Source organism: Castanea sativa, chromosome 3 (assembly GCF_040712315.1).
Source record: "Castanea sativa cultivar Marrone di Chiusa Pesio chromosome 3, ASM4071231v1".
In the NCBI taxonomy this organism is placed as follows: domain Eukaryota; kingdom Viridiplantae; phylum Streptophyta; class Magnoliopsida; order Fagales; family Fagaceae; genus Castanea; species Castanea sativa.
Genome location: NC_134015.1, coordinates 11973599 through 12025668, shown reverse-complemented (window position 1 = coordinate 12025668; position 52070 = coordinate 11973599). Strand labels below are relative to the sequence as shown.

Below are 52070 nucleotides of genomic sequence, written 5' to 3'. Positions count from 1 at the left end.
AAAAAAAAAATACCCATTTCAAAATAAACCAATTGGATACAGAAATAACATAAATTTCGTGTGACAAACCTGTAAAATAGGATTGGGTCGGTCACAGCAGAAATACTCAACGGATAGAATCGCATTAGTCCCTTTGGACCCAAACACAGCCCCAACGAACCGCCTATAAAAGCCAAGACAAACAATGATCAAACAAATGAATTAAGGACGAATAGCAATGGAACAAAATCGATTGTGAGAGAGAAAGGGAGTACAGGAAGTAATCGTAGGCGCCGAAGGTGAGAAAGACGTGAATGCGTTCGATGAAAGTCCCCTGAAAGATAGGCCACTGCCCGCACAGAAATGAAACCAAAACCAAGAGTGTGATCAGGCCGTGACACACCAGAACCCACTGCACTGCCATCTATCTCTGACAGCTTCTAGAGAAAGAGAGAGAGATGGGTTCTTGCTTTTTTGGGTTTTCTTTTTTTGGGGTTGGAGGAGGAGGAGGGGGAGGAGGGGAGAGAGAGAGAGGAGGGCATTGAGAGTTTTGGACATGTTGTAATTCTTGTGTGTTTTGTGTGGCAGTTGGAACTTGGAAGAGTTTGACTTGACTCATGATTCCAAGTCTATGTTTTGTTTTTTTTCTCAATTTTTCTTTGATAAAATTTGGAAATTTTTTTTTATAAATGTTTTTTACCTGCAGTTATTCGTTGATTGGACATTAGTACATGAGAGAAACCATAAAATGTTACAGTTATTACTCTACTTGAAAAAACCATTCAAATTAGTGTTTAAATATTAGGGCAAAACTTAGGTGCACTACTTTTAGGTACAGTATCTTAAGTTCCCTACTTAAAAATTTAACATCTGTCTAATTTAACAGACCAAAATAATGGCGTTAACCCATGGCTTAAAAAAATTTCTTTTTTCCTTCTTCCTTTTTTTCCTGTGCTGTGACGGTGATCCACCAAGAGAGAGAGAAAGAATCATAGATCAGAAAAGAAGATAGAAAAGAGAAAAAACGGCTTCAAATCTACACCGAGAGAGAGAGAGAGAATCATAGATCAGAAAAGAAGACAGAACAGATCAAAAAAGAGAGAAAGAATCATAGATCAGAAAAGAATCATAGATCAAAAAAGATCAGAAAAGAAAGAACCATAGATCAGAAAAGGAGAAAGGAAGCAGTTACACATACATACACACACCGACAGAGAGAGAGAGAAAAAATCATAGATCAGAAAAGAAGAAAGCATCATAGATCAGAAGAGAACGAATCATAGATCAGAAAAGAAGAAAGGAAACAGATATACCAAGGATTTTCTCTAAGAATTTTTCGGAACAGAAAGTCTTAAATTCAATCCCAATAGGAAAAACCCAGTTCATATAAAGACTTAAAGTTTAGGATTTTGATTTGGGTTTTGGAATTTGAGGCGCATTGGCATAGAGGTAAGTCTTTTTTTTTTTTCTCTGAATATATGTTTCTCATTATTGGGTTTTTGGTTTTTTTAAGGGAAAAAAAAAGTTTTTGTGTAGGCATCGATCTGATAGGCTCTGGATTTTGGAGATAGATTTGAATTTCGAAAGAAGTTTTGGATTCTGTTTCTTATTTGTGATTTGCAGGTTCCAATTTGATCCAAGTTGGATTTTTTTTTTCTTGTAAATATTTTATTCTTTAGAATTGGATCACATTGGTGTTTGAGATTGTAATATTTGAAAGTTTAGTGGTTTTGAAGAGAAAGAGGTTTGGAAGGGAAGCGTTTGCAAGTACAGGAAAAAGAAGGAAGAAGGAAAAAAAAAAACCTTAGTTTTAACGCCGTTATTTTGGCCCGTTAAATTGGACAGTGTCAAAATTTTAAATAGGGAACCTAAGGTATTGTACCTAAGTTTTGCCCTAAATATTAGTATATTAGTGTGGGTTCCAGTTAGCTCAACTAGTAAAATCTCTGATGGTTGTTTAAGAGATCCGGGGTTCAATCCCCACCTACACCAAAAACTGATTGGTGTCTTGGTCTGTTGATAAAGAGCTATCATCAGGAGCGAATGCTATAGGTTGAAACTCTCTCAAAAAAAATATTAGTATATTAGTGGTTACATGAATCTCAAATTAGAGATAAATCTTAAACTTAATAATAATGCGAAACTACATAATTAGTCCTTGAAGTTTACTCTATGTACACAATTGGTCCTTCAAGTTTTCAAAATGAGCAATATAAGTCATTCGATTTACTTCCGTTAGTGGTGTTACTTATGTGGCTAACAGAATAATGACCTAACATTTTTTTAAATGACGTGGCATTCCTTTTTATTAAAAAATTACAAAATTAAATTAACACATAAGAAAGAAATTAGGCCATTCTAATTTAAATCTTTGTCCTAGCCCAGTACAAAAGTGATCGACGGTGTCAGGGCAATGTCAATGTAATGGAAAGAAAAACTTTATTGTTCGACGGTGCAATTGTTTTTAGAAAAACTTTATCCAGCGCCATCAACTATGTGCCTTGGCTTTAATCGGATTAAGACAATTGCAATTGTCTTAAAGAAAAACATTATTGTTCGACGGTGCAACCTTTATGCAATTGTTTTAGAATGATTGACGGTGCCACGTCGGACGAAGACAAGGTGACTCTGGTGTACAAGCTCGAAGAGATCTACGAGCTTTGCAGAAATACCAGAGGAAGCCAGAGAGTAGGTAGGCTAAATGTTGGAGCATTTTAATATTAAATAATTAAAATGAATAAATGTTAAGATGTGGGAGTGAATATGGAAGACGAGTAGTTAGTAAAAATGTTTAATCTCACATTGAAAATGAGAGAGACTATTTTGTTCTTTTTAATTATGATGATTAATGGGCTAACATGAATTGTCTCAAATATTGGGCCAGATACATGCGCAAAGGGAGAGGTGAAGGGTGGAGGTGTCAAAAATGGTGACGGTCTGCACCGGTTACAAAGTTTAGCCGATCCTCTTACGTGCCTTAGTCCAACCAATTAAATCTCCTTAAAGAGAGCGAGTGTTGCGCCTCAGTCCAAATAGTGTTGTGTACTTTCTCTCTTTAAATTAATAAAATTCAAAAGTATTATTTAGTTTCTTTGTGTTATTGCTATTATCATTGTGTTTGCACCAACACTAAAGTTCCACCAAAGAGTAGTTAGACTAAAAATTTCCACCAATGTAGTTGCGGACCCATGTTTGGATGAAGTGGGGTAGTGGGTCCCACAGTTTCATTGACAAGAGACTCCCAAGAACAATGCAGTTGTAAAAGGTGGCCCCATCCATGAATAGTTGCAGACATGCACCACCGTGGTCATCCATGTTTGGTGGAGGATGGTCCAATGATTTTACGGGTCGGGTTTGGTGATGGGCCAACGGAAATGTGGCCAGCAATTTGGAACTCTTAGAGAGTGAGAGAGTAAAGTGGGGAGGTCTAAGTTGGAATAGAGTATTTGAGTTGAAGATTCCGAATATAACCGATGTGTGTAAATAATATATGGAGTGTGATACAAATGAATGGTGCGGTGGAAAATTGTATTTGGGATGATCTAAATTAATCTAATTCAATAGCCATTGATGGTATTTAATAAAAATAAACGCCACATCATTTAAAAATGCCAGGTCATTATTTTGTTAGCCACGTAAGTAACACCGTTAATAGAAGTTAATCAAATGATTTATTTTACTCATTTTAAAAACTTAAGGGACTCATTGTGCTTACTTAAAACTTGAGGGACCAATTGCGCACACAGGGTAAATTTCAAGGACTAATAGTGTAGTTTCGCCTAATAATAATATATATGTTAAGGGTATTGTAGCTTAATTGGTATATCATGAGTTTTAGTGTTTACAATAAAAATATCTAAATTCCAATCTCGTCCAATTATCAAATTATTAAAAAAATTAGGGCTTAATATTGGAGAATTTTTATAGTCCAAGCCTCATGGTTGAAGTATAATAGTAATCTACCAATAAATATTGGTTTGGATGATGAAATGGATAATAGAGTCCAACCTCAAATATTGTCCTTTTGTTACCATGGAAAAGGATTTAGAGGCAAATTTCTTTAATTTGAAGTAGGATATATTTTGGATGGAAAAATAAGACTGAATATATGGATGAATGAGGCAAACTTGGCCAAAATTCAAAAATTGATAATATCCAATATTTGGAGAGAGAGAGAGAGAGAGAGATGCGTTAATAAAAATTAAGATCATATTGTAAACTAAGTTAAGGTCCACTTAATCCATTTATAAACAGTTGGGTACATTCTCAAAAAGATAAAATAAACAGTTGGGTATATATCCTCCTGCACCTATATATTTACAAAAGATATTGGATGTTACTAAGAATGGATTATCAAACAATTATTTTGTCAGATACTTTAATGACTTTTTAAACATGATCCTTAAGCCTTATTTTATTGTAAATAGAATCAAATATTTATTACAAAAAAGGAAATTTGTTGTTGACAAAATCAAATCAATATATATATAAAAGCAGAGACCTCATGTGGGAAAGCATGAGGTTCCGCCATGTGGCGCCTTCTTTGATAGCCATCCAATTTTTTTTTTTTTTGTTCAAGTTACACCTCATTTGTTACTTATTACTCCTCATCACTCCTCTCTCTCAATTCTCAATTGACTAAAATAACTTTTAAACTTTCAAGTATACCATTAATTGTTTAATAAAGAAAGAAAAAAAAATACCATTAATTCAGCTCTTCTACATCTAACCCTTCAGTTGCCCGACTCTTGCAATTATCTAAGTTATATATTAATTAGTACACTTCCTTCTAGCCATGAGTCTCCTTTTACAATCACTTCTCTTCTTTTCTTTTAATGTTTCTCTCTTTTTTTTTTTTTCCTTCTTCTTTCTAAAATCTTTAGCTACACGTTTTTTTGCAATCACATTTTTATAACTCAAATTCTTGATGTATTGTTGGACAGATTGTGCTTGAAATGAGTAAATCCTATGGCAAAATCGTGGTTTTGCATTCTAGAATTTGTTAAGTTCAAGCATGGTACGTAAGGGTTTGAAATTTTATTCTTTTTCTCCTTTTGAAATTTTATTCTAGAAAAGTGATTGTGTTCTTGGCTAAGTAAGAGGAAAAACAAATACTGTGCTTTAACTAATATAAACTAAATTAATTTTTGTTGTTATCAATCTTATATTAGAGTTTGCAATTTTGACGTGTTGGGTGTTTTGTTGGAATTATTACATGCAAATAAAAAGAAGTGGTTTATGAAATCCTATGACAAGGGCAATGGCAAGGAATCCAATCGTATCCAATTGCTCTCTCTCCACACCTTTGCATATACCACAAACATATCATCATAATTGGAATGTCCCTTTGAGGTCAATTTTATTTTTCCCGTTATTTTCTTTGGGATTTTATTTTTAATTTCAGTAATCAACTGAGTTTATTTTTATTTTTTGGGGACAACAATCATCATATGCAAAGGTTAAAATCTAGAGCATCTTATCATAACTATTAGTATACGTCCTTTTCTTACTTTCCAACTTTCATTCACGTAACTGAAACAATATGGGGCTGAATAATGACTATCCACGATTAAAATCTCATTTCAACTACAGCTAGGCATTAGCCACCTATTGGTGCTACAGTGCTCAAAGGCCCTATAGGGAATTTTTGGTTTAACTATATATTATTGCTAGATATCAACACAGCACAAATTTCATCTTTCGTGTGCATTTGAATTTAGTCTTCTTTCTCTTTTGAATTTAACTTGCTCTTTGTCAATGTTCATTCTTTGTTGTTAATTAATGATATGCTTTTGATTCCATAAAACATTTGGATATTAATGTTTTCATTCTTAATCAATTTTGAGTGTTATTTGGATGTAGTTAAGCATCAGTGTAGTAGACCTCATGTTAGTTTATGTGTTTCTTAATGTACTTTGTGCAAGAAGGTGAATTAAAAGGTCTGAGTTTACATGTACAGGAGATGAACTTTATGCAATCTTCTGTAGAAAGTGGACCATTCAGACAATGACACAATAACACATTAAAGAACGTAAATTCCATTCATGTTTTCCAGCTATAAGAAACTGAGGAATTTCATATTTGAAAGCTTTAAAGGGGCAACCGAATATAAAGAATGTTTCCAAATCTAAATTTCGCAGATTTGGCACTAACTGCACTCAATAGAATTTTTAATTTTAATATTGAGCTTTAATAGGATTTGATTATGGTTAGGAACTAGGGTTTGGTTTGAATTTAGTTCTACTATTAAAATGTTGTAAATTAAACATGACTAACAATAATTGTATTAATGAGCACAAGGGGTTAAAAGAATTTTTTTTACAAAATATTTCAAAGTGCACCGTGCATCGCGCGGGATTTCGGCTAGTTTTTATTAACTATAGGTAGCACTGATGTGTGTTAAGGACCTGTGTTGCACTTGATTGAAGTTCTTACTCCGACCAGAAAAGAAAAGTGAAAAAATAAAAATAAAAAACCTACACAAATTGAAGCAAAACAAAATAGAGAGTACTTTTTAACCACAAGGAGTGGCACAATCAGCTCAGTTTCATGTCTCATGATCAATGGCGGCTCCAGGAAATTTGTTCAGGGTGTTCCTTAGGAAACATAAATTACACAATCTTATTTCCTTTTAGCCTTTAGGTAATTAGGTTTGATTTAATATTATTAATTTCATTCCATTCCGATCGTAACAGCCGGAAAATACCGTGTTGGTAAACAAACCGGAATAGTAACCCACTCTATTCCACTTTGGAAAACATTTCAGGTCATTCCGGTCTATTTCAGGTGTTTCGGGGTGTTTCGGTAAATACCAGCTGAAATTCAAGATTCGACTGGCATGAAGTTTGTGCTTAAAAAAAAGATAGTTCTTAAAACGAAAACAAATTTGCATTCTATAAACCAAAAAACCTCAAAAGGGAAAAAAAAAAAAATTGTAAAGAAAAGAAATGAACAAATGTACATGTACAGCTAAAAAAAAATCATATTGAGAAATTTGAGACTCAAAACTTGAGAAGAGACACTGCCGCACTGGAACTAGTAGAAGACACAGAAGTTACGAATAAGGAGGAAGGCAAAACGTAGATGTAAAAGTGTAGATGAAGATGTGATAAAATTTAAAAGTATGAAGTGTAAAAATCGAGAAGACAGAATACGTGTGTGGTTAAGAATAAATAATTGAAAATGAGAAGTAAGTAATATATGCCTAATGAGGAAAAATAATATTGTAATAAAAAATAATAAAAGGTTGAAAATTGTGTTGTATTGGGCAGCGTGCTTAGTCAAAGGAATCAAACCACTGTCTAGCCTGTAGTAGTTTTATTATAATTTTTTTTTTTTAGATTTTAGTTCAATTTTTTTTTTGAGTTTTTTCCTTTTTGCTTGAAAGACCCCAATATATTGTTAAGTTGCTCAAATTAGGGACCAAAATTTAATTTTATTGACATAAAAAAAATTTAGGGTGGTCCCAAAAAAAAAATTTTAAATAAATAAATATATAATTTTAAATTATTTTTTTTTTTTCAAGTCAAAGTGATCCTAGAACCACCTGGCCATAAGGTGGCGCTGCCACTGCTCCTGATGCAGAAGCATTATTTTAAATCTCCTCTAAAGTCATTCAAAACAGAAGGTCCCCAAAAAAATTTAAGAATTAATGAATTGAATTATTTCCATTTGTGTGTATGAAAGCTAGGCTTTTTAACCACGGTTTCAATTTTTACATTATTTATGATTTATAGAAAGAATATAATGAAAATTAATAAAAATATAAATGATTGGAATGCAGTCAAATAGAAATGAATTAGTTAAGAGCCTTATACCTTTTTCTCAAAAGCTTGTAAGGTTGTATCAACCATAATAAGAATTTAAAATCTAATCCTAATATAACTCAAAAGCTTACCTAAAAAAGTTAATATAACTAAGATTGATACTTTCCTATAGCTTTTTAACTAAACTAGAAGGTTGCCCGCGCATTGCGCGGATAATGCTATAAGCTTTTATGTAAAATAGTTTTTGAAATTTTTTTTACATATATTATAGCATAAATGGTGAATATTTTCATTGCTAAAATCACCTAGAATTATAGTAGAAACTTCGGAGCATGTAGGCATATTTTGTTGCATACCATTAGTTGATCGTAAACCAATTAATTGCAAGCATACATTATGCATATCAAACTCCTTCAACCTATCCCTTGTCATACGAAATGACTAACTAAGGTGTTGATCTTATGAAGCATCTTCAATAATATTTTAACTATAGCAATACTAAGGTTGCATAGTGATTCATGTCTAGGCAAAGCAACAAACACACTTTGATATTGTCAAGGCTCTTGCAGATAGCCATACATGATACTTGACCAATAAATAAATAAATAAAGCAAGTAGTTTCAATGATGGTTGAGGTAGACATGATTCAACATTTTTAACAAAGGTATACCGGTATAATATATTTAACGATTTTTTAATACCCTTTTTTAGTTTATATAGATTCTAGGCTAACCTTCAAATAATGGAGACACCACATAATTTTTTCTGCCCACTTAGTTCTTAATTTGTACCTTTGCAATTCTATTGTTTCTTTCTTTGTTCTTATTTTTAACAATTGAGTTTCTATCATTTAATAGGACATAGAATATGTGTAGATTGTGGAGATTATTTTAAAACTTTGCTACCAAATAATACTTAACCCCTCAATAAGTAAAAGAAAATTATTCACCTAAAAATAATAACAACTTTCTTACCCGTAGCTAATTTAATTTGTTTCACTCATGCCAACTATATAGGCTGCTACATCATACAACCAAATAAAAATTATAAATTTTTTGTCAAGCATTTTATCAAACACTATGGATTCAAAATAAAATATGTAATCACTCTTGGGCTCTTTGCACTTCAAATCCCACAAAAGTTTTGCCTCCATTGGCGCTTTGAATGTGACCCAATCCATATAGATACATGAGTTTGTGCTCCGACTACATGTGGCATGGAGGAGCTTGATTTATTGATTAAGCTTCTTCCTCCTTGATCTTTCTACCTACCCAACAAAACCAGATTATTTACTCAACCTGTCTTTGCCTTAGGGTATAAATAGTACCCAATTTTCTTAATCACATCCTCATGTAACATATTTAAATCACTCGAAAAGACAAATCATAGATTACAAAAATGGGGTGGCTCGGTAAAAATCTTAACCGATAAACGGCTCAAATGAAAAGAAACAAACCACCATCTAGTTTGATTGTCAAAAACCCATTACCAAACAACAGCAAAGAATGAACAAATTGAGTATTAGTATTTTGTACCTCTTAGGACTTAGATACTGAAGAAGGGTTTGATAAATTAGGAGCCAATGGCTTTTTCTCCTTGGGTTTAGTGACTTTAGTCCTTGGCCAAAATAGGTAAAGTTGAAGCTTCAATCTCCCTGAGTCTGTCTTCCCTCAAACATTGCAAACTCAATATCCCAAATAAAATTTTGAAAAAAAAAATTGAAAGAAAGAAATAAGGAGAGAGAGAGTTGGCAATATTTATTTACAGATACTAAGAAAGGAGCTTTTGTCCATGAACTCATAAAGGAATCGTTGATCTATCATCAATATATAATTTTCAAAAGAAACAGGTACGTAGTGTGCATTTAATTGAAAGGGAAAGTGAAAGAGTTTCTTGTTTTTGCTTTTGCTAGAAGAAGTGAAGAGTTAAGAGACAGAGAAAGAACTAAAGAGTTAAGATAGAGAATGAGTGAAATTTAAAAAATTTAAAGATGGGTTTGATCTCATCAGAAATTACTTGGAAAGTATAATATTATTGTAAAGGTGTAATTAGGGGTGACAAAATTTAACACGACCCACAAACCCGACACGACACGACACGAAATTAGCAGGTTATGGGTTGAGGCTTAACGGGTTTGTGTCATATTTGGGTTGACACGACTAACCCGTTTAATAAATGGGTTGGGTTAGTGTTGAACACATAGAACCCGTTTGACCCGTCTGACCCGTATAATTAAATGATATTTTACCAATATACCCTTCAAACTCTAGGTATATAAACCTATTAGTCGTTGTGATTTATTTTCTTTGACATATTGTGATTGATTATTTGTGATATTGGGATATGCTTTAATTTTGAATGATTATTTGTGATGCAGTTACTCGTTAGTTCTGAATTTTATATTAAAAATATTTATTTGTTTGTTTTTTCATTAATTTTTATTTTTCATTTTGATAAAATTTGATAAACAGGTCGACCAATTGACCCGTTTAATAAATGGGTCGTGTTAGGGTTGAGGAATCTTGACCCGTTTAATAAACATGTCGGGTTAGTGTTGACCTATGTAGTCGAATACTCATGACTTGACACGACACGAACCCGACACGCGAACACGAATTGCCACCCCTAGGTGTAATAGTGCAAAGCTTGGTCTCACTTTGCCAGGTGCTTATCCATAGTGTGCATTTAAATTTGAATGGGGAAGTGAATTTTTTTTTTTTTTTTTGTCCGGAAGAAGTGAAGAGCCTTTTTTTGTAATGGAAAGAAGTGAAGAGTTAGGAGAGAGGAAGAAGTGAATTGATTTTTGATGAAGCAATAAGTGCTAAACACAAAAGCTGCATTGTTTTAATTTTTGAGGTTGGAAAAAATCATTTCATAATAAAGAGAATTGCAAAAAACTCATATAAACCGCCACATGGCAGAACCTCATGCACTCTCGCATGAGGTCTCTGCTTTTATACATATATTGATGGGCACATATATATTGCTTTAACAAAATCTGAAACATGGTGTGGTCTGATTTTGAAAATGGATTTGTTTTCATTCGTTGAGTGGGCGATATACTTTTGTTGGATGCAGCAAGGTCAAAGGCACAGAACCAAGGGTGGTTTTTTCTGACGGATGTGTCGTTGCCAGTGAAGGATCAGGAACTGGGTTGGGAGTCTCTGCCCCAGGTATCGCCGATACCAACCTTGTGCATAGTGAATCCGTGGGAGTGCTTGTCGGAAAAAAGAATGTTAGTAAAGGATCTGATGCCTACCTCGCTCATGGGGAACAAGCTTATCACAAAGCTCAATCAAGTGTTTTAGCCACCAATGATGTTCAGCTTGCACGTATTGTCACATGAACTGGAAATGGGTGTGCTCCAGCACAATCTGAGTCTGTGTCCAGGAGAGGGTCAGACAAAGGAGATGCTAAAGCGAAGCGAATGGAATATGAGGGAGGAAGCGAAGTTGCTGCCACCTTGTGATAAGTGTCCCACCCCACAACACATATTCACCATGAATATAATAATATGGAACTGCAAGGGTGCTTTAAAGCCCTCTTTCCAAACCCATGTTCAAGAGCTAGTGCGTAATCACAATCCGACTATTCTAGTTCTGATGGAGACAAGAGTTGGTGGTGAAAGAGTTAGAGAGATTTCGGGTAGGCTGCCTTTTGATAATGCTATCCACACAGACACTATTGGGTATGCAGGTGGTCTCTGGATGCTTTGGAACTCTGACAGAGTGGAAGTCACCTCACTTGCCAGCACAAAGCAAGAAATTCACACCATCATCAAGGTAATGAATTCTAATTCTTGCTGGTTATTTACGGCTGTATATGCTAGTCCTAGGAGTGCCGAAAGGCATATATTGCGGGATAATTTAAATAGAGTAGCAGAATTGCATAATATGCCTTGGGTTTTGGCGGGTGATTTTAATGAACCCTTGTTAGATGATGATAAATTTAGGGGTAGAGCCGTTAGTATTAATAGATCCCTTATTTTCAAAGATTGTCTAGATAATTGTAACATGATGGATATTGGCTTCTCTGGACCTTGTTTTACTTGGACTAACAAAAGGGAAGTTCAAGCCCTTATTCAAGAGAGGATAGACAAGTTCTTTGTCAACCTGAGCTAGTGTCTTTTATTTCCAGAAGCTAAAGCTATCCACCTCACAAGATGTCACTCCGACCATTGCCCGGTTCTTCTTGATTTAGTCCCTCCAACCCGGGTAGTAAGGAATAGACCGTTTAAGTTTCAAACTTGCTAGTTGACGTACCTCACCTTCCCAAAGGTTATCTCTCAGGCTTGGGGGCAAACTCATAGCCTTGCTGAAGCCGTGGAGAAGTTCACCAAGGATGCTGGTCTTTGGAATAAGACATACTTTGGAAATATTTTTACTAAAAAGAAGAATATTAAGGCTAGATTGAATGGTATTCAGCGGGCAGTGTCAATTAAGCCATCTTCATTTCTTCTCAACCTTGAAAAAGAGTTGCTAAGAGTTTGATATGGTTCTAAGGCAAGAGGAGGAGCTTTGGGCGATGAAATCCCGAGTCAACTGGATGATTCAAGGGGAGTGAAATACAGCATTTTATCATGCCTTGACGATGATCCGCAGGAAGTGAAATCAGATCTTGGCCATCAAAGATGCAATGGGGGAGTGGATTTATGAGGAGGCAGAAGTTAAGGCATTTATCAGGAACAGTTTTAATGATATCTATACAACTTCCTTCTCTAATGTCTCTCGGTCAGAACCATACTCCACCCAATGGCAAGCTAGCCTCACGGAGGAGGAAAAGATCAGTATTAGTGGGGGGGCATCAAATGAAGAGGTTAAAACAAATTTGTGGTCCTTGAAGGCCTTTAAAGCCCCAGGGCCGAACAGGCTCCATGCAGGTTTCTATCAGAGATTTTGGTTGACAGTGGGAAGGTCGATGACAGATGAGGTTAAGAAAATTTTTACAGGAAGAAGAATGCCAGATTACTTGAATAGAACACTTATTGCACTCATTCCCAAGATTCAAGGCCCAGAACTTTGGGAAACTATAGACCCATAAGCCTTTGTAACTCAGTGTACAAGATAGTGACAAAAATTATTGTGACTAGATTAAGACCTTATTTAGAGAAGCTGATTTCCCATTTTCAAGCAGTCTTTGTGCCGGGGAGGAAGGGCATTGATAATGCAATTATAGCACTAGAAGTCATCCACACTATTAGTAGAAAGAGAGGGAGAGTGGGGTATCTGGCTTTGAAAATTGACTTGGAGAAGGCATATGACAAGTTTGAATGGAATTTTATAAGAGTAATGTTAATCAGAGCTAATCTCCCAGAGGATCTTATTGATATCATAATGAGTTGTGTCTTGTCTATGTCAACATCCATTATGGTTAATGGAGAAGCCTTAGACCCAATCTATCCATCGAGAGGGATTAGGCAAGGGGGCCCTTTATCCCCATACCTTTTTATCCTCTATATAGATTTTCTTGGGCAACTAATTGAAGAGAAGTGTAGTATGAAGGAGTGGCAACCAGTTAAAGCCTCGCAAGGTGGCCCGGCCTTCTCCCATTTACTCTTTGCTGATGATGTAGTTTTATTTGCTAAAGCGGACCATGCAAATTGTGCTGCCATTAGAGAGGTTCTTGATGTCTTTTGTGGTGTTTCTGGACAAACTATTAGTGAAGCTAAATCAAGAGTGTATTTCTCGGCTAATGTGGATGATGCTACCAAGGAGGACCTTTGTGATGTTTTGGGTTTTGTCTCAATCCCGAACCTTGGCAAATATTTGGGTATTCCCATTAAGCATCCCAGACCATCTTCCCAAGACTATAACTTTGTCCTGGATAAGTTAAGCAAAAGCTAGCTAGATGGAAGGCTAATCTGCTCTCCATGGCTGGCTGAAATGTCCTCATTCAAGCCTCCTTAGCAACAATCCCAGCCTATGTCATGCAGTGTGCCTACCTTCCGAGGAAGATTCTTGATGGGTTGGATAGGGTGAATAGAAATTTCTTGTGGGGTACATCGAAGGTAGCAAGGAAAATGCATTGGGTAGGGTAGCAGAAAGTGACCAAACCGAAGGTTAAAGGTGGCCTTGGCTTGCAAACAGCCAGGGAGAGGAACACTGCCCTTCTTGCTAAATTGAATTGGAGAATGCATAATGAAAAAGACGCTTTATGGCCAAAAGTGCTTGATGAAAAGTACTGTATAGACTTCCTTGCTCAAGGATTTAGGGAGCCATCAAGAAGGGAAGGGAGGTTTTTATGAAGAGTAGTAGGTGGACGATTGGTAAGGATAGCAAGATAATCTTTTGGTATAGGAATTGGACTAAACAAGGTTCTATTCGACAGTTGATCCAAGGACCTTTAACTCAAGAATCTTCCTTTCTAGAAATTAAGGATGTGATCCAAGACTCGGGGTGGAACTGGAGTAAGCTGCCTTTTGAATTTCCTCCGGATTGCAAATTAATGCTTCAAGCTATTCCAATTTCCTTTCAAGGAAGAGGTAGTGATAGATTAGCATGGGTGGAAAATCCTAGGGGCATTATTTATTTGAAAAGTGCATATGGGATAGCAGTGGGAGACGATTCAGATATGCCATTCAATGCAGATTGGATTTGGAAACTAAAGACGTTACCTTGTATCCAGTTTTTTCTATGGAAATGTGCCCATAATAGTATTGGAGTGAAGGATTGCCTAGTAGGGCAAGGGGTGGGCAGTGATAATCAGTGTGCTATATGCCAAGGGGGTGTTGAAACCATACTCCATGCCTTAAGGGACTGTCCTCAAGTTCAGCTTACTTGGAGACAGCTAGGAGTGCAGGACAGCAACCATGGCTTTTGGCAGTCAGAGTTGAAGGATTGGTTGAGTTTAAATGGGAATCTGAATAAGCATATCATTGATGGGCATCCTCCCTAGAAGTTGCTATATTCCTTTGCTATTTGGCATTTCTGGAAGAGCAGGATCAATTATGTTTTCAATGGGAAACCAGCAAATCCAAGGTTGGCCACTAAGATAACTAATTAAGCAATGGAATTCATGTATTACTGTTCGTCTTCTAAAGCTTCTAATGGCAGAATAAGCAAGCTAGTTCGATGGGAGAAGCCACCGAGTGGCTGGACTAAATTGAACACCGGTGGGGCTTCTTTGGGCAATCCGGGTGTAGCAAGCTGTGGTGGTATTGTGCGAGATGAAAGAGGAAATTGGATGGCTGGGTTTGCAAGGAGGATTGGGATTACTAACAGCTTCGAGGCAAAGTTATGGGGGCTGCGGGATGGGCTTACTTTGTGCAGCAATATAAATATCTCTTCAGTAATAGTTGAATTAGATGCTAAAGTGGTGGTTGATGTTTTTTACAATGTTAATTATGAGAATAATGTTCTTTCTCCCATTTTGGATGACTGTAAGCATGTCATGTCCAGGTTTGATCAAGTCCAAGTTAATCATATCTATCGCCAAGCTAACAAATGTGCAAACGCTCTAGCTAGGATGGGTGTTGAGCAGGGCAGTAGCTTTTTATTTTTTCCTTGTCCGCCTGAGGACATTAGAAGTAGGTTGGTATTTGATGGTTCTAGTTTGTACTCGGTCAGACCTGGCTCTAATCTGAACTCTGGTTGTTAGCTTTAATATATTCACTGTTTAACCAAAAAATAAATAAATAAATAAACAAAATCCGAAACATGGTATGGTCTGATTTTGAAAATGGGTTTGTTTTCATTTGTTGAGTTAAATTGAGGGCACCTTTCCAGTTTGCAAAAATAATTTTTGTAAAATGATAATATAAATATAATAATTAAGACCTCCTAAACCACTTAAAAAATTATTAAAAAAATTAAACCCAAATCAATTACGAAAATGAAATAAATATAAATATAAGAGAAATGATATGTCGACAACATTTTTACAACAAATCCTAAATGGCAGGATGTTACTGGTTGTTATTGTTGGGGCAAAAAAGTAATCTTAGTGTTAGGTTCAAATTTGAACCAATAACAACTAACCACCTATGATTTGTTGTAAAAATGTTGTAAAAATGTTGTGGACGTAGCACCTCTCTAAATATAAATATATCAACAATATAATTATATTCTATGGCGGCAAAGATCTCAGCTTCTTTTAAATAGTCTTTATTAGACTCACAATTTCTCTCTCTCTATCTCTCATATCTATTTGCTAAATGTTTTCTTTTCTTAGTTAATCAAAATATTTTTTCCCCCCTTTTCCGAGTAGGAATAGTATTATAATTCTATTCTTTGATCGAGTAGGATTCTATATTTATAAGGAGCAGGATTTCTCTTCCTGCAAGGAGTAGGATTCTCTTCCTATAAATTAGGCACGCTATTTTGCTCAATCTCTGTTTCTCTCGTTGTTTTTATTTCACATTCCAGTGTTCTGCTCTCACTGCTACTGGTTCTGCTTTCTCTCTTTGTTTCTGTGTTTCCGCTCTGCTTTCTCTGTCTGGTTCTGTGTTTGTGTTCTGTGAAGTCATGACTGACGGTCTGCTGAGTTGGGTTGAAAGCGAATGGATGGAAGGGAAATACGAGCAAGCATACGAATTTGCAAAGATGGCGAAACAATATGATCCGTATTTTGAAGGAGTGGAGCGTTACTACATTGCTATGTCTATCATTCACGCCGGCAAGTTCAAGAAGAACAAGCTTGGTTACACCGACCTCTATGCACTCCTGGGCTTCCCGGCCAGTGATAATCCATCAATCACTCATAAAATCACTCACAGCTTCATCAGACAAAGGTATTGTAATTTGGCGAAGTGGGTGCATCCCAACGAGTTTTCCTCTCCAATGGCGCATGAGGCTCTCAGACTCATGGACAAGGCGTGGGCGGTCCTGGGTAACGAGCAGCATAGAGAAGACTATGACGTTTGTGTTGGTCTACGTCAACCAAAGCCAAATAATATTGAAAAACCAGAGACGACGTCTGATACCTCTATTGCTGCTGCTACTGCCCAGAGTGATGATCAGAAGGCAAAGGAGGTTGTTCGGGTAAGGATGAAAAGATGTGCTCCTCTTACGGCTACGTCTGACGATAACATGATTCGGATGGTGCGTCACAGAAGGGTTTAGTCTACTCCATTATTCATTCTTAATTTTAGGCCTGAGAAGCCATTAGGGCTTGTCCATACCACATGTTTCTTGTATTCATTATATGTATGAAGATCTGAATATTTTTGTAAATTCTTTTTGAAGTCAATGAAATTCTACAGTAGTGTTTCTTTCGTTTATATTTCTTATTGAATAGATTCTCCATGGTTTTGCATCACTAAACCCTAAAGGGCTGCAATGAGAAATATAATATGGAGTATATATAGACCATATTCTATATATTATGGAATAACAGTATAATTAAGTTCAAATATTTACTGAGTTCAAGAAATTTTCTAACGAGGGAATTTACGTGGGGTGGGGTATTCGACGGTGGGTTGCAATGATATTGAAAGCAATAATATTATTTTAACGTGGAACTTCCCATCAGGATTGCCTAAAAAGCTATTATATTTTGAATTCCAACATTGTAACAAAACAATCACACAAATTCCATATTGGTATCTAGGCCTTTGGGCTGTTTCATCTACAACTGGACAAACGTTCAAAGGAAGATTCCAACAGAGAAAACCTTGACATTGTTTGTGCATAGGAAAAAAAGGCCGAGAAAATAAGAATTTCTCTGACCATTTAGTAATTATTAATCTTTTGAGCATCTTAACACCAATTTCCTTAATTTCCTAACCCAGAAATCTAATAATTAACAAATATATTTTGAAGTTTACAAAAAGACAAAACCAATACATAAATCACTAGGACATACTTGATCTCACCTTTCAAAATTATACAATGGATTGATAAAAGGTGCGGTTTAAGATCTCATATAATTTTTTTGAAGACTGGAACTAATACCACAAAATAATGAAAAAGCAATTAAATTTTTCCATACGCATAATATTCATGAGGAATTGCTTAGTGTTGCTTAGGGGTTCGATTTGGATGGATAAAAGATATATGTTTTCAAGTTATTTCTCTTATATTGTTACAGTTTAAAGTTTTATTGTTACATGTTAGTGGGGATCAAGTCAATTAGATGTCTGAAACGTCTATGGTATCTTCTATAATGCCAAGGCAAGCTCCTACAGATTTTCCCATGGACATGGCCTCCGCAAGTTTAGCTCGTGCTAATTTGTGGCGACGCAAAAGTAAGACAGTATTCAGCACAGACCATCTGACTTGAGAGTCTGCTTTTTTCTGTGTGAAGCCCAAACCTTGAAGTAGCATGTCCAACTATTCCATGATTGACACAGAAGTTCAGTTAGTAACATGGATAGTTGGATACTTCTTCCTCTCTTTACAAACAAAATCTTGTCATGGCAGAACTATTAGCATGTAAATTATTATGAACCTTATTTATGTCGGCAAGGCCTCCCTCAGCAACTCCATATAAGAGATACTCCGTTGCTACACCAGCCAGAGCTATACATGAGAATCTGTTCAGTGTCTAATAGACAAGTTCCCAGGGTCAGGTACCTCTTTTTCAAAATAAAGGGACTTCATAGTTTAAATAGCAACGTAAAATGCAATATGTTAAAGACTTAAGAAGCAGCAAATTTAAAAGTGAAAAGTCTGTGACATACTGTAGCTGATACTTTTCCTGTGTTAACCTGCATGACATGGAAGGAGGTAACAAACTAACAATCAGTGGCAATGGCAACAATGTAATAAACCAAAAGACTATATGTTCAACTCAATGAGTAAGAAACTTAAAGTGTTTTTCTTTTGACACTATAGCAATGTCTATATAACAGATTTCACCATGCTAATCAGAACTAATTAAACTCCCATTGAATAAAACTTCTTAAAAATAACTTCTCCACAGATCACTTTACTTTTCAAAGATTAAGCTGCTAGTTTTTAGCCATAGTATATTAAATCTAAGCATCACCAATTCCAATGCGTTAAATAAGTGGATCAGAGCTAGCCCAAAGTGCCTGTTCTATTTCATTAGCAAATACTTAATTTTTTTTTCTTCTTTATCTGTTCATTATCTGTCAGACTTTTTACATTTAGGTCTCACCAATTGGGTAAGGCCTTAAGGGCATGTCAAGGAAGGGGGTTGTTGAAAGGAAGCCACAAAAATGTGGATGTAATGCTAATGGGGAGGGAGGAGGGGGGAGGGGGCAGGAATAGGAAGAAAAGAGTTACCAATATAATAACGTATGCAAAAGGGAATGGTTGGAAGACCCTTTCATGATTCAGAACAAATTCGTGAGGTACTTTAACAGATCTTATGACAGGAAAGATAATAAAAATGAGCAAGAGATCTTGGAGTAATTGCAGTGTATTGGCATTACAAGCTTAATAGGTGAGCAGGAGCAGCAGGAGTGAGAATTCACAGTTGAGGTAATTGAAGCTCTAAAACAGATGGGACCTTGGAAAGCATCAATACTGATGGGACTCCTGCCTTGTTTTCTCAGAAATTCTGATCATGGGTAATTCTGTCACTAATGCAGTATTATCCTTCCTTGATGATGGTTATTTGATGAAAGAATTGAATAAAAGCATTATTCTTGCTCCTAAAGTTAGTATCCCAGAGACAGTAAAAAATTTCAGGCCAATTAAAAGCTGCAATATGGTTTATAAAATTATCTCTAAGGTTCTAGTGAATAGAATTAAAAATATTTCTTGGATTCTCTTGTCACATATTCCAAAATGCTATCATTAAAGGCAGACTACATTTCTGATAACTTCATTTGGGCTCATGAGCTGTTGGAGAAGATTAGGAAAACTAAGAGAGGTAAGACTTGGACACAAGCCTTTTGAGATTGATATGAATAAGGCTTACGATAGACTAAGGTGAAGAAAGAAAATGTCTTGGAGTACTTTCCTGATATCCATCCTGCAGCCGACCTGATTGATCAGTCAAGCAACAGTTGGAAAAAGGAGCTTATAAAGAGAATATCTCACTTCTCTAGTGCTAAGAAAATATTGAGCATTCCATTGACTTACATAAATGTGCAAGAATTTATCACTTCTCTAGTGCTAAGGAATATAGTCTCTGGTGTTACTGTCCTTTCTATGGTGGTGATGATGAAATTCTTGATCACATTCTTATTTCATGTCCCCTTGAAAGAGCTATATGGTTTGCATCAGAGTCACAATTAGGACTGAATGTATCCCCCACCCCTCTGTACAAAAATGGATTTTCAAATGGATAAATGAAAGCCTTGACTGCATTGAGGAATATCTTGATTTTCCCTTCATTTTTGCAGGAAACTTGTGGGCCTTGTGTCATTTCAAGAACATAGCAGTTTCTGAAGGTATGTAAATTGGAGCTGAAGCTGTTTTGGCATTTAATAAAGGTTAATGTCTACTTGCAGAGAGGCTTGGGGCAAACAACAGGCATCTACTCTGACTTTTTACTACCAAAAAAAAATCAAAGGAAGGTTCACTGAACATGTGGGGTGGAAAGAAATTCTTCTGGCAACAGATTGAAGGTCCAAGTGCAATAGATGGGGAGATTCGGCTTTGTTATATGTCTGGCTGTTAGAGAAGCACTACAGGTGATGGGAATATGTACGAAATTCCAAAACCTATGAGATGCAAAAATAGAGAAAAAAGGATACAGAAGTAGTTGTCCTGTTAGCCAACGCTTAAGTGATTAAATTATGACAGAAAGCTTTAATTTCTGCATGGCCACTACAGCCAGTTATGGAGGACATTTGGAGAACAACCAGGTGACTCAAAGGAGTGTGGTTTAGGTTGGTTAATAAAAAGGTTCTTAAAGAAGCTGATGACCAGTTGGCTGTTGCAGAAATGGATTTTATGTGCCTAAGTTGGAATTGCTCATTTTAGTGTTTGTGTAGTTTTGGTTTCCTTATAGCTGGTACTGATCTATTGTGTGTCCTGTTATTGTAACTCACTTTGGCTAATAAAAAAAAAAGGGCTTTGGAAATTTCACTTGTGACAAGACACAGTAAAGGCTTGAGCTCTGCTGCAAAATCATTTCAATTCATTACAAGTGGTCCTGGGTAAAGCAGAAGAGTCATGGCACCATTAAGTAGCAAGCTTTCCAAGGAACATGGAGTACCAGTAACCCCAATCCAACCCCCCTCCCCACAACTCCCATTTAAAAAACGAAAAAGAGAGAAATAAATAAATTTAATAGAAACAGAAATAGCATTGAGGTAGAAAAATAGAACAATGAGAGAAGGAAATTTCTAAAGTAAAAGCAGATAAAAGAAAACAACCTACTTCTTCAAGAAATTCAAAATCCACAAAAGCAGTCCCTGCTTGAACATTTAGAGATCCTTCCTTCTTCAAAGCTTCCAAACTAGATAATGTGTATCCCTTTGGAAGAATACCCACTAAGTAAGCAATTAAGAAATGGCCAGCTTCATGCTGCAAAGAAGTTCCATATGATGGTTACTTCATGCTCATTTATTTGAGATGCAAAAGATAGGTAATAATGGTACATATACAGGAGGAGACATCCCTGAACATATAGTGACATTTGAAACAAGAATGTGGCATTTCATCACCATGCCATTGTAGAATGATCTGAACATAACATTATTGGATAACTATTCACCTAATGCCTAAACACAGACAAACAAACGAAACACACACACACACACACACACACACACACATATACATATAGAGATAGAGAGAGAGGTGTATCTTACTTGAATAACCCTGTTGTGGTACTTCTGACTAAATGTATGACCAATTGTGTCAATAACCAAGCTACCAACACCTCCATTAAAGGAGACCTATAAACAATCAATTCAGTGAGATACTCATATGGCGAAGAAAATTAGAACTTCTGTCTAATGTAAGTGATTAAATAGCATGTGAGTCGGCAATATACCAAATGCAAGCCAGACAATAAAATTTAAGTACACCCAGGAAAAACAACATAGTTTTTAATATATATTCCTCGCAAAAAGACACATAATTTTAGAATGAAACAGGTTCTCAGTTCAGATCATGGTTTTTCAATGAGGAGAGAGAGAGAGAGAGAGAGAGAGAGAAGTATAAGGGAATCACCGAGTCCAAAGTCCACAGAAACAGCCATCCAAGGGACAAATATAGAATTTGTTGTGAGCTCAACCTAAGCACATTCCATGAGGCAAGCCCTCCTAAAACAGCAGCAAGTTGCAGGTTTCTTTCTATAGAACCAAGTGTTGCATCCACTGGTGATAAAAGAGATGAAGTTTCTATTTGATTCAGCTTCAACTCATCCAAGGTATAGAGTCTTTGGGGCACCTGCATCATGGATCCCTTTTATAACGAAGAAACTAGACAACAAGCTCTAGCTCAAACAACACCTCCTCCCTCCCCACAAGAATTAATGGAGGGTACAGTTATAAGCTCAAAACACACTGTCTGCATGTATGATAAACTTACCAATATAAAAGGTATAATGAAGAAACCATTTCTATCAACACTAAACAGGCAAACATTGAGCAAGATATCTACCAACTATATGTAGAAACATGAAACTTGACAATCATGCTTGCAATAGCATTGCACAACATAAATACCATAAAACAAACCACCCTCCAATAGTAACATTGACTACTATATTGATGTTCCATAAATAGGTTCTAAGCAGCAATTTCAGTTCAGTTTTTAAATCATAACATAAACTACATCTTTGGACTTTTGATGATTTCTAGGACCAATTTGGTTTACCTTATTTTTTTAACAAATAAAATCAGCATCATACAATGCCACTCAACCTACACGGTAATCTGCTCCAGTTAGCAAACACCAGCAATTAACAACCCCCCAATTGAAATTTTCCAAAGCCAACAAACAATCCTAATCAAAATGTAGATCCTCTTCCACTTGGACCAAGAATTGTTCATGTATAACATGCTTCAGAGACTACCATGTAGCAAAAAGTAACCAAGTGAAGTACAACTAGACTGAACCCAAATTGGCAGACCATTCATTCCTTAATCCTTAGTCTTAAATATGACCCAAAACTTTTTTTTCATTTCTCTATTGCAACAGGATGAAAACCATTAAAATATAGTCATAGCACTAACTTCAAAATTTCAATTGCCACCACAACCTCCAACAATCCAACCAAAACAAAACCAACATGAACTAAACCAATAGTTGATATACATGCAAGGAAAGAAACCAAAACGAGAGTGAGTCACAAACCTGCCTAGCAGCACCAAAACACTGAAGCCCACCGGGCTTCCCTTGTGAATGCTTAACAAGTGAGAGTGCCGCCTTGTCATCACCCTTGGCAAGTTCCTTATCCACTTGCTCCAAAACTTGTCCACGCGAGACAACAACCTCAGACGAGCACGTGGTTCTTGAAGCGGGAAGTTTTAGCTGCAGGCGACATGACAAGCTTGCATAATTGGCCACAGTACCCATTCAAAGAAAGCCCAGAAAGTAAATTCCAGGACCCAGCTTGTTTTAACTCTTTGGTTTGTACCCATTCTCAACCACACACGAGGATAATTATCTTTATAATAAATATATAAAACATAAACAAATAAATATTGGCGTAGGGTATAAGTTTTGATTTTTTTTTTTTTTTTCTTTTGCCTTTTTAAATTTTGCCAAACTATTATTTAGTGGCTCTGCAATCAGTATCGTTTCAATTTTGTCCCAATACTTTAAATCATGTCAATTCCCTCCAATTTTTAAATCCAATTCACTCCATTCTTAATTTCATCCCTCAACTTTCAAAATTAAGTGAATGGTGTTTTTCAACTTTTAAATCAAATAAATTATATTCACAAAGGGTGAGTCATTTTTTAAAATTGTGAGACAAATTTGACATAATTAATATAGAAAAATAAAAGTGACACAATTAACCGTAGAAAGACAAAATTGACTCAATTAAATATAAGTAAATTACATTTTTAGTCCTTCAAATTTGGGATATATTTAATTTTGAGCCTTCAAATTTTTTGGATCTAACAACTTTTTGATTCTATCAATTTTCCATCCATTTATTACTTTTTATCCATATCTTACTTGCATTTTTGTTTAATTTTAGTCTCTTAAAGATAAGGTTAGTTCAATTTTTGTCTCTTAAATATGGGATCGGATCAAGTTTGGTCCCTTGCATATTTTATGCCACAGCATTCCACTAAATGTATAAATGGAAAAATAAATAGGAGGTATACATTTCCATGAAATTCAATTAGCATTTGGTTTTGCTCAATGTTGTATACTTGACACTTGTATCATCAATCATCACGAAGCAAGAGACAATCACAACTTTAGATCAATTGGATTTTACATTGATACAAAAGATAATGCAATCAATATAAAAGAAATTACCGTAATGTGAATCTTGTTGAGGTCCAAAATATCACAAGGAGCCAAAGCCCATAAAAGCAAGAAAGACCCAACCCATGGAAATGAAAAAAGGAAGAAGACTTGGCCCCTTAAGATGAAAAAGGGGGAGCCTAGCCTATAAGAAGAAGAAAACAGATCTTAGGACTTGGATAAAGAGGGATGAAGGAGGCTTGGCCCAAGGGCATAGGGAAGCCATGATACCTAAGAAGGTCCAAAGGAATGAGTAGGATCTGAGCCAAGTTGCACAAGATCCGCCAGACTTAAGAACAGGTCCCCGAGGAGAGCTGGAGGACGCCAACTAGGATGTGAATAGCTTAAGATATGGTACGCTCACTTAGAAAATGAGCACAAAGGGCGAAGAATGTCATGTCAACAATAGTTCCCCATGACCTAGAAAAGAGTGATAAAGATAGATGGTGATTTCAGGGCGAACACTTGTTGAAGGAACCTAGAACCTCGGGCAAGGCAAAAAGATAAACCAAGAAAGAAGATGGTCAGGATTCTTTTCGGCTACACTATCAGTAAGAAGGAATCTACTCCATGTTAGGAAAAGAAACAAATTATGAGAAGTCAATATCAAGGCTTCAGAACTTTGAGGTATCCCTTTTAAGGCCCCATTCAAAGAACGAAAAGTTTTGACCTCAGAGGAGAATTCGAATTTACTCAGAAAGGATCTCTCGCAAGAGGAAAGTCAACAAGTGGGCTTTTTGGCTATCAGTCCCCAGGCAAGTGAAGTAAGAAAAGAAAAGGGAAATGACCAGCCACTAATGCTTCAAATAGAACATTGGTTCTGGTACCCAAAGCACGAAAGTGATGGATTATTGATTTTAAAGAACCTTCAAACAGAACTATAAAAGGAGTGAAACCCAAGCTATGGGGATTCATTCAAACATAAGCACTCAAGACACAAAGAAACACCAAAAAAGAGTCTTGAGCTTTCACTTGAGATAGAGTGGGAAAAGTGAGGCATTATAAAAGATCCTAGAGAAAACACTTCAAGAATTACTTGGGTTTAAAGAGATTCAAACTTCACAAGTCTTGACGACCCAAGTGATACTATTCAAGTCTGTGAATTTTGAACTTTATTAAGCCTTGTGAAACATCCCAACAGAGTAGAACCTCATGTACCTGAACACTCAATATAATAAAATATGAATATCACAAAATTTGGAGGATCTATCACTCTCTTTGCTTTGTATTTTATTTGTTATTCCTTAATTATTCACTCAACCAATATAATACATTATACATATATGTATATTTGTGTTGTGAGATTCATATCTTGTACACAGATTGGCTCATAATCGGCCTAATAAGGCTGCAGTGAGCCAAGCCTAATCCAACCAACAATCAACCACCCACTCTTGAAGGCCCAAGATCCCTTGTTATTATTGGGCTTAGGAACCATCCAAAAGTTGAACCCACAAATCTTCTTGCCGATTGTCATTCTTTCGCCTGGATGCAATTCACCCTCCTCTCTCTCACAAAATTTTTTCACATTTCACATTTCACTTTTCAAAATTTTACTTTTTACTTTTCTTAACATTTTTTGATCAATAGTTAAGATTAAAAGTTGTCTTTTACAACTATCAATCTCAACTATTGATAGTAATTGCATCAAGTGTTGCACCTGATCTCAATCTGATGTAAAGAGCTTGAGAGTTGAAAAAATAACAAAAAATGTATACTAATGTAGTAGGTAGCTATCACGAATTGCAAAAGCATGCAAATTAGTAGTGGAATGGTTGTGAGTGAAAATGCAGAATGGAACCACAACTAAAACGCAAGTCATTTTGTTATTTTGTTGATGAGGTTTATGACTGATAGACTGCATTTTGAGAAATGCAAGGCATAGCTTGCAAAGTTTTCATTAATTTGGTAGCTCTATCTATCCCTACCGGTATTCAGATTAATTGAACCATGAAGGGTTGTCAACTTAAATGGCCCAGCAGAAGATATTCTGGTTTAACAGGGGTTTCTAGCTTCTACTTTGTAGTCCTGAACTGGGAAGTGAACTGCTCAAAGTACAAGCTTGTAGTCATGGCAAATTTCCAGCTGTAAGTGATTTGAAGTCCCTTGTAAGCATAATGATCGCAGAGAATTCTTTACCAGAGATATCTATTCCTACTTTATAATATATACACACAACACAAGTGTAGTTTTTGAAAACTAAGCTGTGTCATCTTAAGCGCTGCTTATGCAAAAAGAATCTTAGGCCAAACAACACAGCAATCAAAATCACAATGCATAAAATACGATTTCCTTTATCTACCTTGCTCCCTCATAGGCTCATAGCTGCAACTTAAACCACCTCACCCACCAGCTCTGAAACAAATAAGGTTATCCATGGCCACAGGCACATTTGCAAGCAATTTTAGTTAAATGAACCCAATATGAAGATATCATCACACACGCATTTACACAATACATCTAAAAAAGCAGGCTCTTTCACTTAATCTGAAACACAATTACACACAACAAGCATATGAGGAAACATGGTAGTGCATTGCAAAGAACGCCACAGTACAACAGAACCATCTTCACAGGCAATAAAACTTTGAGGAGAAACCCAACAGAAAATTCCCCAACAAAACCATTATATCCCATAAATACCATCATCCAAAAGCTCACCCTTCAATTTAATCTCATTAAAAAAAAAAAAAAAGACAAATATAAGAAAGCGCATCAGACAAGCATGCAGAAGCAATAAGATTCATTTCATTAACAAAAAACATAGCATGAAGTTTCAGTTGGCACAAGTACAAAAAACAGAAAAACACATATATGTTACAAACTACTAAAACAACCCCTATCTATATGAAGGCACTAGGATTCTAGAACTCCTGTGAAGCTGATCCAATGTCGCCTTTTCCTTTGCCAACCTTCTTAGGCAGAAGGGTCTGGTGGATATTCGGCAACACTCCTCCATTGGCAATAGTTACAGAGCCCAGAAGCTTGCTCAGCTCCTCGTCATTCCTCACCGCAAGCTGGATGTGCCTGGGCACAATTCTATTCTTCTTGTTGTCCCTTGCTGCATTTCCAGCAAGCTCCAGTACCTGAATACACACACCAAAATCAAAGCCACATTAATAACCCAAACCCATTAAAAATAAGATGAATATTTTGGTAATGAAAGGAGATTGAAATGAATTATCCAAACCAATTTTTTTGTAAAAAACGAGATTGATATAAAGCCAAAAAAAAGGTTGATTTCACTTCAGATAATCCAAATACCTCATGTCCCCAATCATTTCAAAATTTTATAAAAGCTTGAAAATTTATTGAATTGAATCCAATTAATAAATGAATCCATGAAATCAAAACCCAAAAAATCCCCCAATTTCAGTCTTAAGAAATCAAGACCATGAAACGAAAAAACCCAGAAAAATCAAAACCCTAGTTTCAACCAAAACCCCCCCAATTTGAAAACTTTGATCTCAAAAATCAACTACGCAAAAACAATCAAACCCAAAAAATACTCATTTCCGTCAAAATAAAAATCAAAACCCAATTAACCCAACATTTCAAAACACAAAACCCTAATTTTGAAAATGAAAATTCAAACAACATTCATCAAATCAAATCAAAACAAATTTACCATTAAAAAAAAAAACCCTAATTTCATTCCACCAATCAAAACCATACCCAAACAACCAAAAACCCAAACCCCCCAAAATCAAAAATTCCCATCCCACAAAACACCAAAAAAAAAAAAAAAGCCAAAATGTTTAGTTACCTCAGCAGCGAGATATTCGAGCACGGCGGAGAGATAAACCGGAGCACCGGCACCGACACGCTCGGCGTACTTTCCAGCCTTGAGAAACCTAGCGATCCTACCCACTGGGAACTGAAGCCCGGCCTTCTGCGACCTCGAAACCGACTTCGACGCCTTCGGCTTTCCTCTTCCTCCCTTGGTCGAACCTCCTCCAGCTCCGCCCGTCGAACTCATATCTCTCTCTCTCTCTCTCTAGAAATGAAAACCCTAGCTCTCTCTCTCTCTGTTCAGAGTGCGTGTGTTTTGCTTTGCTTTGCTTTCTTTGCTTCTTTCTTTCTCTTTGGTTTGGTTGTGTTTTGTGGTTGGAGAATATATAGGTGGGGAAGGTTTGAGCGTATTGGTAGATACGTGGTTCACGCGGATCGCCAGCGTGGCAAGATTCGCGGCAAAGTGGGTGTCTTTTCTTTTTTCTAATTGTTTTTGGTTTTGCGCGGGTTTTCAAAATTTTTTAATCTGTCACTCAGACTCGGTGAGGTTTGTACCAAAACGACGCCGTACTTTAACAAGTTAATTTATGACAAGATCGATACAAAGTTAAAAAAAAAAAAAGTTGGTACTTCAGCAAAGCTATTGTTTAAGAGGATAATTACAATTTACACAACTTTAGAATCAATCAAATATATTGAATTTTTTTTTATAAATTAATTTAAATAGAGCTGTTTCTATTAAAAAAATAATTAAATAGAGTTATTCTACAAACATAACCAATTATCAAAATACTTTCATAACACTAAGGTGTTAATTTCTCATAAGTCAAATTAAATTAAGTAATAAAATATTAGCTTGAGACTTACCAAAATTAAAAATAAAAGCGTTATGAAAATATTATGACATTTTTTTGTGTACCTAGTACCACATAAATAAACACCAATAAATATAAGACAAATAAAGTATAAAATTATTTACTATACATTATACAATCTATATCTTTCAAATGTGACTTTGATTTTTTTTTTTATATATAATGTTTATTGTAAGGACACAATTCAAATTCCCAAACTAGGACTGGAAGGAATTTGGGCTTGAAAGGCCTTTTTTACAATAAAATTTGTAGAGGATGGGTTTACAATCTAGATTTCGAGGATTGTTTAGATGACAAGGAAAAGAACGGGCTTTGGGCCCAATGGCACAAAATAAAGAACTGTTTACAAGAGTAAGACTGAAAGTTCCTCTTCGGACACAATCCGAGGATAATTTATAATAGGGTTTCCTAAAGTTTGGATACAATCATATACTATTGGCCCTTTTTCTTCCTGAAAAAGTCCCTCCCTTCTTCGTATGTCTTCCCTTCTATTTATACTTCTTTCCTTCTCTTCATCATCTTCCACCTCATAGTTGCAATCCTGATTCCGAATACTTGTCCCATCCATTCTTCCCTAAAGCCCGCTGGGGTTAGGGACCAAGTTTCAAGCTCCATGCTCAGGTCCCATCCTTCCATCTATGCAGTCAGCGTATCAATTACAGAGCTTTTAATGTATGGGTGGTGGTAGCAGCTTTACTTTAGATATTCCACTGCTCTTTCTATTGTTCTCCACGTGTACTGTGTATTCCCGTAGTCGTAGGATTCTTTATAACATAACCCGGGGACACTAAACTTCTTTTCCTATGTCCTCGGCTTAACAATCCAAGGACAAATCTACTCCTCGGACGTAATTGGACATTTAGATACTCCAAGATCATTTTGATGTCTTCGGATTTGGGTTTCCAGCCCAAAAGACTTCGTTGGGCCATCCTTGATAAATTACTGGGCCCAATGCCTTTACAATAGCCCATTGAGATTCTTTATTTCTTCACCTCGGGAGGAAAATAGGATCTCGACTTAAAACACCTTTTTATCCTACATAATTTTGGCAATATTGCTGACGGGAAAATAACTTTTGAATTGCCCATCGCGTGTTCTCGATGCTTCGGTATGCGAAACGGCCCCGAATTAATTATTGGCGCCTCTATGTCTCCCACGTTTCAATGATGTGTCACATATCCAACGGTTGAGAGCGATTCCTGTGTTGAGGCGGGAATTCGCCCGCTTCAAAACTCCTTCTGATATATAAGTACTAACTTCCTTCAAAAATTTTCACACTACAGTAACCTTATAACGTACCTGCCACACTTGTCATCTTCCCGTACCTTCTATTTTTATCAAATACCCTATCCGAGGTGACCGTACCTTCTTCTTTTTTAAAGTAAGTTCTTCAATACTCTCTCCCCTCCTTATCAGCTCTTTGTTTCCTTTGTTTCTTTCCCTCCCCATCTTTTTCTTTTTTTCTCTGTATCTTTCATCCTCGGCGTAGTTCTTTTTAGTTTTCTTCACACCCCCCCCTTTCAAAGATGGGTAGATTTGCGTCCCTGGTGGATTCAAACGAAAAAATAGAGCAGTTCAAGGTTAAGTACAAAATCCCCTCGGGCGTATCTATTAGGTACTGTAACGAGGAGGAATATTATGTATAAAGAAAAACGGAGGAAGTTGTAATTCCGATGATTGCGTTCATCGAATGGGGAATGAAAATCCCCATGGGAACCGTGACTAGGGACTATCTTAGGGCTTTTAGATTAGCTCCCACCCAGTGCGCCCCAAATGTCTTTAGGATCCTAGGTTCCGTAGATGCTTTAAATGAGAAGATGGACCTAGGGCTCACTCACCACGATGTGAACTGGGTTTATAACCTCCATTACCTAAGCAAAAAAGATGAATATTACCTAAAATCTAGATACCCAGAAGTTAGGCTAATTCAGTGTCTGCCTGAATCTAATAAGGGCCCAAAAAATGACTTCCTGATCGTATTAGGAAATTGGCACGACAGCCTCCCCTGTCTGACAAGGGAAGGGACTCCAGGTGAAGTTTTTTGGCTTCTATATAGAACCCTTAAAACCATTATACTATTATATACATACTATTATTTTTTGTCTTTTTACTTGTTCTTACCCTCCTCTATTTGGATAACTCTACGGATCCACACGCAGCGGATCGTCATCCTAATCTGGTCGATTTCGGACGGTTGGACAGGATCCTTCAAGCTGAGGTATTCGTGCATACAAACGGCCAACTCTGAGCGGCTCATCTGATCCTCGGCTACAATCCTATATCAAAAGCCTTTCAAGCGCCGAAGTGCGTGATCAAAGCCCACGACCCTCGCCTTCCTCAAATTAGCGTTGCCGTTGAAGGTTTTCTGCTACCGGAGGGGACCCCTATTCCTCAAGGCACTTTGGTCACCCAACCAATTCAACCACAACAACTTGTTCCAGTTGGGATTCCCATAGTCCCTTTCCCCACACAATCAGTCCCTGGTGAAGCTACGTCTTCCCATACTACCGTAAAGGAAGAAGAAGAAGTAGTTGAGGTACCTGATTCTGAGGATGAGTTTGAAGTTTTTAATCAACCTCACTCCCCTGAAGATTTAATTCCCATCCTCGGCACTTCCACACAAGTCTCGCAGGCTATTACTCAAGAACTTGACAATATGGGCATTCAACGTAAGATTAAGCCTAGCCTAAAAGATGTCCTTGAGGGCGCTGACAAAGGCCTTAGAGCCCAAGAACCTCCTAAAGAGGTGCGCCCTCGGACTCAAGAAAAGGGTGCTGACAAAGGCCCTGAAACTAGGCTCCCTCCTCCTCCCCCTCCTTCCCAAACCCAACGCACCAACACAGCTGACCTTCAAAGGAAAGGGATCAGTCAAAAGGAAAAGAAGTGGTGGAGGCAGGGAAAGGCTCTCTTCCCAAGGAGCCCGAGATTGAAAGGGGTAGTAAGCAGGCCCGGGCCGTGCAGACCATGTCGGAAAAGAGGATCGAACAACAGATGGCCGTGCGCGCCCCTTTGTGGCTTCCTGACATGTCCATGGATGACCAGGCTATCACCGTGGATGCGTCCATTAGAAACTCCGATGAGGGGACAGCTGCATGCGTCGCAGACGCATTGGAGTAGGCACTTTTGCTCCCTGAGGACATGGGTGAACTTAGAAGGAAAAGGGACCATAACGTTTTTATGATTTTGAAGAAGGAGCTTGCAATGGTAAGTTTTGTTCTCTAAACTTTTGCTATATTTTGTTGTTTTTTATATGTATGTATAAATCTTGTATTTTCGTTCACAGGCTGTTCAATCTGCCCATAGGGCAGAAGAGATTGCCATCAACTCCTATAAATCCCTGAAGGCCGAGGAGTCAAGGCGTGAAACCGCCCAGAAGATTTCGAACCTTCAGAAGAAGAAGTTGCAGGAGGTCTCGGCCAAGTTGGTTAAGGCAGAAAGTGAGAAGGCAGGTTTAAAGGCTGACTTAAAAATGACAACTAAACAGGCCGAGGACCAGAGATTAATGCTTCGCCAAACCGACGACAACCTCTCTGCAGCACGGAGGCTAATTAAGGACCTCAAGAAAGACTTGATCGAGTTTGAGAGGATCAAAGAGGAGGCCATGAAGGGCAAAGAGGAAGCCCTTGAGGAGAAGGAAAGAGCTGAAAAAGCAAAAGAAGAGGCCGAGATCTCAAGGGACCGAGCTGAACAGGAAGGTTACGATATAGGTGTGAAGGAGATAACAGAAACCTTCAAGGCTTAGGTTCCCGAGGTGTGTAGGCACTACTGCCTCCAAGTGTGGAATGAGGCACTTTCCCAAGCTGGGGTTGAAGTCTCTTCCACTCTTTGGAAAGCAGAAAATGTCTACTATTCTCCAGCAATTCGAGCTTCTACCATTCCTGAAACTGCCGAAGAAGCTGCCCAGGGATCATCTGAGGATAAGGGAGGTGATTTGGCTGAAGACTTAGCTCAACCTGAAGATGCTCTTAAACAAGTTGATCCAACACAAGAAAAGGCACTAGAAGACGTACAGCCCTCAAGTGACCTACAGGAATCTTCAAAAGATGAGCTGGGTGATCAAGCTAATCCAATAACTTTGATGGATGATCCCAAAGGCAAAGGAATTGCGGTTGAGTCCTCGGTTCAGCTTCCATCTCCTCAAGACCCTAAAGGCCCTCTGAAGATTAAGCTGAAACAGTGACTGCTTCTCCATAGTTTTTGCTTGTTGCCTTTCTCTTTTTTCTTTTTTTTTTTATTTCTAAGTGTAATTTCTAAGTGTAATTGCAAAAGTACTATTGGAATTTAATATAAGCTTGAATGCTGTTTTCCTTGTTAGATGGTTCTCACTTTTTGCTTTGTCTTGATCATATCACTCCAAAAGTACCATCTTTTTGCTCTTTACTAAAGTTAAAGCCATAACCTGAATTGAAATTGATATTCCAGGAAGGCTTAATATGCCAGGAACTGCATTAAGTAATTGATTCTTCATTTTGGACTTCTAGTTGAACTATGTAAAAATAAGGCATATGGTCTTTTGACTTAGGTATACAAAGATTTGATGTTTTAACAAAAAGAAAAGAAATGTTAATTCTCCCCAAGTACATGATTTGAGGACCAAGCATAACTAAGGTTTTGTTTAACACTTGGTAAAGAATATCAATTTAGACGAGGTATGTGGTCCGGGGATCCAGGCATACCAAGCTTTAGTTTGATGCTTAAATGAAACAGTTGAAATGTTAATTTTCCCAAAGTAGATGATTCAAGGACCAGACATAACTTAGGTTTTATTTAACACTTAGTAAAGAATATCAATTTAGACGAGGTATGTGGTCTGAGGATCCAGGCATAACAAGTTTCAGTTTGATATTTAAATGAAACAGTTGAAATGTTAATTTTCCCAAAGTAGATGATCCGAGGACCAGACGTAACTTAGGTTCTGTTTAACACTTAGTAAAGAGTATCAATTTAGACGAGGTATGTGGTCCGAGGATCCAGGCATACCAAGTTTCAGTTTGATACTTAGATGAAAGAGTTGAAATGTTAATTTTCTCAAAGTAGATGATCCGAGGACCAGACGTAACTTAGGTTCTGTTTAACACTTAGTAAAGAATATCAATTTAGACGAGGTATGTGGTCCGAGGATCCAGGCATACCAAGTTTCAGTTTGATACTTAGATGAAAAAGTTGAATTGTTAATTTTCCCAAAGTAGATGATCCGAGGACCAGGCATAACTAAGGTTCTGTTTAACACTTGGTAAAGAATATCAATTTAGATGAGGTATGTGGTCCGGGGATCCAGGCATACCAAGCTTCAGTTTGATGCTTAAATGAAACAATTGAAATGTTAATTTTCCCTAAGTAGATGATCCGAGGACCAGACGTAACTTAGGTTCTGTTTAACACTTAGTAAAGAATATCAATTTAGACGAGGTATGTGGTCCGAGGATCCAGGCATACCAAGTTTCAGTTTGATATTTAAATGAAACAGTTGAAATGTTAATTTTCCCTAAGTAGATGATCCGAGGACCAGACGTAACTTAGGTTCTGTTTAACACTTAGTAAAGAATATCAATTTAGACGAGGTATGTGGTCTAAGGATCCAGGCATACCAAGTTTCAGTTTGATACATAGATGAAAGAGTTGAAATGTTAATTTTTCCAAAGTAGATGATCCGAGGACCAGACGTAACTTAGGTTCTGTTTAACACTTAGTAAAGAAAATCAATTTAGACGAGGTATGTGGTCCGAGGATCCAGGCATACCAAGCTTCAGTTTGATACTTAGACGAACGAAGATAATGTACGTAACGTAGTTTACAACAAAAAACAGCCGAAGTGCCTTTTATTTAGTAATAGTACCTTCGTAGATTATTTACATTCCAGGGACGTTGTACAACACGTTCGTCCAAATCTTCCAGATTGTATGCCCTTATTCCTGCGACCGAAGTAATACGATAAGGTCCTTCCCAGTTGGGCCCCAATTTTCCCCACGCAGGATTCTTCGTCGTGCCCAAAACTTTCCTTAATACTAAGTCGCCAGGTCCAAGAGGTCGAAGTTTTACATGAGAATCATACCCCTGCTTGAGCTTATGTTGATAATAAGCTAGTTGAACCATGGCGTTCTCTCGTCGTTCCTCAACTAAGTCTAAGTTTTTCCTTAATAGATCATCATTGCTATCTGGAATGAAGGAGCTTTTCTTCAGGGTTGGGAACCCAGTTTCTAAGGGTATTACTGCCTCGGCTCCATAAGTCATGGCGAAGGGTGTTTCACCTGTGGATCTTCGTGGTGTAGTTCGATACGTCCACAAGACATGTGGCAGTTCTTCCACCCACCTCCCCTTGGCGTCACCCAACCTCTTTTTGAGTCCGCTCACTATTACTTTGTTGACAGTCTCGGCTTGCCCATTTCCTTGGGGATAAACCGGAGTGGAATATCTATTCATGATGCCCAGATCACAACAGTATTTCCGAAAGGCTTTGCTATCAAATTGTAAACCATTATCTGAAATGAGAGTATGAAGGATGCCGAACCTGGTAACGATATTCTTCCATACAAACTTTTTTGCTTCCATGTCTCTGATATTTGATAATGGCTCGGCTTCAACCCATTTAGTGAAATAATCTGTTCCGACGAGGAGCCACAGTCTGTTTCCTGTTGCTTTGGGGAAGGGTCCAACAATGTCCAAGCCCCATTGAGCAAAAGGCCAAGGGCTAGATAGAGGATTAATGACTCCCCCTGGTTGATGTATATTTAGAGCGAATCTTTGACATTAGTCACACTTCTTCGCATAATCTTGCGCCTCCCTCTGCATATTTGGCCACCAATAGCCCTGAGTAAGGGCTCTGTGAGCTAAAGACCTTCCCCCTGTGTGACTTTCGCAAATCCCTTCGTGTAACTCTTCCAAAAGTAGCTTCGTTGCCTCGGGGTACATACATAACAAATATGGTCCCGAGAAGGAATGTTTGTACAATTTCTGGTCCTCGGATAACCAGAAACGAGTGGCTTTCCTGCGAACTTTATCTGCTTCAGCTTTTTCTCCAGGCAGGATGTCATTTCTGAGAAATGTTACTATTTGATCCATCCAACTAGGCCCTGTCCTAATTTGAAGAATTCGAGTGGAGTTACCATCCGTCCCAGTGGGTTTCAACAAATCTTCAATAAGGATAACTCGTGGTAGACTTTGTGTCGAGGATGTTGCGAGCGTGGCTAATGAGTCAGCATGGGTATTGCCACATCTGGATACATGTAATAGTAAAAAAGACTCAAATTTAGATCGCATATACCTGACCTGGATTAGGTATTCTCGCATTCTGGAATCCCTTGCTTCTAGCTTCCCTTCTACTTGGCCTACCACCAATAGTGAATCTGAGAACATTTGCACCGTCTTTCCTCCCATTTTATGAACCATGTTCATCCCTGCGAGGACGGCCTCATACTCTGCTTCATTGTTGGTGGCCGAGAATCCTAATCTCAAAGATTTCTCAAAAGTAATTCCCTCTGGGGATTTCAAAACTAGTCCTATACCAGATCCCCTCTGATTTACTGCTCCATCAACATGTACTTTCCATAATGGAGGCTCTTCACAAGAAATCATGCCTACTAACTTTTTACCCATGCCTTCTTCATAGTCTTCTAACGAAGGCTCAGCAAATTCCGCCACAAGGTCCGCGATGACCTGCCCCTTTATAGAGGTGCGAGGCATATATTTGATTTCGAAAGCTCCTAGGACAGTTCCCCATTTGGCAATTCTTCCCATATAATCTGCACTTCGCAGAATCGATTTAAGAGGGAGTTGTGTAAGAACAACAACCGTATGAGATTGGAAGTAATGGGGAAGTCTTCGTGTAGCATGTACCACCGCCAAGATAGCTTTCTCCAGTGGCAAATAACTCAGCTCGGCCTCATGCAGAGATTTGCTTACATAATAAACCGGTCTCTGGATATTATTGTCATCTCGGATAAGAACCAAACTAACAGCATGGTTAGCCACTGCAATATATGCAAACAGAATTTCATCAACTTCTGGTCGAGACATAACGGGCGGTCGCGAGTGATATTCTTTAAGCTGTTGGAAAGCTACCGCGCACTCCTCGATCCATTCAAAACCCTTCCATTTATTCAATAATTGAAATAAAGGTCTGCATCTGTCCACGGACCGAGATATAAATCGGTTGAGAGCAGCAGTCATACCTGTTAGCCTCTGCACTTCTTTAGGATTCCTAGGTGGGTATAAGCTGTTTATTGCCTTAACCTGAGCAGGATTCACTTCAATTCCCCGGTGAGTCACCATATAACCTAGAAACTTGCCCGATCCCACACCAAAAGAGCATTTATAGGCATTGAGCCGCAATTTGTACTCTCTTAGCTTTTGAAAAGTGTTGCTCAGATCTTCCAAATGTGCAGAAACTTCTTTACTCTTTACCATCATATCGTCCACATATACCTCAATAGTTTTTCCCAGTTGTGCCTCAAACATTCTCGTCATCATCCTTTGGTAGGTAGCCCCTGCGTTTTTCAAACCAAAGGGCATTACCTTATAATGGTAATTTCCTATAGGAGTAACAAATGCAGTTTTCTCCTAGTCCTCTACGGCCAATGGTATCTGGTGATAACCTTGGAAAGCGTCAAGAAAACTCATCCGAAGATGCCCAACAGTAACGTCAACCAATTGATCAATCCGAGGCATTGGGAATGAGTCTTTTAGGCAAGCTTTGTTTAAATCTGTGAAGTCCACACAAACTCTCCACTTCCCATTCTTCTTTTTCACCACCACCATATGGGCTAACCATTCAGGATAAAACACTTCTTCTATAGCACCAGCCTTTTTGAGTTTGAACACTTCCTCTTTTACGGCTTCAAAATCTTCCTTGGAGGATCACCGAGGTGGTTGCCTCCTCGGTACAGCAGCTGGATTGACCTTTAAATGATGACATATGAAGCTCGGATCAACCACAGGGGCTTCATACGCATTCCACGCAAAAACATCCATATTTTTCCTCAAAAATAAAATCAGCTCCGCTTTCGCTTCCTGTGGTAATTGAACTCCTACCTGAAAGAATCTCTCAGGGTCATCGTCTATGAGAATTTTCTCCAATTCTTCACATGTCGCTTAAACGTGCAGGGGCAATAAAAGAAGTCTTTTACCCAAAATGGTTGGCCAACACAATGGTAGTGAAGAAGAAGAATGAGAAGTGGCGAGTGTGTGTAGATTTCATGGATTTAAACAAAGCTTACCCAAAGGACTCCTTCCTGATACCCTCAATAGACCAGTTAATGGACACAACGGTTGGACATCCTCGAATGAGCTTTTTGAATGCCTTTCAGGGATACCATCAAATACCATTAGCTCTGGCCAACCAGGAGAAGACTGCTTTTGTGACGCTCATTGGGAATTATCATTATAAGGTGATGCCTTTTGGATTGAAGAATGGAAGGTCTACTTAAATAAGGATGATGACTACAATGTTTGAGTTCCAACGGGGTAAGAATATTGAGGTTTACATTGATGATATGGTTATGAAAATCAAGGTAGTTTCCGAGCATTTGAAGGACCTTAGAAGTGTCTTTAAAGTGTTGAGGAGGGATAAATTGCATCTCAATGCTTCTAAGTGATCTTTTGGCATTAGCTCGGGCAAGTTTTTGGGTTATATGGTCATACATTGTGGAATTTAAGTTAATCATGATCAGATTAAAGTGATTAATGATTTACAACCACCTCGGAATCCCAAGGAGGTGTAAAAGTTAACTGGGATGACTGCAACCTTGAATAGATTTATCTCTCGGTCAGTAGACAAATGCAAGCCATTTTTCCAACTGTTGCACAAGTGGAAAGGGTTCGAGTGGAATGAGGAATGTGCTTTTGCCTTCCAACAACTGAAGGATTACCTTTCTCGGCCACCCATTATGTCTAGACCCGAAAAGGAAGAAATGTTTTGTGCCTATATTGTTGTGACCTCTCATGCAGTTAGCTTAGTATTGGTGAGAGTAGAGAATGGGGTGCGGAGGCTAGTCTATTCTATGAGTAAGTCGCTACAAGAAGCTAAAGTTTGTTACTTGCCTTTAGAAAAGGCCATCTTGGCCGTGGTGCACACTACGCGGAAGCTTCCCCATTATTTCCAAGCACACACAGTTGTAGTTCTAACTCAACTCTCTTCGCAGTCCTTGCTACGAAAGACTGATTATACAGGGAGAATTGCTAAATGGGGAACGATTTTTGGTGCATTTGACATAAAGTACATGCCTCGTACCTCAATTAAAGGGCAAGTGCTTGCAGATTTGATGGCAGAGTTTACTGAATCTCTAATACAGGGAGAGGTCGAGGAGCTTAGATTTGAAGGAAAGCAAGTTTCGGTAGTTGCTCTACATGGGCCCTCACCTTGGAAGTTATATGTAGATGGTGCGGCAAATAAAAAAGGATCTGAAGTAGGGTTGGTGATATTGTCTCCAGACCAAATTACCATTGAGAAGTCCTTGAGGTTGGGCTTCTCGGCTACGAATAACGAGGCAAAGTATGAGGCTTTACTAGTTGGGATAGCTATGGTTAAGAAGATGGAAGGAAAAAATGTTGAAGCATTTTCAAATTCAAGGCTGGTTGTGGGGCAAGTGAAGGGAGAGTTGAAAGCTAGGGATTTGAGAATGCAAGGGTATTTGAGTCAAGCCGGTGTTTGTAGTAAGGTTTTGAGTCTTTCACCATACAACAAATCCCGAGAAGTAGAAATGCGCGTACAAATTCCTTGGCAACTTTAGCAACATCTTCTGGACAAGATTTTCCTCAGGTCATACTTGTTGAGGATCTGGATAGGCACATCGAGGAAAAGAAGGGGAAAGTCCAGGTACACCAGATCAGGGTCAAACCTAGTTAGATGGATCTCATAGTTCTATTTTTGAAGGAAGGTGTTTTGCCTCACGAGAGTAGGGAGGCAGAGAAGATATGAAGGAAAGCTCCTCATTTTTTGTTGTCCGAGGAGCAGAAATTATACAAACGCTCTTTCTCTAGACCATGCTTGCTTTGTGTTCATCCCGAGGCAGTGGAACCAAGAAAAGTTGCATGAGGGAATATGTGGAAGTCATACGAGGGGTAGATTGTTATCACATAGGGATCTGACCTAAGGGTATTAGTGGCACAGTATGCAAAAAGAGGCGCAAGAGTATGTTAGAAAGTGTGATCAATGCTAGAGATTTGCTCTGAACATTCCTCAGTCTGGGGGTGTACTCAATCCTCTTTCTAATCCATGGTCATTCGCTCAGTGGGGCCTGGATATTATACAACCTTTTTCCAAGGCTGTGGGAAACCGAAGATGGCTTCTAGTCAAAACTAATTACTTCACAAAGTGGGTGGAGGCTAAGTCATTATCCAATATTAGGATACTGTTATCTGGATTCAAGCATCAAAGATTTTGCTTTTTGGTTTGTGTGATTATTATCACTAATTGTTGTTGTTGTTCTAGTTTGCTATCTTTTTTTAATAGATTTTGAGCACCAATGTTTCTGCTTTTATTATTTATTGAAATTTTAAGCATCATTTTGAGCACCAATCTGGGTTCTGTTTAGTTTTATGTAGGATATTGTTTTATGTTTTATGTTAGAGTTTTATATTTTATGTAGAATATTGTTATCTGGATTCAAGCATCAAAGATTTTCCTGTTTGGTTTGTGTGATTATTATTATTAATTGTTGTTATTGTTGTTGTTCTAGTTTGCTAATTTCTATATTTGATTTTTTTAGGTTATGGATTCCCCCACTAGTGCTCCCCATGTTTCTACACAAGCTGATGGTTCTACTGCCATCCAAGAGGTTGCTGCTGCAACCTAAGCTGAAACTACTGATGGTGAGTTGCCCCTAGTTCCACCTAGCATAGTGAGTAAGACTCGTACTGGTAATGATAGGAAAAAGTCTTTAGCTTGGAATCATTTTGAAAAAGTAAAGGTAGATGAGGATGTTACTATAGTTGTATGTAATTATTGTAAAAAATGATATCATGCTGATAGTAAGAGTTGTGGTACTAGTAATTTGTTAGCTCATGTGACAAACTGTCCCAAGAACCCTAATGGAGAAGATAAAGGGCAAAAAACCTTAGTTTTTGAACCCAAAAATGATGGAGATGAAGGGTTCCAACTTATGTCAACAACTTTTTCTGTTGAGGCTTCTAGAAAGGCACTAGCTAAAATACTTATAATTGATGAGTTGCCTTTTAGGTGTGTTGAGGGGTATGAGTTTAAGAAATATGTAACTATCTTACAACCTAAACTCCGTCTAAAGGATATTCCATTTCTTCAAATTGTAGCTAGAGATGTGATTGGAATTTATAATAGTGAGAGAGAAAAGCTAAGGAAATCCTTGAAGGGTTGTAGGGTGTGTTTTACTATGGACACATGGACTTCTATACAAAATTTTAATTATATGTGTCTCACATGTCACTTTATTGATGATGCTTGGAAGTTGCATAAGAGAATTTTAAATTTTTTTCAAGTTGAAGATCATAAGGGGGAGATTATAAGTAGAAAGATTGAGATGTTTTTGCGTGAGTGGGCCATTGATGGCATATTCACTTTAACAGTGGATAATGCTAGCTCCAATTTAACCACAATTAAATTTTTTCAAAGGGTAACAAAAGATTGGAATGGGACAGTTTTAGAAAATGAGTTCATGCACGTGAGGTGTTGTGCTCATATCCTAAATCTCATTGTTGGGGAGGGTTTGAAAGTGGTGGGTTCTAAGACTTTAGGTTTAAATGTATTAGAACTTCAATTTGTAATGTTAGCAAACCATGATCAAAACATTTAGTATTGTTTTAGACTTTGCTCAAAGTATGTTAAAGTTGTAAAGTTGGAATCGAGTGTACTGCAGGATTTACTGTGTAAATCTATCTGGCTAGATCGATCGAAAATTAGACTCGATCGATCGAAGCTCGTGCAGATTATTTTTCTACAGAATTTTTCAACTTAGCCCAAGCCCAGTTTGACGTGTAGGGTTTTATGTTTTGTTTTAAGTATAAAAGGGAAAACCGTAGCCACGTTTTTAAGGTTGTTGTGGTTGCTCTTTATGCGGTGTGTGTAAATCTCTTGTGAGATCTAGAGGTGTTTGCCTTCACATACACTTAGGGTTATCAAGAGCTTGGTGATCAATTCAGTTGCAGATTCAAGAGCTTAAAAATATACAAGCGGGAGTGCTTGTGCTTGCTAGGAATCCAAGAAAGAAGTAGTCCGTGGATTTAGAGCTGTCACGTGGTTGTGGTTGTAAGTTTCCTACTCGAGATAGCAATAAGATGTTAGTGGTCTAAGTCGCTATTGCGTAAACTTCAATTCTTTCATAGTGGATTTGTTTTACCTTGAGGATAGCTAGGTTAAATCCTCCCCAGGTTTTTTATTGGTTTGGTTTTCTTGAGTTATCATATTGTTGTGTTATTTATTTTCCGTACTTTACAATGATATGATTTATATGTGTTAACCTAGATCTGCATAATTTACCTAAGTTAATCACTTGGCTAAATAACTAGTTTAATGAAGAAGTATTTATGAAGAAGTGCTAAAATCAATTTAACCGCACCGGTTTTCGGTTTTGCCGATTGAATCGGCGGTTTGCACTATTTGCCCGATTTTTCCTTCATTTTCGATTTTAACTAGTAACCGGACCGGAATAAGGTCCGGTTCTTGGTTGAACCAGTTGAACTGGCCAGTCTAGTCCGGTTTTTAAAACCTTGCCTACCACGTGTATGGTTGAACTTGAAGTCTTCAAAAGCAATTGATAATAGCCACCCAGGTGGTTAAGTATGGGCCATATGATTTTTCCCTTTCATGTTTTTCTTTTTTTGATGGGTCCTTTTCATGCTTATTTGTTGTTAAAGTATTTTATATTATATAACATTATGAATGAATATAATATACTATAGTATATCATATCTAAAATAATACTAAAAAATTTAATTAGTTGTATTTAATAAGATTTTTTATACATTTAAATTTTTTATGAGCATTTTAGACATTGAAACTTGAAAAACAATTTGTTTATTATTGGTATTTGTTGAATCTCAGTTATTTATTTTTCATTATAAGTTTGTTTTTAATGATTGTGATTAAACTTTTATGATATAAATTTTTTAAAGTAAATATTATTAGTTACTATAAAATTATTATATAATTTTTTAATTATAATTATTAATTATGACATCACTTGTTCGACTATCGGTCCGACCCCGATCGGACTAGAAAACCGGTAACCAGTCCGATCTTATTACTTTCTTACGCCCATAGAATTACTATTATATATCTTTCTTCTTTCCAAATATTTGATGCACGTATAATATACATATAAGTTCTAATTTCAAGATCTTCTTTTAGTTTTTGTTTATCATTTTTATGTATAATATAACTTATTAGCTAGGGTAGACTGAAATAATTAGATAGTCCAAGCTAGAATCATGGATGTCAAATAGTTCATGGAGCACTAACAAATTGTTTGGATCCAGCATCTTCGCGTCCACGTTTGCCCATTTTCTACCCTTTTTTTTTCTTTTTTTTTTTCAAGTTGCAACTTTTGACTATTCTCCCGTGAATAGTGTACCCATTATTGTTCACGGATCCCACAAACTTCACTTTTTAGCAACTTTTTCATTAAAAATAAGTCTCACGGCACTATTCACACATTTAAAAATTATTTTGCTACAGTTTTTTTAGTTTTTAGTTATCAATTTTTAGTAATAAGTTCTATCCAAATAAACCCTAAATTTAACCGTAAAAGTTCAAAATAATGAAAGCGATTCATAATAAAAAAATAAAAAGCAAAAATGATCAGCCACCGATATTATGCAAGGAACAAAAATAGAAATTAAAATTGAACAGCATATTGTCATTGTTAAGTGCTCACCTAATGACAATGAAACTTACGCTGGCCACCACTCCATTGCCAGAATATTAATTGTGCCAACTCAATTTTTTGGTGAACACTTTAGAATTATTGGAGTGGCATAGAGTGTGCTTGAAAAACATTAATTTTTAGAAAACTGTGTCTGATAATGTTTTTTTTTAATAGAAATAATTACAATATGCGGCTAACTCTGTTATTCAAACCCTTTCCTCTTTAAACCCTTAAGTACTTTATACATGTTGTTCTAATAACGTTATTTGTATTTTTTAAAAATACGTATAAATAAAAAATATAAAAAAAATACATATAATATTATTTAAAAATTAAAAATTAATTCTTAAAATCACGTACCAAACAGTCTACCTTCACTAAGAAAATTTAATACGTTATAGACAGAATATTTCCAAAAATAGAAAAAGAGAAAGATGGAAACCGATGTCAATGTGTTTGGTTTCCGCGTTTTGCTTTTCTCATCTTGTCTTACATAAAGGAAGGAATCTTATTTAAAATGCACTTCTTTATGGTCCGTTTAGATAGAACTTATTGCTGAAAACTGAAAACTGAAAACACTGTAACAAAATAATTTTTAAATGTATAAATAGTGCTGCGGGACCCACTTTTAATAAAAAATTACTAAAAAAGTACATGTACAGTGCACACACAGTATGCGCACAGTACACACACTGCGCACTTGTCCCCGCAGCAGCGAGAAAAAAAAAAAAAAAACAGCAAAACGTGGATGCAGCAACATCCAAACGCCCTCTATATATTATAGAATATATATCAATAACAATAAAATATCATCTGTAATTGAAAACATATTAACGGTTGAAAAAAAATGTGTCAACCCAACCACGATCTGTCACTTATTGCTAATTTTCTGTCTCTAGTGTTTTAAGTTCTAGTTGTTCTTGATTGTTGTTATTTAAAAAAAAAAAGTCAAGTAAAGTCCAAAATCAGTCAGAAGTCTCAAGAATGTTCTACTTCCATTCCACCACACGTGAGGAACTACAAGCCCAATTTCATCATATTTCAGTAGCATGACCCACTGTCCAGTTAGGCCCAAGTCTCTAAGTCAGCCCAACCAATGTGTGGACTTTCATATCTTTAACGAATTGAATAGCACTTTCAAGTTAATATCAATTTGTGTGCGTTTGGTTCCACTTTCAAGTTAAAGCCTAAAACATACGTTTATAAGCTCAAAATTTAAAATGCGTTTTTGGTAAATTTTTGTCATCGTGCATTATCAAAAGTGACTTTTCCAAATACGAAGGACTATGAGCTTGTTTGGTTGGGTGGTTTGGCTAGGCAAACACGTTTTTTTTTTGGGATGAAAATGCTAATTATATCTTATTATGTAACTAACCTGTTTTGGTTTTATATCTTGGCATCAAATGTTGATCTCATGCTTCTAAGTATAAAATCATTTACTATATATTATACCATCTATATCTTTCAAATGTGACATTGATTTGTTTTTTAATTTTATTATAATTTATATAATCTCAAATGTCACATTAAATGGATGGTTGAGTGCTAAATTTCCAATACTTGTATTTTAAATTTAATTAAAATTTGAGTTTCTCTTCTTCTTTTTCCTTTTTATTTGTAAGTTTGATCATATATTGAACAAAAATTATATTTGATAGGTATATTTTTGGCGCTAGGAATTAAGACTTATAAAACGAATGTTTGTGAAAGTTGATGATGCCCATGAGGTCGTCAGTTCCATAAAAACTGATGAACCCTTCGAACGACAATGCATCCATAGAAACTAACAGGCGAAACTCCCCCACAAATTGATGGGCGCATCTCCCCCATGAACCGACAGAAGATCCCTAAGCAATGGATAACCATAGACTGACAGAGAAGAAAACTGACGGGTCCTATATGGCCTTGCTTGGTCCTCACGAATGCTCATTTATGGAAACATCTAGCGTATCACGCATAAAAACCTTACTACACATCCATATCCCCCTCATATGGAAAGACACCCTAAATCTTGGAAACCTTAATACCAAATCTTCCCTACAAGGAACAATCCCCACTTTTAAGGGATCTCGGTTCACTATTTACCACTATATAAGTATCAGACCTCCTCTTTTCTCAAGGACACAAAAAATCTCTAACTCTCTCACTATAGAGTTCTTAGAGATTTCTCATTCACTAACTTGATTTTTGAAGGATTTTTGGCTGGTACCACGCTGGTGCCTTCTGTTTGATCCTTGTGTCCTTGTTCTACAGGTGCTTATTAGTGCGATTTAGAGCCAACAACTAACTGACGATTTTCGTGCATCATCAATATCTTTTTTTTTTTTTTTTAGTTTTTTAATCTTTTATTTCAAACTTTTATTTATTGAGATGTGGGGGTATTTGGTTGTGTTGTTTAAACAACAATTTTTGTTGTTTAAACAACACAACACAACACGTATTTTCATAACATTTTTTCACTCACAAGTATTTCTACAATACTTAAACAATATTACTAAAATAACATTACCAAACGGCCCTATATCATTATGTGATGGTACTTCCCGGGGCCCTAGGTTCTTTAATTCTATGAAGACTCTTTTCATCTCATGCAACATGGCCCAAAGTTGTGCTACAAAATTACTGGATATATCATCAATAAAGCCCATAACTCAGTAGGGGATCCAAGCTCCAGCCCAGGATGAGTTCTCTCTGATAATTTCATTTCCATCTTTGGGATTAATGGAAATCTAAAACAGATTCAATAGGGACTAGGGAGTGGGCTTCGTTACTGGACCTTCTTAGAATGCTTATAACATACAGAAGACTAGATGCCATTCTGAGGCCCACCATTCAAAAGCCCAATAAAATGAACTCCTAAGAAATGGGGGAAAAAACCTCTCAACTCCCTAAGTATTGAAATACCAACTAGTATCTTCGAAATATTTTTTTGCCACTCGGGATTTGGCTAAAACCATAAAGCTAGGTCTTCAGTTTCAATTTGCACTGAAAGAAAGAAAGATATACTTCTTAAAAAACAAAGGCCATAAATGACATAACATCACCAACATGCTTCAAACCTAATTGACACGGAGCTCGTCTCCAATTCCTATATTATTGGTTCGATCTATCTTCCCCTTAAACTATGTTAGTTTTTTCTTTCAATAATAATAGTGAATATCCCATCAAGGTACTTGGATGTTGGACTCACCAATCTAAGACATGACGTAAACTCAAAAATCCCAGGTTTAATCTAGCAAACGATCGATTTATGAGATTTTCAAGGTGTCTCATGCATAGGGAATGAGAACAATTTTAGCAAAGCTTAGGACAACACTCCATTATATAAAGCCCCCACCCTCCCAAAAAAAAAAAAAAAAAAAGTAATAGTGGGTTGTACACCAATCAATGACCCTTCATTTTATTGACATCTCCACCCTTGTAAAGGACTAATGAGAATGGTTGTTAGGCTTGATCTTGGTGTCTTAGCTTAGCCTTTAAAATAAAGGTTATACAGTGAGGATTTCTTTTTACTTTTAAATCCCTCTTCTCCTGTAATCCGAATGCAACTAAACTATGCCATGATTTGTCAGCTTAAGAGCTTCTTTCAATTTGATTTGTAATGTTTTTTTTTTTGGTGGGGGCAAAAGAGACCCAGCAGGCAGATGAATCAAACGAAAAGAATGGCTGAACTGAAACATGGCACTACTTCTACGTCCCAGCAGGTCCCAGCAACAAAGAAAACATTAATGGGCCATGCATGTTGGGCCCATGATGAAAAATACTAGAAGTCTAGAATAGCTTGAGGTTTCTCATCAAATCAAGCTACCCCAATTCCCTTTCCTAGTGAAATCCAGCAACTATGCACTTGTGTAGCTTTGATTCCTAAGCTAAAAAAGCCCATCAAGGAGATTCCATTTTCCTGTTCCCTTTTTCCTCCTTCAAATTTAGTCAACAACATTCTCATTATCATCTTTTGTGCATGTTGTATAGCTTTTGGCCCCTCTCTCTCAATGAAATTTTTGGTTGGTCTAAAATATCTTCTTCTTCTTTTTTTCTTCTTTTTTTTTTCAGATAATTAAACCATATGTTGGAGTTTTAAATACAAAAGGGCTTTCCTCTAGGCTCACAAGGTATCAATGTTTGAGACATTTAATAAATAAAAAAATTAAAAAAAAAATATATATATATATATATATATATATATATATATATGTATATAGAGTTAGCTAGTATTAATAATAAGTAGCATATGTAACTTGTACCCCACATTTGATAGCTGCATATGAGCAAAAAAGTGTGGCTGGTAGCTTCCAATTTTTTTTTCCTTTTAAGTATATATGCTCATTTTCTACAAGCCTCCATCCATATCAACCCTAAAATAGTTGTCAAATTTGCAATCATTCAATACAATGAACGATTTGCAAATGATTTATTATAATAGCAAACGTGCCCTACAAATCACTAATTGTATTATTGGAAATCTGACACTTATATTTGGAAAATTGGTATGGTATGTGTGTTCTGTGTATGTGATTCCTTTATCACAATTTTTGATCTTTGATTTGTGCCCAATTCCAGTTTTCTCGAATTATCGATTATTTCAATTTAATCATTACAGTTTTAGAAACACCTCAATAGTCAATGCTACTCTTACCTAGCCTTGCTGTCACTATATGAATGGCAATTATTAGTACGGTTGGCAATTTTGTTTTAACATTTATAATATTTGGCATGATATGTTATTATGTAGAAATTTTCAACATCGCAACATATAGCTAGAAACACATTACACATTGAGGACCACAATGTATCTATTTTTAATTAAAATTAATTGGTTGGTTATCACAAATCTAATCACAAGTCACAATTGATATGTTCAAATCCTTGATTCCCTTCTAAACACACGAAACTAAGACAAATTATTAATCAATTCTCTTAGTTTTCACAAAAATTAGAGGTTTGTATATTGAATATGACTTTTTTTTTTTTCAATCGGTGGGTTACATTTTGATATTACAGGACTAACAAGTGACCTATAACTTGCTTGGCCAACCTTCTAAGAATACGTGAACCAAAAAAATTTGTCACGTTATTTGCATAGTAATGGTAAGGTAGAAACAAAACGTAGAGTTACAATAATATTAAATTGAACGCTCTGTTTGTTTCAACAATGATGTTTTCTAGAAAATGAGTCATTTTCTAAAAAGTATTTTCTATAAAACTATCTCATTTTCCAATGTTTGGTAGCAACTTTAAATAAGTTGAAAAACAACCTCTTAACTTCACTTATTTAGCTTACTGTAAGATAGAGTTGTTTTCCAAAAAAATTTAATGAAAAATAATCTCTAAAAATAAGCTATATTTTTTATATTGACCAAAGATAGTTTTCCTTTAACTCATATTTTTTTATGCTACCAAACATTGGAAAATAAAGAAAACTATCTTTACACAAGGTTTTCCATTAAAACAAACGGAGCGGAAGTGATTTTAAAATTCCAATGACCGTTGATTTGGAAACAAAACTAATATGAGGATTGTAGAAATATTATATATAAATATAGACATATAGTTTAAGGACCAAAATATCATAATTAGTTCTAAAGTATTAAAACTTTAGTGAAAGCAATAAAAATATAACTAGGTAATAATTGATCTTGATCTCTACACATTAAACTATTCCTTTACATTACCTATACATTTTTTTACAAGCAAATGAGTCAAATGAGTTAGAGGACACTTAAGAAACATGGAAATTTACTAAACAGGTTGGTAGAATGTGAGGTCCCACTTATCTCAATAGGCAAACTACATAAGCAAAGTTTATTTAGCACTAGTTTTTTGTCAGCAAGATCCGTGAAACCCAAGTAAAAAAAAATTAATATTTCTAACTAGGACATAAATAATTACCCACTTACACAATCCCTTAACACAAGAAAAACTATTAACTCCGAAATTTAATATATTCATTTATTTAAACAAATCCTTAATCTTGGTCACCTCACCCAATGACAATTATGGCGTTTACTATATATATAAAAACATAAAATTTCCTTGCAGTGACACTTGGACCTGAAGAAAAATGTTCACCATTTTTATAAGCCAAATTACATGCATGCATGAGAACCCTTATAAAAAATCAAGACCAGGGAATGTCACATGCAAATGCAATTAACCCATGACTCATGAACTATAGAAAGAGTGTGTGAGCGTGTGTTTTTGTGCAGATAGAGGCAGGTGAGAGAGGAAGAGATACAAGTGCAGAAGCAGCCAAAAGAAATTAAAGCAAAAGAGAAAAGAGATGAGGTGGTAAGTTTTGGTCCATATGCATTTAAGGTGACCTTGCAAAGGGATTGGTGACTGGTGAGGAATGTGATTTTTTTTTTCTCTCTCTAAAATGTGATGGGGAAGAAGGATAAAGCACAAGAATCCAAAACTGTTCCTAGTTGTTGACCTAACGCCAATGCTTCCAAAGCCCACTGTGGGCTGCAATAATAATAATAGTAAAGTTCCCCCAAAGTAGCCCTTTGATTGTGATGCTCATCGACAGTGACACCAGCACAAGATGCCAAATGCTTCTTAGCTTCATGACCCAAATATTTTCCAATATTTTCAACCAAAAAAGAAAGGCATGTTAACAAGATGTGGATATCTTTTAATAAAAAAATTAGATAAATAGAAGAAAACATAAAAATGGCCCTAAGTCTATATTTTTTTAATTTTATGAAGTTGGTTCCACAATCTAGAAAGCTGCCAAAAAATAACATAAAACTGTAAAAAAGAAGAAGACAAAAGGCTACTGTTAAGGACAAAAAACTGTTGTTAATGAGCACCTTACAGTACCGTTAATACAACCAAAAAAGAAAATCAAATGCTATTTACAATAGTGTCCATGGAACAGCGCGCTTATCTAACTTTTGGTTGAAAATATATTAAAATATACTTGTACCTTGAAAAAATTTAAAAAAGAGAAAAAATGCAAAAAAATATGAAGTTTTAAAAAACTGTACATAAGAACTAAAAAGATAAAACTGACACTAATGTGAAATAGGTTCTTGGAGTTTTAAATAAGCTAAATTTTTATGAATAATTTGGGTTTGATTAAAAAAAAGCTTATTTATGTTTATGTATTTAACACTACATCAAGTTCAAGCTAAGTTCAAACAACAAAATTAATTAAATTTTACAAAGTGGGAGGTAAATTATTTTACATATCCGAATCAAAATCATGAGCATTGTTAACTAAATGATAAGCCTGCAATTAAAAATAGATAAAATCTTTCTCTATTTTTTTTTTAATCAAATTAACCTTGAAAAAGCAAGATTTACCATAATAATGTGATGTGCATATAATACCCAAATAGTAAAAAATACAAAAAAGAAAACAATATATATCTATATATATATATATATATATATATATATATGCGTGTGTGTAAAATAAAATAAAATGAGTTCTACAAAAAGGTGGATTGCGTGGCACAAACAGTGCCACCTTTATATAAGACGATAGAGATAGCAAAGCCATTCTTTTTTTTCTTTTTTTTTTTTTAAATGGGAATAGCAAAGCCATTCTTATTTAACAGTGCATACAAATCCTTTGTTTGGTTTGTATATGGAACCTTAGTCTAACATGTACCTACATAATTAAAAATAAACTTTTATCTTATGAGAAAAAAAACCATACGATAGAATCTTAAGAAGAGAACCTAAAAAAGAGCATATAAATACTGTACTTAAGTCCTTTTTTTTTTATAACTACTTATCAAAATTAATAAAATAATAGAGTGCTAATAAAAAAAAATTTTAAATTCAGAATTTCAGAATTTATAATTTTATATGCATAGGAACATATTTGTTCAGCAATCCACAATTTTTTACAAAAGCTTATCATTTTTCATAATTTTTAATCATTTATCAAAAAAAAAATTATTTAAAATCTTAGTGCGTGACAAAAATTCTGGAAAAGTGCAAAACTTATCCTTTTGTGCACTGGACTGGAGCATATTAGAAAATAGCTTTACAATTTTATTTCCATAATTTTATGTAATTTTCCACAAAAAAATAGTGAAATTTATTTTATACTTTCAAGGGAATATAAAAACAAAACAGTACTGGTTTCCCTCAACTCTCAGAGTAGGGTGACCCAATTAACTAGGAGGTCCATGGAGCACCCCACATATTCCACGTGGAGAGTGCGCTACATATTTTTTGAAAATAAATTTTTAATATTAGCTCTTTAAGCTTTTCCAAAAAAAAGTATAATAATTATTTTTAATTATATGGAGGAAAATGGTGTAAATATTACACCAAACGGAGGTCCCACGCACTCTAGGTTGCAAGTGGGTATTATACGTGTAAGGGCTTTAAACAAAACCCTATTGTGTCGACTCACCTTTCCAACCTTATATCTCACTTAGCCACTCTATAAATCTCCATTTTACATAATTTTTGCGGCAATGGAAAGCTTGTTCAACATACCATAATTTAATATAAAGAATTAAACAAAATTATGCCAATTTGAGATAGATATTAAACTAAAATAGCCTAGGTACTTGCAGGTTTCAAAACAATGAATACATACCTCTAAGAACTTGTATTTATAAATCATGCCATCAT

The 52070-nt window shown here is 36.3% G+C and overlaps 4 protein-coding genes across 5 annotated transcripts in view; 1 reads left to right on the top strand and 3 right to left on the bottom strand.

The window, feature by feature from the left end:
- Nucleotides 1-565, bottom strand: part of LOC142626679 (putative protein S-acyltransferase 17) — a 5683-nt gene extending 5118 nt beyond the window's left edge. Inside the window, exons 1-2 of one of the 2 annotated variants that reach the window (XM_075800386.1) lie at nt 255-565; nt 70-163 (exon numbers count right to left, since the gene is read on the bottom strand). In XM_075800386.1, coding sequence (XP_075656501.1) covers nt 70-163; nt 255-403 — 243 coding nt within the window. In that variant the 5' untranslated portion in view covers nt 404-565. The remainder of the gene's footprint in view (nt 1-69; nt 164-254) is intronic. The other variant, XM_075800387.1, reaches the window with a different exon arrangement.
- Nucleotides 566-17642: 17077 nt separating this feature from the next.
- Nucleotides 17643-23192, bottom strand: LOC142627069 (uncharacterized). The gene is made up of 7 exons (XM_075800868.1): nt 22907-23192; nt 21779-21997; nt 21415-21501; nt 20981-21127; nt 18364-18390; nt 18132-18227; nt 17643-18013 (listed from the first exon to the last, which is right to left on the bottom strand). The coding sequence occupies exons 1-7, from the start codon at nt 23126-23128 to the stop codon at nt 17813-17815; spliced, it is 999 nt and encodes a 332-aa protein (XP_075656983.1). The 5' UTR covers nt 23129-23192; the 3' UTR covers nt 17643-17812.
- A 3568-nt stretch (nt 23193-26760) lies between these two features.
- LOC142627983 (histone H2AX) lies at nt 26761-28131 on the bottom strand. The gene is made up of 2 exons (XM_075801899.1): nt 27801-28131; nt 26761-27120 (listed from the first exon to the last, which is right to left on the bottom strand). Exons 1-2 carry the CDS (start codon nt 28011-28013, stop codon nt 26899-26901), a joined length of 435 nt encoding a protein of 144 aa, XP_075658014.1. The 5' UTR covers nt 28014-28131; the 3' UTR covers nt 26761-26898.
- A 10238-nt stretch (nt 28132-38369) lies between these two features.
- LOC142628520 (uncharacterized) lies at nt 38370-40430 on the top strand. Its single transcript, XM_075802601.1, has 3 exons — nt 38370-39293; nt 39395-39451; nt 40344-40430. The coding sequence occupies exons 1-3, from the start codon at nt 38370-38372 to the stop codon at nt 40428-40430; spliced, it is 1068 nt and encodes a 355-aa protein (XP_075658716.1).
- The last annotated feature ends 11640 nt before the right edge of the window (nt 40431-52070 follow it).

What these genes read in the sequence shown, in the direction of transcription:
- LOC142627983 (XM_075801899.1), bottom strand. Translation starts at nt 28,013, where the DNA reads ATGAGTTCGACGGGCGGAGCTGGAGGAGGTTCGACCAAGGGAGGAAGA. An exon ending in TCGAATATCTCGCTGCTGAG is followed by an intron (nt 27,121 to 27,800) that starts GTAACTAAACAT and finishes GTGTGTATTCAG; the next exon opens with GTACTGGAGCTTGCTGGAAA.
- LOC142627069 (XM_075800868.1), bottom strand. Translation starts at nt 23,128, where the DNA reads ATGGGTACTGTGGCCAATTATGCAAGCTTGTCATGTCGCCTGCAGCTA. An exon ending in ACCACAACAGGGTTATTCAA is followed by an intron (nt 21,128 to 21,414) that starts GTAAGATACACC and finishes ACTTCTTTGCAG; the next exon opens with CATGAAGCTGGCCATTTCTT. An exon ending in ATTTTGAATTTCTTGAAGAA is followed by an intron (nt 18,391 to 20,980) that starts GTAGGTTGTTTT and finishes CATGTCATGCAG; the next exon opens with GTTAACACAGGAAAAGTATC.
- LOC142628520 (XM_075802601.1), top strand. Translation starts at nt 38,370, where the DNA reads ATGACTGCAACCTTGAATAGATTTATCTCTCGGTCAGTAGACAAATGC. An exon ending in AAGCCGGTGTTTGTAGTAAG is followed by an intron (nt 39,294 to 39,394) that starts GTTTTGAGTCTT and finishes GATTTTCCTCAG; the next exon opens with GTCATACTTGTTGAGGATCT. An exon ending in AAAAGAAGGGGAAAGTCCAG is followed by an intron (nt 39,452 to 40,343) that starts GTACACCAGATC and finishes TGATTTTTTTAG; the next exon opens with GTTATGGATTCCCCCACTAG.